The sequence below is a fragment of the Nicotiana tabacum genome, chromosome 6 (assembly GCF_000715075.1).
Source record: "Nicotiana tabacum cultivar K326 chromosome 6, ASM71507v2, whole genome shotgun sequence".
NCBI lineage: Eukaryota > Viridiplantae > Streptophyta > Magnoliopsida > Solanales > Solanaceae > Nicotiana > Nicotiana tabacum.
The window spans coordinates 183,465,806-183,536,900 of NC_134085.1; the positions used below are offsets into that span (position 1 = coordinate 183,465,806).

At 37.4% G+C, this 71,095-nt stretch overlaps 6 protein-coding genes, 2 long non-coding RNA genes and 1 pseudogene across 8 annotated transcripts; 4 read left to right on the plus strand and 5 right to left on the minus strand.

The window, feature by feature from the left end:
• The first annotated feature begins 6,232 nt into the window (after positions 1–6,232).
• Positions 6,233–7,000, plus strand: LOC107775093 (17.4 kDa class III heat shock protein-like; annotated as a pseudogene).
• A 563-nt stretch (positions 7,001–7,563) lies between these two features.
• LOC107775091 (uncharacterized) lies at positions 7,564–8,472 on the minus strand. The gene has a single exon (XM_016594772.1). It carries the CDS (start codon positions 8,470–8,472, stop codon positions 7,564–7,566), a length of 909 nt encoding a protein of 302 aa, XP_016450258.1.
• A 2,136-nt stretch (positions 8,473–10,608) lies between these two features.
• On the minus strand, positions 10,609–11,447 carry LOC107775094 (uncharacterized). Its single transcript, XM_075256305.1, has 4 exons — positions 11,152–11,447; positions 10,986–11,051; positions 10,755–10,908; positions 10,609–10,663 (listed from the first exon to the last, which is right to left on the minus strand). The coding sequence occupies exons 1-4, from the start codon at positions 11,444–11,446 to the stop codon at positions 10,609–10,611; spliced, it is 570 nt and encodes a 189-aa protein (XP_075112406.1). The 5' UTR covers position 11,447.
• A 1,711-nt stretch (positions 11,448–13,158) lies between these two features.
• Positions 13,159–24,970, minus strand: LOC107818043 (meiosis-specific protein ASY1-like). Its single transcript, XM_075256306.1, has 22 exons — positions 24,676–24,970; positions 24,510–24,566; positions 23,539–23,635; positions 23,385–23,453; positions 23,203–23,295; positions 22,859–22,982; positions 22,688–22,757; positions 22,540–22,581; positions 22,274–22,402; positions 22,089–22,199; positions 21,939–21,981; positions 21,797–21,838; positions 21,592–21,716; positions 21,394–21,505; positions 21,221–21,333; positions 21,010–21,117; positions 14,633–14,783; positions 14,462–14,538; positions 14,356–14,377; positions 14,082–14,248; positions 13,864–13,995; positions 13,159–13,781 (listed from the first exon to the last, which is right to left on the minus strand). The coding sequence occupies exons 1-22, from the start codon at positions 24,676–24,678 to the stop codon at positions 13,728–13,730; spliced, it is 1,941 nt and encodes a 646-aa protein (XP_075112407.1). The 5' UTR covers positions 24,679–24,970; the 3' UTR covers positions 13,159–13,727.
• A 1,663-nt stretch (positions 24,971–26,633) lies between these two features.
• On the minus strand, positions 26,634–27,296 carry LOC142182221 (uncharacterized). Its single transcript, XM_075256308.1, has one exon. The coding sequence runs from the start codon at positions 27,294–27,296 to the stop codon at positions 26,634–26,636; it is 663 nt and encodes a 220-aa protein (XP_075112409.1).
• A 1,327-nt stretch (positions 27,297–28,623) lies between these two features.
• LOC142182131 (uncharacterized) lies at positions 28,624–32,182 on the plus strand. Its single transcript, XR_012711041.1, has 2 exons — positions 28,624–29,542; positions 31,873–32,182. It is a non-coding gene; the product is annotated as an uncharacterized LOC142182131 (long non-coding RNA).
• A 10,831-nt stretch (positions 32,183–43,013) lies between these two features.
• Positions 43,014–44,047, minus strand: LOC107818024 (uncharacterized). Its single transcript, XM_016643935.1, has 2 exons — positions 43,372–44,047; positions 43,014–43,255 (listed from the first exon to the last, which is right to left on the minus strand). The coding sequence occupies exons 1-2, from the start codon at positions 44,045–44,047 to the stop codon at positions 43,014–43,016; spliced, it is 918 nt and encodes a 305-aa protein (XP_016499421.1).
• A 6,075-nt stretch (positions 44,048–50,122) lies between these two features.
• Positions 50,123–51,390, plus strand: LOC107818049 (uncharacterized). Its single transcript, XR_001655329.2, has 2 exons — positions 50,123–50,549; positions 51,015–51,390. It is a non-coding gene; the product is annotated as an uncharacterized LOC107818049 (long non-coding RNA).
• A 14,060-nt stretch (positions 51,391–65,450) lies between these two features.
• On the plus strand, positions 65,451–68,770 carry LOC107818053 (thioredoxin domain-containing protein 9 homolog). The gene is made up of 4 exons (XM_016643977.2): positions 65,451–65,612; positions 65,722–65,997; positions 68,112–68,270; positions 68,391–68,770. Exons 1-4 carry the CDS (start codon positions 65,589–65,591, stop codon positions 68,562–68,564), a joined length of 633 nt encoding a protein of 210 aa, XP_016499463.1. The 5' UTR covers positions 65,451–65,588; the 3' UTR covers positions 68,565–68,770.
• Positions 68,771–71,095: the final 2,325 nt, after the last annotated feature.

Consider the following 71,095-nt stretch of genomic DNA (forward strand, 5'->3'; position numbering starts at 1 on the left):
CAAGTCCTCGAGTGCAAAGTTGTGCTTCTCCTTATTTTCAAGAATGGACTCCAACATGAGCATCATCTTCTCATCTTGAGCATTTGAGAGCTCGTCTTGGTTTTGATCAAGTGCCAAGGAAGGATTTTCGGCTTCCACATCTAAGGAAAATTCTTGGCTATCATTAACTTCCGAGGATTTTTGGACCTCTAAAGCTTCAAGCATTTCCACCATTTGTGAGTGCAACCTTTCAAGTGCCAAGTCATTTTGGAGACTATTCTCCAAAAGCTCATCCAAGACACTTTGTTCTTTGTTTTCTCCTTCAAGTAGGCACTCCAACATGAGCTTTAACTCTCCATTTCGACCATGCTCAACTTCTTCCACTTCCATAGCCCTATAATTTTCATCACAAAAAGTAGAATCATCATAGCGGGGGCTTGGGGAAGGGAAGGACAAATAAGCACAATTATCCCAATGACCATTTTCAAAACCACACTTATCACAAATATTCCACTCATGGATTTTAGATTGTGCGCACAATCCACCCCCGGGAGAATTTAAATAATTTTTCCACGAGTGTGGTCCTCCACAATAAGGACAAGGGTCATCAAAGTATGAACAACTACCATCCGACCAATTATCATTAAATGATGCCATTTTTCAAAAATAAGAAAATAAACAAGAAAAATAGACCAAGGTAAGAAAAATTAATAACACATATATTCACAAGTTTGGACTAAAGCACTTACGCTTATTTCTCAAACAACCTAAACTACGCCAAATTGTTCCCCGGCAACGGTGCCAATTTTGATGACGTCCAAATCCACTACTAAAAAGTAAATGGACACGGTCGCATGCAATATAATTTACCTAACTATGAGTCGGGGTCGAATCCCACAAAGAAAAATATGTAGGTCATTAGGAATGTAAGAGAATTATCACTTATCGCGCAATGCCAAACACTAAGAATTTAGTTTTGAAAATTTTTATACCTAAATGCGGAAATGTAAACTATCTTAGAAAGCAAGTAAAATGATCAATGGCTACAACTTTGGATGCATCGGGAATTACACTCAAGTAACGATCCAATGTATTTCACTATTTTACAAATATGAGCGAGCCTATGTTAATTAGCCACAGATAATAATTCTTAATTAGCTTCTCCCGAAGACTAACAAGACTTCCTAATTGAATTATCCCTAAAACAATTAGGAGATTAAGCACACTCGGAATGGCGACAAGTAGTTCAATCCTATCCCTAGGTAGAATCTATAAAACGAGGGTTAAAACCTCAAGTTCTTGTTAATTAATCTTTTCCAACCCCAAATTATCTTTTCCAAAATTAATTCGGAGTTAATGGGCGAGTCCTAGGGTTAGCTAATCCCTTTGAAAACATTAAAGAACAAGAATAATTAAAGAAACAACAACTCACTTCATAAAAAGATAAAAATCATTCAATACATAAGCACAACAAGGTATTTAATCCATACTTTAAACATGAATATTTTCATAAACAAGATTCAAGTGTTGAATAAAATACTACACACTTATATATACAATACAAAGCAAGAAAATGAAGAAAAAACATAAATGGGTAAGAAAATCTGAACCAAAAGCTTCAAATCTTCAAGACCAAAGTGTGTGTGCAAAGCTCTAGCTTCCAAAACTTGTTCTCTCTAGCCCTAAGAACTGAAAATAAGCCAAAGATCTGCCAAAGATCTGCTTGGACGAGTATATAAATGGTTTGGGAATAAAAAAATGTAAAATGCCTAATTTGCCCAGGTCTGATACCTGTTGATCTCATCTGCGGATGAATTCTCGCTGATGCAGTTCTGCAGATGCCAATAACTTATCGCAGAAGCGGAATATTGAAATATGCTTGACACCGCATATGCGGACTCCAAAAGCATAGATGCGCTACCGCAGAAGCGAAAAATGACTCGCAGATGTGATTTTATCCAAGCTCAGACTCCACCGCAGAAGCGGGTCTTCTCACGCAAGAGCGGGGTCACTTTTGCGGCCATCCTTCCACAGATGCGGAATCACATGGGAGTTTTCGCATTATTTTCACCCTCTTTTGCTCAATTCCACTTCAATTCAATTCAAATCACTTCATAGCATCATTTACCTGAAAATCTAACAATACATACCATAAACGACCTCATAATATAGCTAAAGGACATAAAAGTTAAGGAAAAGAGACTAAATTGAGTGGTAAAATCACCATTCATCAGTATGTTCCCTGGTGAGTGATAAAAGTAGTCTTTTCTTGGTCTTCTTCTGCCATTAGAATTTGGTTGTAACCAGAATAGGCATCTAAGAAGCTTAATAATTTGTGCCCCGCCATTGCATCGATGAGCTGGTCGATGTGTGGTAACGGAAAGGAATCTTTTAGGCATGCTTTGTTTAGGTTGGTGAAGTCGCCACACATCCTCCACTTCCCGTTTTTATTTTTCACCATGACCATATTGGCGACCCACTGAGGATACTTTGATTCTCGAACGAAACTATTAGCGAGCAGCTTTTCGACTTCTTCACTTACTGCATCATTAATTGTGGCATTGAACTTTCTCCACATTTGCCGCATATACGGGTAAAGAGGGTCGACATTCAGCCTGTGTGTGGCGATGCCCTTTGGGATTCCCAGCATATCTGAATGGGAAAAGGCAAACAAATCGGCATTGTTAGTTAAGAACTCATGGAACTTACCTGGTTGTGAGAGGTTGTGCCCGATATAAGTTTTTTTTTGTGCTATCATTGTTGTCCAATTGAACGGGATCGAGGTCCTCTATGGTTGCCTTGCAGGCTTCTACAACGTCTGGGTCATTGATGGCCTTTTTTTGTATGTTGGGTTTGGCTCCCGATATGGCTGATTGCTATGCTTCCGCAGTTGCCCCTTTAGTTGTTGGGTATGTGTACAATCTTGGGCTATTTGGTAGCATTCATGGGCGGTGCGTTGCTCGCCCCGGATGCTGAATATTCCTCATGGGGTAGGAAATTTGATTACTTGATAGAAACTTGATGGGACGGCTCGCATGGCGTGTATCCAAGGATGCCCTATGATAGCGTTGTAGGTTGTTTCCTGGTTCATGACGTGAAATGTCGTTTCCAGAGTGACTCCTCCAGCCAGAACATGCAGCACTATCTCTCCAGAGGTTCGTTCTACTGCATTATTAAAATCTGTTAGTGTTATGCAGTGCGGTACTATTTTATCCTCGAGTCTCATCTATATGAGGACTCATGGGTGAATAATACACGCGTCGCTTCCATCATCCACCATTATTCTTTTTACATCGGTATCTGTGATATGTAAAGTTATAACCAAAGCATTATAGTGAGGGAAAGACAAACCATTGGTATATGACTTATCGAAGATGATACTATCTTTGAGGTCATCATACCGTTCATGAGCGACTGTCCGCTTGAGTTTGTGTGTAGTGGTGAATTTCACATGGTTGATTACCGTATCATTGCTGCCACCAATGATCATTTGTATGGTACGAGCGGGTGAAGGTGGTTTTGGGGGTCCTTGAGGTTGGTCGCGCCACGAGCGAAGTTAACCCGTCCTCGATCGCTCAGCAGTTCTTTCAGGTGTCCCTGATTTAGAATTCTTACTACTTCCTGTCGCAGACCTATGCAGTCTTCGGTCTTATGCCCCCTTTCCTGATAGAATTCGCATAGAACATTCGATCTCTGGGTGCTCGGATTGGACTTCATCTTTTGCGGCCACTACACCTTTGTGCCGAGCTTTTCTAGTGCATACACTATTTCTAAAGGAGAAACGCAAAAGTTATGAGCAGATAACATGGAGGCATACCTCTTTCATTTCGGTGTGGAGCAGTGTGTCGAGGAGTGGCATCTACATGTCGGGGAGGAGGTGGGACGGATGTCCGGATGTAGGGCTGATGCCTTTCTCGACCGAAATGGGGTAGTTGATCCCTTCGACCATTGTTGCGACAATCTCTCCTTGTTTCGGTTTGGACTGATGTTAGCCGGTGGATCGGACCATTTAGGTCGTCCTCATCTGCCATTACTTCGGCACAATAGGCATTATGGATTTCTTCCCATGTGGTGGGAGGGTATTTCATGAGCCTACTTAGTAGTTTTTTGGTTGCTTTCGACCCGTTTCTATTTAACCTATTTTGGAAGGCTGCTACCGTCATCTCCTCTGATACGTTCGGTAGGCTCATTCTTACCTTGTTGAATCGGGCTAGGAAGTCTCGGAGTCCTTCGCATGTCGTCTGCCTAACGGCGAAGATGTCATTTACCTTGGCTTCTGCCTTTTTCTCTCCCGCGTGAGCGGTGACGAACTTGTCTGCCATTTCTTCGAATGTTGATATTGACCGTGCCGGTATTTGGGAATACCATGTCAGCGCTCCCATGTCAGGGTTTCACCAAACATTTTCAGCAGCACCAATGACACCTGTTCTTTCGACAGATCGTTGCCTTTTACTGCCGTGATGTAGTAGATTATGTGATCTTCCGGGTCCGTGCTGCCATCATATATTTTCAAGTATGGTGGAATTTTGAAGGTTTTTGGGATAGAGTGTGGGGCTTCCCCTTCACTGTATGGTTGTTCGACGAATCAGGCAACGTTTCATTTTGGTAGCAACTTCGGAGCGCCCGGTATTTTATCGACCCCTTCTTGATGCTCCTTAATCTAATCACAGAGCGTTTTGTTCTCATTTTCCATTTCTTCCATTTTCTTTAAGATGGCTACAAGTGCATCGTTACCTGCATCAATGACAATATAAGTGTTACCTGTGCGTGGAGTTTTTGGCTCACCGGCGATAGTTGCGGTGTCTACATGTACTGTGCCTCTGATATCCCTTTGATCAGGTTTGTCGAGTATGTTGCTCAGGGTGCTTGTCAACCACTCTTCTAACAGCCTTTTCACAGCTGGTGGTGTTTCTCCTGCTGCGAATGTTGAGGTTCCCCTCTCGCGCAAGACAATCACGCTTTCATGTAGGGGGCATGATGTATCTTTCGTAGGTGTAGCACTTAGTGTTGCGTTTTCGTTGTCTTCCCCGCCGGCTTCGTTGATGGAATCCAAAAAGTTGTTCGTGATACTTACTATTACCTTTAATATTGCGTCCCCCTTTCCTGCCAGTTATTGAAACCTTTTTGGTTAAATTAATTAGAAAAGATGAAGAGGTAAATCTCAGCTAAGTATAATAAACTCTAGATTGAAGGATATAAGGAATGAATAGGATGAATAACGTTTTGCAATATCATGAAATCGAATGATTAAGCGTCAATATGGTAACTTTGGATGTAGGAAGATATTACAACGAATATTCTTAGTCAGGAGTCAAATGTCTCCGAAAAAAATCATCTTTCACAGAGACTTCTCCTTCTAGTTATATGGGACATTCCCTCTTGAACCCTAAAAGATACAACAAAAAAGAATATTCGAAAGTATATGCTGACAGCCTCAGTCTGCACCTACGTTATTGCCAATGTCTCCAGCCGCTGCCGGTCATCACCTCCCTCAATGACCAAAGGACGTTGTATCGTAAGGATCTCGTCCCTTGTCAGTGGCCGTGGTCATCCTCCAAATTTGGACCCATACAACAAGTGAAAATTAAAAATGTTATGGCCAAACATTGATTTCAAAAAAAAAGTAAAAAAGAATTTTATGGCCACACGGGCTCTAAGTCAACTTCACACAAACCAAAAATAAAAAATTGGTGAAATATTAAAAAGAAATAACAATAAAAGAGTCGAATGCAAAAATGGCAGCAACAACAAAATATCTAAGACAAACGAAAATTCCCAACGATTGGGAGGAACTATACGTGGACGACAAATAGAAGATCACGGCCATGCGCTAAACGTAAAAGGTGTCCTGTGTTCCAGCCTCTTCTAGATCCTTCGTGTCGAGAACCGAAAAACAAAGAACATATTAGAAGTTTCTGAGGCCCAGCATTCGCTTAATTTAAATTGAACTTGCCTAATATTTTCTCAGCTACTAGTCGGATAATTCTTCTTCTTCTAAAGGCAAAAACTCTGGTGCTTGTTTGAAGAGCTACAACAGTCTTAAAATTCACAGCGAATTGTGAGTCCTGGTAAGAATGCTCTCCAAAACTATGTAATTTTGGGGTTCCTCTTTTTGCGTTTCACATCATTAAATCATGATTAATCATATTTTCGAGTTATTATCATATGTTGTTTAAATTAAGTACCGACTGTTTTTTGTTTGTGTTTTTTCTATGATTAAATTAATGTGTATTGTAGAGATCTCTGTGTGAAAATGAGCGCAGTTGTGGATGCAGTGAACCAACTTCTCCACTTCCCAGAATCATTGAAAGGGTAGTGTTTTCGTCTCGCTCACATGAGACAAGTGAGAATAGGGGTTTGAGTAGCATACCAGTCGACATTCTCGATTCCCAAAAGGAGTACATTTTCTACATGGACGTTCCTGGGTTATCTAAGTCTAAAATTCAGGTTGGTATTACAGATTCAATCTTCAATTTTGATTTAAAGAGTATTTCTAGCTCCTAATTTCATAGGAGGTGTCAAATGGGCGGGTAGGGTTTAGGGTTTAGGTCAGAATCAGGCTCTGGTTAAACGGGTTAAAATCAATAAACGAGTTATGACTCAACTTGCTCGACCCTTTTTTGTTTACCTTTTAGAATAAAGTTGTGTAAGTTATTGTATTTCACTTAAATTATTAGTATAAGTTATTCTAAATGTGCATAATGTTTACTCTACAAAATTTGATTTTGTTAGTGAACCTTGTTACTGATTGAAAAGTTGGTAGGTGACGGTGGAAGATGAAAACATATTGGTGATACGAAGCAATGGGAAGAGGAAGCGTGAGGAGAGTGAGGAAGATGGGTGCAAGTATGTGAGGTTGGAGATGAGGCCACCTCAGAAATTGATGAGGAAGTTCAAGCTGCCTGAAAATTGCAATGTTTCAGCTATTACTGCTAAATGTGAGAATGGGGTGTTGGCTGTGGTAGTTGAGAAGTTTCCTCCACCACCTAAGCATAAGACTGTTAAAGTTGCAATTTCATGAATTTAAGTTAATCATCAATGTACATTTGCCAGAATTCAGCTTTGTCATGGAATGAAATGTATCTCTCTAGTATTTATGGAGACCTTTGTATTTTCCTTAACTATACTTTGGTATTTTGTTAAAATTTTGATTTGAAGTTGATTCTGAACTCTTTTGTCTGCTAAACAGAAATTGTAGAGTATTACCAACACATATTGTTTTGGTGAGTTTTATCTTCTACTTTTTTCGAATGTTCTGGTATTTGCACATTTAGGCTTTTGATTTATAGAGAGTATATATGAATCAACCACTCCTAATGGAAAGTTGGCATTATATCACCAAAGTTGATCAGACGTGTAACACTTCTAACACTTCTTGTCATGTAAAAGTGCTATTAGCTGACGAGTATATATATATATATATATATATATATATATATATATATATATATATATATATATATATATATATATATATATATATATATATATATATATATATATATATATATATATATATATATATATATATATATATATATATATATATATATCTTTCAGTAGTAAATCAAAAGCTTCTATCAATTATTTTTTGGCCATTGATACTTCATCCCACACAATTAGTTTGGCATCTCGTATCAATGATGCAAGGGAACTCTGCTTATTAATATTACAGAAGAATTGTTCATCAATATCAATAGGAAATTTAAAACGAGAGTGAGTAGTCCGTCCTCCGGGAAGAATTGAAGTTGCAACACCAGAGGTTGCTGTTGCTAAAGCTACAAATTCTTTTGATCGTACAGCAACCAATAATGCACGATACAAAAAAGTTTTGCCTGTTCCTCCGGGACCATCGATTAAAAAAGCTCCAGATTTATTCTTAAATATTCTATCAAGGATTACATCATATGCTTTTCGTTGTTCATTGTCCAATTTTGTTTCTAGTAATAAATCTTCTTCTCTAACAATTATATTTCTTTCAAAATGAGAATCTTGAGCCTTCTTAGCAGCAAATGAAGCTAAAATTCTTTCTGATACAAGTGCAAATTCATTTATGTCACGACCCAATGAATGCAAAATGTTGTTAATATGATCTAAAGCCATACGACAAATTTGTTTCTCGTTCAAATGTGGCAAAATCTTGAAGTCTTCAGACATAGAATCTTCAAATCGGTCCCAAAGTTCTTTTGGGTTAGTAGGATTACAATATACCAAAAGTGTAGCAAATAAACGTCTTAGACTATAAGGCATCTGATATCTTACAGCCTCGGACATACAGTCAACCAAGTTATTATCACATTGTAATAATCCTTGGTTTTCTGCGGTTTCTCTAAATGTACTACAACATATTCCATTTACAGTTAGCAAATGTTGGTATGATTTCGGTCCTCTAATATTCATTAATAATAATCTAAGATAATATCTTTCCCCCTCTGTTGGATGACATGTCACAATACGTCCAATAACAGTGCTCTGTTGTCGATGTATCCACATTTTATATTGTTTGGACCATACAAAATATTCTGGAAATTCTTTATAGAGTAAATTTAGTTTCTTGGCATCTTGATTTTCTCTGTTCATCAAAAAGAATTCCGTCAACATTGTACACCTAATCATGGGATTATTTATAATTGCATTTACGGTCTATGTTGTTTTAAAAGAGACAAATTGTTGTCCTTCAAGATGTAGCTGAAGATGATAAACGGATGGAGTCATTTCGCTAATGGGAAAACCAAATAAACGCCAAGTTGCCTCTGGTGGAGATACCCATCTAGCAGATTGATATTCTCTGATCTCATCTATTTCAATCTTTGGATCATCAGCATGTACGAAAAAGACAATTTTATCATTTCCCTTGCAGATATATTTATAAAGGTATTTGACAACTCTAATATCAGAAAAAACTTCAACATTAATATGACAGTTAAATTTGCTCAATAGATATGGATTGTAAGGAACTACCCACGAATTGTCAAGAAATTGTCCCCTAATATTTACACGTTTACCGTTATTTCGCCTTTTGTAAATTGGGTATCCATTTTTTCCCTTTGATGTATGATCAGCAAAATCTTTTGGATATTTGAACTTACAGTATTCTTGGTTCTTCATACAAGGACATTTAGGATTTAAACTACCACAAGGTCCGTGCATCATATATTTAGTAACAACTGAATACAAGTAATCATTCTTATCAGAATCGGGTATTTCAGCACAAACAACTCTATCATAAGCTTCCGGAGTTAACAATTTATATTCGTCTTTGAGTATGATAAGAAAATGAGCATGTGGAAGACCACGCTTTTGAAATTCAATAGTGTACATAAAAGCAACAACTTTTCCAAATATATTTCTCTTTAGAATATATGTTTTCATCTCCTTTACCTTTGCTCTAAACACACGACTAACTAAATCGGGCCTATTTTGTACCTCATCTGTTACCAATAAATGTTCTTCTATTCTGGCCAAGATGGATTACATGTCATTGTCAAAAATATATCAGGTTTCCCAAAATTTTGCACTAACGCAATAGCGTCCATATATCGTCGGTGCATATCCCTAGGACCTCCTATAAAACTTGCAGGAAGAAAACTTTGTCTACCAATGTTGCATGGCTCTCTCTCTCTTCGTGTCTTAGAACATCAAGAATCCCCGCTAACGCATCAATTCTAAATAAATCTTGATTAAATGAATAGAAATCTAACCTTTGAGTCTCAAGCTTGATGAATTCGTCAACTGAGTATTGTTGGAATACTCTTCCAGCATGTAAAACCCCATTTTCTTCACCGTCCCTCATTTGGAGCTTGTAACAATAATACTCACGACATGACACAGTATTTCTTTTTCGTTTCTTTTTTTCCAGAAGTTCTGCTTCCATGTCAAGTAGTATGTTGACTGAACACATATTTTCTACACTTGGTAGCTGTTCATTTTCACAATAAGTTCCATGGTTAATAGTATTATTCGTTCGAATAATTTTTTTAATACCACAATGCCATCCGTTTTGTCCATAAGAAAATAGTAATGGATACTGCAATGGATCATAACAATCATAGTAGTAATTTACCAATTGGCTTTTACTACTATGTGTATAAATTCGAATATGTGGTAGAGAAATACTGGAACTACTTTCATCTTCTATCCATATTGCTGCTACTTCAGATGATGTCGGTAAGTTATATGTTTTTTAATCTAAACCAGAGTCGAACTTAAGCGCAATGTAGAAGTTTAATAATTTTGGGATATTTGTTAAATATTTCAAAAAGATAGAGTATGGATTAACTTTTAATGCGTCCATCAAAGTTCTGATAACTGATTCGTTAAGCTTGTCAGAGAATGCCATCCGATTTGCTAGTTCATTATCAGTATCATAGAAATACAACTGTAGATTTTTTGCTAGTTGACTCGAAAGCACAAGGTCATTTATGAAATGATACATTTTCCCTTGAACTTTAAGCGAAGTATAAATACCACAATTTCTTCTTGCTAAATCTCTGTCATAATTCACTCCAAGAGAAGTAAATGCAAACATATTGTTATACAATCTAACATAAGTGCGAAAATGTTTGGGCTCCTCAGAGTTTCCTAAATAAAGATTTAGCAATTTAGCAGGTAGTCCATAGTGAATCAATTTCACTGATCCATTATCACAACAAAATCCCGGTGATTCATATTGAAATCTTTGGCTCTACAAAATTTGCAATTCGACACAGTTTTCAGTCTATAAGGGCTATTGGTCAAGTCATTGGTGTTCCAGAGACACATTTTTTTAGATGTACGACCTATATATTTTAGATTTACCATAATGAAAAAAGGTCAGTCCTGAAAAAGAAATGACTGAAATAACATTAAAGTTAGATGGAAACGAACCTTTGCTTGTAGCGTTATGCATGGTAATATTATATTGTTCACTACACGTTCCTGATGTAGACCCTAAGAGAAAACGAATTATCATATAATATGGGTCTTAAAAGATTGCACAACTTTGAACTCTATACTTTCGCACTTACCAACTTCAAAAACGGAAGAGCGATCATGTAGATCTTTCCCATTATCAGAAACAGTAGAATCATTAACTGTGAACACATTTACTAAAATATAAGAGCAAGTTATGAGCATACAAAATATGTGTATCACATAGTTTATTCAAGGGTAACAAAATCTTAGCGCACAAACCTGTTCTCAAGGTAGAAGATGAGGCTCCTGTCAGAGCAGCTCGCTGCCTCGCTAATTCTCTATTAAATTGGTAGCAAGCTGATACTTCAGTAGAATGACTGGCTGGATTCTGCATTCTAGAACGAACGTATGTCGTTCGGCGCTCCAGTAAATTTAGTTCTCTTTTATCAGCTGACCTCGCCCTATACATTTCGCGACGTCTTTGTTTAATTTGGATGCCTCTTTCTTCAGAGCATTGACGTTTCCCTTTTTGTTTCCAGCATGTTGAATCCACAGGTTTTTTAAAATTTGACATCTTTGGTCTGCATAAGTTTCACATATATCAAATCAAAACTTAGAAGTAAAATATATGCACTACAAACCAATGAATATCAAACTCGTTATGGTGGTATTAAACAAAACATACCAAAACAGATAAAAACTTTTTAGCAGGCATTAAAAGTTAAAACATAAATGTCTTAAATAGAAGCAGAGCTGAGCAAATTTATTTTTGCCTCATCCCTTTTTAAAATTTGACATCTTTGGTCTGCATAAGTTTCACATATATCAAATCAAAACTTAGAAGTAAAATATATGCACTACAAACCAATGAATATCAGCACTCATTATGGTGGTACTAAAAAAATATACCAAAACAGATAAAAACTTTGGATAAAACGTGGTAAAACAAAGTAATTTAGCAGGCATCAAAAGCTAAAACATGGATATCTTAAATAGAACCAGAGCTGAGCAAATTTATTTTTGCCTCATCGCTTGAACCCGGGACGTTTGACTAAGAGTGAAGAAACCATATTTACAGCTCGAACTCGTAATATTTAATTAAGACTTGAGAATAAAAATTCATAATCCTCCCATCACGATTCTCCATATTAATTAATTATAGTATCGTATAGCATAATTGGATAGCTCATCTCTATCCACTGGACCAAATGACTATAATTCAAATAAAATCCTGTAACTTACATATAACATATAACTCTTTTCAAATCTTTTTTCCAGTAATATAAACTATTTTTTTTTTCTTTTGTCTCCTTTAATCATCAAAGCCAAAACAATTTTTCATTACTGGAAAAAATCAAATCTTTAAAAAATGGGGTCATTGATGGACGAGAGTAAATGGAAAGGATAGGAGATGATCAAAGGAAGCAATTTTATGTGTTAATGGACGTCGCCGAGTTTTGCCTGATGGGTTAGCTTATTTGACTCTTCTTAAATATCTTTGCTAAATATTCTAATCTACATTTCTACACATCCTAATCGTGCTAGACAATTTACCTATTGTTGTATCTGTTCTATGTACAACTAAGTCAAGAGTATGGAGTTTATCAACTTCGTATTTTCTAGCACGTGGAATACAGATAACGTACATTGGCCTCTCAGTTGGAAAAAAATAGATATAAAGTGGATAAGTGCACCATTTTGTAACAAGTTATAAGGATTTTAGTTTAGATGCTTGTCAATCGATAGATCCTATCCCTGCTTCTGTTTGCATTACTACTAACCACTGTTGGGATCAGTATAACTTCTTGCTTTCTGTCAGAGCAACATATTTTATTTTTTGAGTACTACTGAAGGGTTAAATCACTTTTGGATTTACAATTATACTTCTGCGAAAATGAGGTAGCAAGCATATTTGCTAAGGAAATTGATACTTTAGCTCTAAACTGCCCCGTGCAACTTCTTTTGGATCTGTTGCTTCAAATAATCATAGAGGACGTACGAAAACTTCACGGTTATTGGGCCCGGGCACAGGCCGGGCTAATCCTCACTAGTATAAAGGAAAAGGAACAGAGGTATAACGGACTGGATTTGTATTCTAAGTGGAAAAAACGAAATCAACTAAATATCATGTAAATGGTGAGAAACTCATATTATTGACTTAGATATTCGGAGTCGCACAATACAGCTTCCATTCCCAACATCTGATTTTGTATCTCCAATCTTTCTCCTTTACTCTTTCTCAGAATTGTCTGCTATCGAATGGATGAAAGAGTGTTTGGCGAAATAGAAATACTTTTGATAGACGTGATAAATAACTATCATACAAAGAACTATCTGTTGGCCTCAGCAAATTAAACTCTGTGAGTGCTGCTACTGATCTCAAGTTGCTAATGAATAGAACTAAGTGAAAGATTTCGGAAGCGTCGAACAAAAAGAACTTGCAAACTGAATTCAAAAAGAAAAAACAGAAAGATACTAGAAGACTGGTCAATAGTGAAGATAGCCGTAGGCTGACAACTGATCTTCTTTAAATCTTTAGCAGATTAAAATAATCTACTTCAATTCCGCCCGTGTCTTGCACACATGAAATCAGGATGATTTCCACATTCTCATCCAAAACCAGCATAGACAGTCGGGAAGAACATCCGTGAACTTCAACTTTGGGGTTATATTTCAGTTTCCATAAGAGAAATATTAGTTTTTGTTGACTACAGTATCATGGTCACCGGTATATTTGCTAGTTAACAAACGAAAGTTCCAAGATTAAACCAACACATAGCTGCTCGGGTTAAGAGAAGACTACCACTAAAGAAACTACCAAGAAATGTCACTAATTGAGCATCCAGAGGTGAGCTTCACGCAATTTGAGATTTTTGGCGGCTCCCAAACTGAAGAATGGGCTCTTCCACCTGTAGACAACAAAAATGTGACCGGATTGATTTTCAGGATTGTGAAATATAACCAAGTTCCTCTGGAGAAGTTGATACATACCATGCTTGCTTTCCTTTTACGCTTACCCGATCTGCTACAGATAACTGTCTCGAACTCATTAAAATGGTTGGTGCTTCCATATGATTTTCCATTCTCTTTTCCAGGAACAAAACTCTCAGTAGAAGCTATGGGCTGCAAAATCTCATATGTTATTAGTTATTCCTGCATAATTTTCAGCAACCAACTTTTCAGACTAATGACAATTTCGAGTGAACAACCTCAGCTCGGCTTGATGGTGTATTTTCATGGTCCCTTCTCTTTGAGACAGTCTGATCACTCAAGGCAGAGCCATTCTGGTAGGCATCAGATTTGCCTCTTGTGCGTGTGAGATCTGATCCAATAGAGTGGAGAGCACCGCAAGTGGATAAATCTGTGGGATTGTTTTCTGCGAGTAACAAATCTGTCTTAGCTTTCATGATATTAATCTTGATGACAAGCATAAAGTAAATTGAGTAAGCACTATGGGAAGTTCTGAACAGTTGGAGTTATTACCCGATTTGTTCATGTCCACGTCCTGACCAATGAACACAGTTAAAAAGTGAATTAGAACTTTTGCAGTACATAATCTATTGAACCCATATAAACGCATGACTATTACCATGGCATCTTTCTCTAAGACCTTCTTAACCTCAACCAGCTTTTTCTCAGTCAAGTCAGAGTGGATCACACGCTTGCCTGCATAACAAAAGCAATCCAGCAAATGGTTGTAACTGCTATTTATATCTTTCTCCTCTGTGCAAAGCCAAAAATGCAGTTTGCCACTGAGTACCTAGCCTGCGTTTACTCTTAGCCTCAATAAAGCCATCTTCTGTCATTTTATCTATTAGCTTCTTCACAGTAGTTTGATTTGTCTCTCCTCCTAGTTTGCTTCGGAGATTGCTAATGGTTACATAGTTCATCGGAAGAGCATGATACAAAGCCTGAAACAAGACAGTGCCATTACAAGTTTTTCCAGGACTTATCTATATTCAACACAGCTCATAACAAAACTTTTCAATTAGTGAAACAGAAAACTGTTATATGCACTACTCATATAGCTTTGAGAACTTCTGTTAACTAAATAAGAATATTAAACCTTTCTCCTCATTCTATCGGATGTCATTCAGATATCTAATCTTTCCAAATCCTTCAGGCAAGATCTCAGATATCTCCTCTCTGCCTTTGCTCAAAGTTTTGTTTAAGATCCCAAACCTTATGACTTAGCATCCATTGACTTAAAAAACATGGATCCGCCTCTAACAGGACCATTACCTTCCCCTATCGTAAATCCTCTAGCACCCAGAACACAGAAACTAGATTAGCACCAGGATATTGATCCCAAGTGCTACAGACCTTTATTTTATTCAGTAATTATATTGCAGTTGATAAATGATCAGGTGAACCACCTGTTGAAGTTTGGCAAAATGCCAAAGTCCCACATTGGTTGGGAGTTAAGTTTGGGGGGGATTTTTCCCCTATAAAAGAAGGCCTAATGTTTAGGATTGAAACACACCTCTCATTTGCCTTCTCATCTGTTTAAGGCATTTGTATCTTCTCTTTTTAGTATTATTTCACTTGTATTTTTGGAGTGAAATAAAATATTGGTTGTGTCCGAGGAGTAGGCAAAATTAGCCGAACCTCGTAAATTCTGGTGTTCCCTTTATTGTTGTTTTATTGTCTTATTTATTATTTGGTGGCTGTCATAATTTTTGGTATAGTAGTTGTGACTTATTCACACTCTATACATTTGGCTTCCGCAACAATTGGTATCAGAGCCAAGGTACTGTCTAAGTATGCTCTGTGGTTGCAGCATAGTCTGATCTTCCACATCAGAAAAGATTTATCTTGGTAACTGAGTCAAGGTTCTGTCTGAGTATGCTCTGTGGTTGCAGCTTAGTCTGATCTTCCACACCAGAAAGGAAATAATCTTGATTTGTGTCGTCAGCTATTAAATAATATTTGTGTCAAAGATGGGAGACAATAAACAAGAAGAATCTACATCAAGTGTCAACAATACGTCATCATTGGCATCTTCGCTTATGACAAGAATTGTGTCAAATGCGAAATTTGCGGTCGAAATATTTGACGGGTCCGGACATTTTGGGATGTGGCAAGGCGAGGTTCTAGATGTCCTTTTTCAACAAGGGCTAGATCTGGCCATTGAAGAAAAGAAACCAGATGTTATTGGAGAAGAAGATTGGAGAATTATCAACCGTGTTACTTGCGGTACCATTCGATCCTACCTTGCTAGAGAGCAGAAATATCCATACACAAAGGAAACTTCTGCATGTAAATTATGGAAAGCACTGGAGGATAAATTTTTGAAGAAAAACAGTCAAAATAAATTGTACATGAAGAAGAGACTGTTTCACTTCACCTATGTTCCTGGTACCACGATGAATGAACATATCACCAGTTTCAATAAGTTGGTTACAGATTTGCAAAATATGGATACAACTTATGATGATGGTGACTTGGCCTTGATGTTGTTGGCGTCACTTCCTGATGAGTACGAGCACCTTGAAACTACTCTACTCCATGGAAATGACGAAGTTTCTCTCAGAGAAGTTTGTTCGGCTTTGTACAGCTATGAACAAAGAAAGCGAGAAAAACAGAAGGGCGGAGAAGGAGAAGCACTATTTGTGAGGGGTCGTCCTCAAAATCAAACGAGGACAAAGAAGGGAAGATCCAAGTCAAGATCCAGACCCAGCAAAGATGAATGTGCCTTTTGTCGAGAAAAAGGGCACCGGAAGAAAGACTGTCCGAAGTTGAAGAATAAGGCCAAACATAACAATGGAAAGGCCATTATGGATTCAAATGTAGCTGATTGTGATGATTCAGACTTCTCATTAGTTACAACAGAGTCATCAACATCATCAGACATATGGTTGATGGACTCGGCTTGTAGCTATCATATGTGTCCCAACAGGGACTGGTTCAGTGGAATTTCAAGAAGGAGAATATGGAGTCATCCACACAGCGGATAACAGCCCTCTTACCTCATATGGCATTGGTTCAATACGATTAAGGAACCATGATGGAATGATCAGAACATTGATAGATGTTCGATATGTACCGGATTTGAAGAAGAATCTCATCTCTGTGGGAGCCCTAGAATCAAAAGGGTTCAAAATCATTGCAGAAAATGGAGTGATGAGAGTATGCTCCGGTGCACTAGTGGTAATGAAGGCTAATCGGAAGAATAATAATATGTACCGCTATCGTGGCAGTACAGTTATTGGGACAGCGACAGTAACATCCAGTGACGACAAAGAGGCAGAAGCAACCAAGCTATGGCACATGCGCTTGGGACATGCTGGAGGAAAATCCTTGAAAACTCTATCAAATCAAGGATTGTTAAAAGGAGTAAAGGCTTGCAACTTGGAGTTTTGTGAGCATTGTGTCAAAGGGAAACAGACAAGGGTTAAATTTGGTACAGCGATCCATAATACTAAAGGCATTTTGGATTATGTACACTCTGATGTTTGGGGTCCTTCCAAAACACCTTCATTGGGTGGGAAGCACTATTTTGTAACCTTTGTTGATGATTTTTCCCGAAGAGTATGGGTGTATACAATGAAGAGCAAAGATGAAGTGTTGGGAATTTTTCTCAAATGGAAGACGATGGTGGAGAATCAAACAGGCAAGAGGATCAAGTGTATTCGCACAGACAATGGAGGTGAATACAAAAGTGATCATTTCAATAAGGTCTGTGAAAATGATGGCATCGTCCGACACTTCACTGTTAGACATACACCACAACAGAATGGAGTGGCAGAACGTATGAACCGGACCTTGCTGGAGAAGGTACGGTGTATGTTGTCCAATGCTGGCTTGGGCAAAGAATTTTGGGCTGAGGCAGTTACATATGCATGTCACCTCATTAATCGCTTACCATCTGCTGCTATTGATGGCAAGACACCATTTGAAAAATGGTATGGAAAACCTGCCATAGATTATAACTCTTTGCACGTGTTTGGCTCAACTGCATATTATCATGTGACGGAGTCAAAATTGGATCCAAGGGCAAAGAAGACTATTTTTATGGGAATTACTTCTGGAGTCAAAGGATATCGCTTATGGTGTCCTATGACAAAGAAAGTAATATTCAGCAGGGATGTTACCTTTGATGAATCTGCTATGGTAAATAAGGTAACAGAAGATACCAAACAAAATGAAGGTGCTTCTAAGCAGGTGGAGCTTGAGGGAAAATTTATTTTTCCTACACAAGAAGCAGAGGAGGAAACAAATGAAGATTACCCTCTGGAAGGAGAGCCAGTAGAGGAGATTCCAACTCAGGAACCTCAACAACAACTTGAATCAATAGCAACCAGCAGGCCAAAAAGAACAATAACGAAACCTGTTCGTCTCATAGAGACAGTTGCTTGTGCAACCTCAATTGTAGCTGATGATGTTCCTACCACTTATAAAGATGCTGTCCAAAGTTCAGAAGAAGATAAGTGGAGGATTGCCATGAATGATGAAATACAGTCCCTTCATCAGAATCATACATGGAGATTGGCCAATCTCCCGAAGGGAAAGAAAGCAATTGGGTGCAAATGGGTATTTGCAAAGAAAGAAGGATTTCCTAACCAAGTAGATGTTCGCTACAAAGCAAGATTGGTGGCCAAAGGATATGCTCAAAAGGAGGGAATTGATTACAATGAAGTGTTTTCTCCAGTTGTAAAACATTCCTCCATTAGAATTATGTTGGCTTTGGTAGCACAATTGGATTTGGAACTAGTTCAGATGGATGTAAAAACTGCGTTTTTACATGGAAACTTGGAGGAGGAAATCTACATGACTCAGCCAGAAGGATTCAAAGTTGCTGGAAAAGAAAATATGGTGTGCAAACTTGAAAAATCGTTGTACGGATTGAAACAATCTTCTAGACAATGGTACAAGCGATTTGACGAGTTTATGTTGCGGCAAGGGTACAAGAGAAGCAAATACAATCATTGTGTGTATTTGCACAAGCTTAAAGATGGTTCCTTTGTATATCTTCTCCTATATGTTGATGATATGTTGATAGCTTCCAAGAATTTGGAAGAAATTGATAAGTTGAAGATTCAACTGAAGAAGGAGTTCGAGATGAAGGATTTGGGTGAGGCAAAGAAAATTCTTGGCATGGAGATAATTAGAGATAGACGTTTAAAGAAACTCTGTTTATCTCAAAAGGAATATTTGAAGAGAGTACTTCAACGTTTTGGCATAGATGACAAGACTAAGCCAGTTAGTACTCCACTTGCTTCCCATTTTAAGCTAAGTACTACTATGTCGCCAATGGATGAAGCTGAACGAGAGTATATGTCAAAGGTACCATACGCAAATGTTGTTGGTAGCTTGATGTATGCAATGGTTTGCACAAGGCCTGACATTTCACAAGCTGTTGGAGTTATTAGCAGATATATGCACAATCCAGGAAGGAGCATTGGCAAGCTGTGAAGTGGATTCTACGGTATATTCATAATACTGTAGATGCTGGGTTAGTTTTTGAGCAGGAAGACAATCAGTTTGTAGTTGGATATTGTGACTCAGATTTTGCGGGTGATATGGACAAACGAAGATCAACTACTGGTTATGTGTTTACTTTTGCAAAGGCACCAGTTAGTTGGAAGTCTACTTTGCAGTCAACAGTTGCTTTGTCTACAACAGAGGCAGAGTACATGGCTATTACAGATGCTGTGAAAGAGGCAATTTGGCTTCAAGGATTGCTAAAGGAGCTTGGTGTTGAACAAAAAGGTATCACAATTTTTTGTGATAGTCAAAGTGCTATTCAATTAGCGAAGAACCAAGTTTATCATGCAAGGACGAAGCACATTGATGTTCGGTATCATTTCGTACGAGAAATCATAGAAGAAGGTGGAGTCACGGTGAAGAAAATTCATACTACAGAGAATCCTGCTGATATGCTGACAAAGGTGGTGACTGCGGTCAAGTTTCAACATTGTTTGGATTTGATCAACATTGTTGAACACTGAAGATTGAAGATGAAGACACAACCAAAATTTGTTATTGAGAGAGAATTGAAAATGTGGAATTTTGCCAAGGTGGAGATTTGTTGAAGTTTGGCAAAATGCCAAAGTCCCACATTGGTTGGGAGTTAAGTTTGGGGGGATTTTTCCCCTATAAAAGAAGGCCTAATGTTTAGGATTGAAACACACCTCTCATTTGCCTTCTCATCTGTTTAAGGCATTTGTATCTTCTCTTTTTAGTATTATTTCACTTGTATTTTTGGAGTGAAATAAAATATTGGTTGTGTCCGAGGAGTAGGCAAAATTAGCCGAACCTCGTAAATTCTGGTGTTCCCTTTATTGTTGTTTTATTGTCTTATTTATTATTTGGTGGCTGTCATAATTTTTGGTATAGTAGTTGTGACTTATTCACACTCTATACATTTGGCTTCCGCAACACCACCTTGAGCCCTTTGATCTCCATCAAATTGAAGTCCAAAGTACTTCTACTTTCTATATCAGGACTACCTTTCTGAACATGCAGTGTCTAAGAACATCAATAGCCTTCATTTCACATTTTATAACTACTTGAATCACTTATATTTTTTTCATTTGATGATAATATTGGGATGCGTCCATTTATAAAAGCAATAGAAACATTCATCGATTTGGGTTATGGTGGGGATGGCATGCATAGAGCAGCATTTAACTTGATAAGGTAGACGCACAACGTGTAGAAACGAAGAAAATGCAAACTCTATGACAGGACTCTGTACAAAAATGACTTTTGTACCCAGTGGCGGACTCAGGGTTTTATGCAAGCGGATTCAATCTTAGAAGTACATAACTTTAGTCGTAAAATAGTAGATGTCAAGTGGCTTCAAATAAAATATTTAAACAAAATTTACGCAGCTTTAATCGTAATTTATACATATACACAGTATAATTTTTTGATAAAGCGGGTTCAGTTGAACCCGCTTTGCCACCACGTGCATTTAATTCTATTTGAATGGGCCAGTTCCAGAAAGAAGAATGAAAAAGGGCAAAAAGTAGGTGAACAATTTCAAAATCCATGTGTCTATATATATAGATAAATACACAAAGCGAATAGATGAGAAAGTACTGATAAAAGCAGCTTCAAACACATTTGGAGAAGGATACAGCGCACACACTTAGATATCATCAGGGCAATGGCAAAAATGAAAAGTCTCACCTTCATGTACATGTAATCTTCATCCTTGCCATGCTGCAATTGGCTGCTTTTGGGGTATTGTTGGCCGTCAATTTCTTCTTTCACAATGTCGAACTCATAGTTGAATTTCTACAATTGAGAATTAGTTGAAATAATGGTATACCAGAAAGGATATATTAATGGAGGAAATACATATATGAAATATTAACTAGTAAAGGAAAAGTTAACAAACCTTTTGCTTGTTAATGATGTAACAGTCTGTGCCGACACTTGAAAGCATGCCTTCCTTAACAAGCTTTTCAACAATTTCTGAAATCAAAATGAAAAGAACAAGAAACAGTAGAACTACTTAAATTTGATAGAAAAAGATGCTTTATTCATCTTAGCTTTTTCTTTATGGGTTTTTTTGCTCCAAAACTTTAGGAACTGGACATATTATTTGATCAAGAGTCTCCTTTACAAAGCATCGGTTTAGCATGTCCTTATTAGAGGTCCTTCCATTACCTTCAACCAAGTCCTGCAACCAGAACAGAATATTAGGTAAACTGACCAATTATGGGAGAAACAGGCACTTTACATGACCACCAACACCCGAGTTTTTACCACTGAGATGTCTGGGAAATGAGAGAGAACATCAGTCACTTCAACTCTGTCAAGGTGGTATGAGTTGATCCAGTCCTTTAACCTATCAATTTGTTGTTCATCTTCTGCTGGATCCTGAGTATCATCTGAAAAATCAAATAGCAAATTAGAAGTACTTGGAACTATGTCCAGCAGGACTGCAGAAAGTTGGCAGCATTTACAGTACCTTCATCAGCCATATTACCATTATCCTGAGCATCTTGCTTCTCTGTGAAGACATCATTTCTTAGTTAAACTTAATGTGATTCAGAAATACTGAGGAAAGGAAATGTATACACAAATCCATCAAGTATAGACATATGTATTACCAATTGGCGCAACTATGTATTGGTCATCGTCAGAGTGACTGAACTGAAATATATCATCATTTCAAAGATTTTAGTCCCGCAAACAAATTTGAGAGGATTGTAAGTGCAGTCAAGCTTTACATACAATTGAGGAGAGAAATAATGTTCTACCTCACTATCAGATTCACTGTCATCTCCCGGAAATGAATCAGCTCCCAAGCTCACACTATTATCTTGATCATCGTCATTCTCATCCTCACAGGGATCAAGCACGCTCTTAACCTGTGCAAAAACTACGTAATCTGAATTGATTTAACATTAAATATATCCTTCTTCCTGCAATAACTGCCCCATACCTTCAGAGCTAATACAAAGTGCTTGCTGTTGACATCGCCAACCTCCATTTTTAAAGGACTTTTAGCCCATGGATTAACAGCCTCCTCTTCAGTGCAGCTTTTAAAGAAAGGAGGCTCATAATCAGCAGGCTGCACACAAGCAAATCTGTTACCAACCTTCATTTGACCAATAAATTAACAAGCCAAGTGACATTTGAGAGTAAAATGTTAAAATGGTAAGTGTAGAGGAAGTTAGGAAAGGACAAAAAGTTGATGTAAGGGCATACAGTAACATCGTCATAATAAAGGAGCTTCATCAGTATAGTTCGCTGAAAAAAAGGAAAATTTGAATTTAGAAACAAGATAAATTTTCAAAATAAATGAAACACGACTGATCAATGACTCATGTCTTTAAGGAATACCATAACTCTTTACCTCTTCTGGCATCTTATCCAAAGTTCTCATCAGCTGAATCAATGTACGGACCATTTTACAAGCAGAACTCCTGAAACAATGCTACTTCTTAACTCACTGGTTCTAGCTATCCAAAATCACTAGCATGAGGTGAAACAATACACAAGAATTTCATGATATCAATATAACTACCTCATCTGATTGGGTGTTATTTCAGTGGTTGAGTTACACTTGAATGTTCCTCCTTTCTTCGTTCCAATGCGATTGATATTCATTGACACTTCTTGGCTGTCAGAGTTTGAGTAACAGAAAGAAACTGCAAGTAGAGGACGAGAAGCATAAGTTATCTCAAGCTCCAAGATTATAGTTTCAGAAATGATATAAAATTAACATAGAACAGTTATGATTTAGCTTTTTCATTATTTCAAGCCATACTATTCTGACAAAATTACTTAGCCTGTGATATCATTAATCAGTTCAATAATATGACAATATAATTAAAGTCCAAACGCAACCATCTTATCTTGTTGTCATACATGCATATTCCTCGATCATTGGTCCATCTATTGTTTCGCACACGCAGAACAAGAGTGTTTTAAGATACTTCTTCTGCAATGCATCATAAACACCTACAAGCAACAAAGAAATGTAAAGAACCGAAAGGATAGAATATAAAATTTTGACACAAAGTATGGCAGACTAGCCAAAGACCACATGCCTTTTTCCATCCAATCAATCAGTCGACGTGATTCAGCATCCATGGGCATGAGCTTCTTAATTTTCATCTCTGTTTATGATAGAAGCATTCACTGAATTAGCTCAGAGAACTGAAAGAGACTGTTAACATCACAAGTTTAGCAGAAAAAGGTTACCTAAAGCTGGAACAGATTTATCACTAAAATAATTCTCAGGAAAAAGGCCTCTGACGTAGGTAATGTTGAATAAAGCAATGCGCAGCAGGTTCCTTGTCTGTTTTTTAAAACCAAGAAGGAATAGATGAGTACAATGACACCTGACAAAAGTCACAACTCAAAACCATGAAGGATCAGGAATGTCAAAAGTTCGATTAACTGACCAATAGATCAAGTGACAATTCAAACTGGCAAATTTACCAGAGAGACAAACACAATATAGATTATGACATTGTAACAGCTGATAAACTCATAAGTTAATTTCATGAGAACTTGTTAACTTTGAACTTACAGCCTAGACTTCTCTATGATTTTACCCAGACTAGTTCAGTAGTAAAAGGATCACAGCACTAAGTATATTGTTTGTGTGTTCGTAACCCTAAAATGTTAGTGTTGACTTTCACCGGAATATTTAAGCATAGAGAAGTTAGCAATGGATAACCATAATTTCGGGAAATGGTCAATATAGCATAAATAACATAGATTACGGCAGGTCGATACAATTTCAGAGTATAATTCAAAGTTTTGATACTAAATGAAGTTAACATCTCAAATCTCACAAGTTATTTAGATCAGGTTAAATGAACTTTAGCACCAGAAGTTCGCTAACAAAGATATCTAAAAACAATCTAAAATAACCAAAGCTGAAGATGTAGTCAACGCTCAAACTAACTATGATTCCGATCAGTTGCAATTGAATAGCTACACTAGACTTTATGCTTGCGTGTTCTACTGCTCTTGTAGCTAGTTACTGTTCATTAATACCTGTTTAAATATAATATAGCTCAAAGTAAATTTAAGTCACAGAGAACTGAGTTTCTTCCAAATGTTTTAGGAACAGATTCAAAATTCAAATATACAGTCGCACGACCATAGTTAATTAGCAGGTGAGAACAAAAACTTCAAAAGGACGAAGTTAAGAAGTAATTTACTAGGAGGAGTGAGTCCTGCTCCGTAATTTCTGATTCCTTCACTTTCTGAGCCACAACCTGTAAAATTTGATAGAAAATTAGAGTGACAGTGTAGAATTAGCAAATGAATCAAAGCATAGTTGAACTGAGAAAGCATTTTCCGAGATGATATCTCTTCTATGCTCACCATTGTTTGCCTGATTTCTGTAGAGAGAACTAAGAGTTGATGGAGAGATAGAGAGATTTGGAGAATTGAGCTGAAGTTTCTCGAAATGTTTTTGGAGAAATGAAGGAAATTGGCGGGTGTGCAGGGGACGTGAGTTTATAAAGGTTTGAAAGCTTGCGCAACGCGGACTGCGTGATATAGTGGCTTAAGGAGTAATTTCGGAAAAGGGCAGGGGTAATTGTTTAGCTTCTGCTCCTCCTTTTTTTCTTTAAAGAAGTTGGGGGTTCTTCGATCTAAAATTCAGGATAAAGGCTTCAAACTCAGTCGTTACTGTTTTTTTCTTTATCATAGTTTATTTGTGTGAAAGCAAATAAATTTATCAAAGTAACTTAGTTATTCAACATCCAGGAATACACTGATGGCTCGTGTTTGGATATTCTTGAATTTATTATTTTATAATCAGCAACAAAACAACCAAGAAGTGTATTGAAGCTTATAATGAAAATATGCGGATGAACATTTGAAGAAAACATATACTATTAGTTATGTATAAAAATATGTTAATTTAGAATCAAAATGCCTTCAATTTCGCAAAACTACTTAATTGGCTAAAACCCTAAACATTGATAAAATGGGTTATTAAAGTAAAATGAATTTATTTTGAGTTTGTAACTAGTATGGGCATCTAATCTAATTAATATTCATTTATCTCTATTAAAAAGTTTTTTCATATAGATACAAAATTAGGAATAAATGCCATGTTTTGAGTTACAGCCAATGGACCTAGCGGACCAAGTGCAAAAGAAAATATTAGGGCCAACCGTGGAAAGGTGTAGGAGATGGTGTTTTCTCATGGGATGATATGTTTTTATTGTAAAAAATGACACCAAGCAATCATTTTAGATCGCTGATATTTAGCAATTAGCTAGTGTATTTTGAATTTTAGTTTTTTAGTTTAATTTTTTGGGATAAAAGTGTACTGAATTGTCCTGAAGTTAAGATTTTTAGTTTAAAATTTCAGGACAAAATAAGTACTGCTAATCTCTAAATAGCAGTACTTTTTAGGGTTTTCGACCCGATGTTTGATATCTATATTAGGGTTCGATTAAATTCGAATTCACGTCAAGAAGTCCGCAAATTTTCATGTGGTGCCCAGTTTTGCACCATTGATTGAATATGTACCCATTTTTTTATAATAAAAAATAACTGATACCCAAGTTTTTTGTAACTCCAGATACATACATTTTTCTCTTCTTTTTCGATGTTGCTTTCTTCTTCTTTTTAGTTACAAAATGAGTTTGTTAAATTTATTATTGTTTTAACAAATTGATGATTGAGATTTGTTATTTATGATATTTGAAAGTGAATTTGAGCTTATCGGAATAGATTTAGGTGTTAGATTGTTGAAATTCGAATAGCAAGTTTATGTTTCAAAACTTCAGATTAAAAATCGGATTTTGAGATTATTACAGTTTCACATGCCACTCAAGATCGGCATCCTTAGTTATCTGAGGGTGCTCCATGATCTTTTGAAAAGAGAGCCTCTTTGAAGATTTCTTCACAAGAAGCTAAGAAGGGCAAAGGTAAACCATAAAAAACGAGTGCAACTATTATTACATGCCCATGTTTCTTCTCACATAACTAAAGCATAGACAAGTAATAATCAATTTACCTGGCTAAGGAAATTCTTAGCTTCAGAATACATATCAAGCGTTGAAGGGAAACTGAGATCTACCTTCATAATCCTATATTACTCTTTAGTACATCTTGATTTTCAAGTAACAATTACAGGATGAAGGAAGCCCAGTCGAGGGAAAGTAGAAGATCCTATAATGTCATTTTTTTTTTTGGTAATTATACATTTTATTTCATCAAAATTTCAGTTACAACCATCGCTAAAACTGGAAAGCAGCATTTTGGACATAAGTCCCAAACTTACTGCACAACTCTACACAATCACATCTACACAACTCTATTGCCTATGGATAAAAGTTCAAATCTTTCGTACATCTATCCAATCTTCTAACTCTACGAGTTCTAACATGAATTTCTCTTATCAGTTGCTTAATCACTTGATCTGCAGACCTTCGTTTAGCCTTGAAGATTCTTGCATTCCTTTCCTGCCATAAATGATAAACTCCACCAGCTAGTGTCATCCTATATATCTCCCGTTGAGCAGTCTTTTTAGTAGCATTTTCTATAGCCCATTGCACTTCATGCTTCCAGTTCCACGCTTCCCTTCTTATACTTTTCCAGGCTAGAAGCTTTGACCACACCTGTTTAGCATATACACACTCAAACAGTAGATGATCGATGTCTTCATTCTCCTGTTCACATAACACACATTCCATATCATCTAGATTAGCCCAGCATGCAATCCTCTCCTTAGTTTGTAGTCTTCTGTGAAGAGCCAAGAATAAAATGAAAGTCCATTTAGGTTGCCCAACATTGTTGCATACCAATCTTCTCCAAGGAACTTTCTGAAATTCCCTACGACATGCTCTATATATGTCCTTTATTGAGTACTTAAGCATAGCTGCTACATCTGTTTCATTGAAGCCTATCTGTTCAAACATGTTTTTTTGCTTTAATGATCTTCTGTACCATCCATGAAGCTTGAGTAGTTTTAGTATCCCATACATCCCTTGTCTTGGTATAGTAGGAGTGGATCCATTTTACCCACAAACAATCTTTCTTCCTGCATATGTTCCATAGCAGTTTGCCTATAGCAGCCTAGTTCCATACATAGATGTCTAATATATTTAGACCCCCAACAGTTTTAGGAAGACATAGTCTATCCGATGCAATCAGTGCTTTCTTGCTAAAATCGCTTCCTCCAGACCACAGAAAGCTTCTGCAGGTGGCTTCTACCATTTGAGCAACCTTTTTTGGAAGTACAAACACTTGTGACCAATAGACTTGAATAGAGTACAACACATATTTCACAAGCTGGATTCTTCCAGCATATGATAAGTATCAAGTGGTCCATGATTTGATTCTAGCCAGCATCTTATCTATTAGAGGATTGCATTGAATAATAGACAGCCTTTTTGTACTCAAGGGAATTCCTAAGTATCTAAAAGGCAATTCACCCCTACCAAATTGAATAGTCTGTAAAATCAATTGTTGTATATCCTGGTGGACACCACCAAAGTACACTGAACTTTTCTCAACATTGGCAATCAATCCAGACACCTGTGAGAATTTTTGGAAGCATTAGATCAGCATATTGACAGACTCCAATTCACCTTTGCAGAATAATAAGAGATCATCTACAAAACCAAGCTGTATAATCTGCAGCTTCTTACATCTTGGATGAAATTTGAACCTTTTGTCCTCATAGACACCCTTCAAACTTCTGCTGAAATATTCCATGACAAGCACAAATAAGAAGGGGGAGAGAGGATCTCCTTGCCTTAGTCCTTTCTTAGCTGGAAATGGTGGCAGTGGCTCTCCATTGAGAAGAATTGAATAGTATACAGTTGAAATGCAGCACATAATCCATCTAATAAACTTTGCTGGAAACTGGAGGCAGTGAAGGATTTGCTCAATATATGGTCATTCCACTGAATCATAAGTCTTCCTCATATCTATTTTTAACATACACTAGGATTGATGCCTTTCCTTCCATATCCCTTCACCAGTTTATAGACATGTGATTTTTTACCCTCCCCAAGATTTTTTATATTTTAACATGTAAATATTTAATTTAGGCCTAAATAGCTATTTCAGCTATTTTTAACTTCTTTACTTTATTTTCGTCATAAAAATAAAAAATTACGAAAAAATATATTTTTAGCTTACGTATCTTTCATAAATTTAAATAAAAATATACAAAAATAGTACTTATTTTTATCTTTATATAATTTTGAAAATAAAAAATATATAATAGTTTCATGTTAGGCTTTGGCATGGGGTAGTATTTTTGTCTTACTTTAAAATGAGTCAATTAAGGTGTTGGATCATAATTTTAAGAGTTTTAGAACCCAATTCTTGGCCCAATTCGGATTAGTCCATTAAGCCTAGGGACCCTTCTAGACTCTTCTTTGGAATAAAAAAATAAATAAATAAGACCCTAAAGACTTAACACAAAAGACCTAGGGACTAATGGGCAAAATACACAAAAATACACCTAAACCTAGACTCTACCTATAAATTAATGCTTAAAAAAGCAAAGAGAAACTGAAGGAGGGAAAGCTGAAAGCTGCGCATAACAGGACCCCTCCCCCCCCTCGGATCGTCTTCATCGCAGATCCCCCCCTTCACGATCTCATCTTCTTGTTCCCCCACCATCGACTCATTTGGATTCAGCACACCAACCATCGTGACCCTTCATTTTCGGCACCCTAGGAGACACGATCCTTATCCCATCTAAGAAACCCTTCTTCACCAGCAGCTAACACTCATACGGGGGTCGTCTTCCACCTAACTAGAACCCAAAAGAGAACTAGCAGCTCTGTATCCTCTTTTTCTGGACAAAACGCGGACATTCACAAAAAAACACACCTACAGGGAGACGAGAGGAACGAGGGAAAGCAGGGGTTGGGAAAACGGACAGCAACATAGATGAGAGACGAGGAACGAGAGCTAATCTCACCCATCGTCATCTTCTTCACATCACAGCACCAGAGTAAACAGAGTGAAGCTCAGTACCCTCGCTCCACTGCTCGAAACCTCCACCGAAACAATGTGAAATAGCCCGAAACAACTCCGAATCGCGAGTCACTGTTATGGAGACCGTCGACTTTGTCTTTCTGGTTTAGTTTGAGTTTTCTGGCGAGCTTCGAGTTCGTCGGAGGTCGTCATTCAAGGAGTCCGTTCCAGTCGTACGTCGAGGTACTGTCGTCGATTTTCGGTTCAAGTTCCGTCCGGGTTCTAGCGGTTTGAGGTCTATTTCTAAACCTTGTTACTGATTAATTTGTAGTGATTTGTCATCGTGTATTTTGATATAGAATGAATTTCTGCTCGATTTTAGTTTACACAATGGCGTGTGTGTGTTGCTTCCATTTTGTTTTGTTCTGTTACAATGTTTATGAATATATATTTGTTTTTTTGTGTGAAATTTGTGTGAACGAGATGGGTTTCTCGGAATGTTTGTTCTTATTCAATTATTGAGTTTCTTGGTTAGTTTGATTAGCAGATTTCATACCCATGTTGAATTCATTTGCTGAATTATATTTCAAATTGTTGTTGGTACACCTTGCGCTGGAAATCACATTTATGATTAACAAAGAAAGCAAGAATTCAAAATCATAACCATGTTATTGCATCTTGTCCATTTTGAAGGTTCATAAATTGCATGATTCAAGTGAAAACTAATTCATATATGTTACCAAAGTTTTGGGCAAAAAAAAAAAGCTTTAGCTGTGAAAAATAATTGTTCATTATGTTTAAGGATTCATGGTGTGCTTTCAACTGTTTCATCTAGTTTATTTCTAAAATTCAAGGGATAAGTGGGTACGGGAATATCGCTAATAAGTCATAAAACTAGCATACTTTTCATATTTAATACTCTATCGTAGCTTGCTTTAGGCACGCTATATTAATTTGTCATAGCTACGGGTACGGTTCCCGTGACGTGGTCATGACACCTAATTTCTGAACTCGGGTGTGTATTTATGTGACCCAAGTCAAAATCTTACAACGTTGGATAAAATATATCGGGGATCGCGGGTGCATTTATGTGACGTGGTTCAAGATGTGTTTTAGATGACGCTGAATCTTTCCTAAAAATAATTAAATAAAAGCAGTTACATAGGTTAAAATATACTATAGGTTAGAACATGTATTAAAAATCATATAATAGGCCAATTATAACAGTTGAGCGACCGTGCTAGAACCACGGAACTCGGGAATGCCTAACACCTTCTCCCGGGTTAACAGAATTCCTTACCCGGATTTCTGGTTCGTGGACTGTTAAACAGAGTCAAGCTTTTCCTCGATTCGGGATTCAACCGGTGACTTGGGATACCATAAATCTCCCAAGTGGCGACTCTGAATCTTTTTATAATAAATCTCGTTTCGATTTTCCTTTAATTGAAAAAACTCCCTTATACTCATACCCTCCCGGGGGTGAAGGTAAAAAGGAGGTGAGACAGCTTTGGCGACTCTACTGGGGATCGAACCCAGAATCTCTGGTTTAGGGTTCAGAATTCGAGCTTAGATGAATTGTTATATTTGGCTTTAGTTATTATCTGATTTTATTACATGTTTGGGCCTAATGTGCCAAATGTTGCTTTTATCGCTTTGATATTATCTGAACTATATATAAACTGCTATGAAACTCCTCTCTTCTCTCTTCCGAGGAGTGCACGCTGGTCGTGACTTCTTTCTGTTAGTGTCATATCCCAAATAGAACGAGGTTCGGACAAGTTGCAAAGCCGGATGATCTTTTGGTTACCGGTACGCAGCCTCCCCTCGGCTCGAGTTGTCCGCTCGGGTAAGCCAAGTCTAGAACAATAAACTCAGGTTTTAAACCTAGTATAACAAAGCCTCATGCAGGATCCCTAGTAGGAACGCTTGTTTTCATCATGTGCATTTTGACTTTGGGGACTCAACACAGGGGTTGGGTCCGTCTAGGACAGGTATACCCCAAAAAATAAAAGACCATCCTGATGCATCTTATGTGCTACATGTTGCATTTATTCAAGGGTAAAAGGGTTATTTGGCGGACCAATATTAGTTGAGGGCGAATGAAAAATTAAAGAAAAGAAGAAAAAAAAAGAAGAAAAAGAGAGGGTGAAGTGTGAAGATAAAGCGAGTTGGGCCCAATTATGTTGTTAAAAAAAGCTTGAAAATTCAAAAAACAAATTTGCACTTTTTCATCATTTGTCGAAAATCAGAAAATCAAAAAAAAAGGGAAAAAGAAAATCCAAAAAGATTTTGCATGTTTCGTCATTTTTCAAGAAAAAGCAAAAAAAATGTGATTTCTATAAATTAGTGGTTTTTTTTATTATTTTCGCCCGTATCCAATCTGCCCGAACTACGCATACCTGATTCTCATCTTTCGGGGCGTGATACGTAGGCAACCCACATAGGGTCCGGTCTTCCTAGTAAATCTTAGGTTCTTGGCTTTGCGAGGTCATAGCCAAATTTTGCACTTCTAGCCACCTTTTGGCCAAATAAGCCATTTTGCCAAAATAGCTTCAATCATGTCCTGCATGTGTCTTAGGAAATGTTATTGTCTCACATAGTGCTAGTTTAAGTTTTCTCATACAGGTGTGGATCTACTTACTGGAGTTTGAGCATGACAGATACCCCAAGATCACTGCATTCAGGAGCTGCTCGAGGAGCCATTTTATGTTTTGAGTCAATTGTTTTTGTTTTATTTTCTAGTCATGTATAGTAGTTTTTAGTCTTTTAGGTGATGTTAGAGTTTGTAATAGTTAGGTTAAGTTTGCTGAGTCTTTTGTTATTGTATTTCTTATTTTGTATGTGGAAATGTGTTACAAGTCGAAAATCCAGGAAAAAAAAAAGAGAAGAAGAAATTTTGCGTTTTTGTTATAAGAAATAAAAAAAAATTCTCCTTTGAGATTGTTTATCCCTTAGGCAACTAATATCTAGGACTTAAAATGAATCATTTTTATATTTCCTCTACTATATTAGGACCAAAATTCAAAAAAAAAAAAGAATTTTCTTTTAGTACTTCTTTAAAATCCTTCTTCAAGGTATTAATTCCAAAATCCAAAAAGATTTTCTTTTGAGGTGTTTCTTGGGGAAATTAGTGAAAAGTGAAAAAAAATTCTTTTTATTTTCATTAGAACTTTAGGATATTGTACATAGAAAAAAAAACATACTTTATCCTTTGTTTATCATTAGAAATTCTTCTTTAGGCAATCAAAATTGAAATCCAAAAATATTTTGTTTTATCTTTTTCATTGCTTGTTTCGGAACCTTGCATCAGAATATCAAATGAAAATTCTAAATATTTTTCTGTGGTTCACTCCTTAGATTTTCTTCCTAAAAAAAGGAATCAAAAAATATCTTTCTCTTCTAGAGTTTTTCCTTAATAGAGTATTTGTTTCAAAGAAAAGAAAAAAAATCTGTTAAGCTTGAGTTTAAGATAGGTTATAGGACATTAAGTTTAGAAAATTCAAAAAAAAGATTTGCTTCATTTATTTCTCTTTTCTCAGTAGAGTAGTTATTAAGGTAAAAAGAATAGAAAAAGAAAAAGAAACAGAGAACGTCAGTTTGTTTCCTTTATTCCTGGTCATCCAGAACTACGCAAAGATCTGATTTATGCGGGGTCATGATACTTAGGCAACCTACATAGGGTTCGATCAAATTATTTTTTTATTATTAAAAGGAAAAAAAAGAAAAAAAGAGAAAAAAAAGGAAAAAAGGGGGGTGAAGTCATGGGATGTGAGAAATGAGAAATAAGAAAAAGTGCGGTAATTAGAAAGAAAAAGGGGAAGGAAAAGGAGCGAGCTAAGAAGTGCTAGAAAAACAAAGAAAAGAGAGGTTGAAATGAACAAAATGGGATGATGCCAACTGACTTTTGTACCCTCGAAGTCATTTTAGAACCGATAACTGTGGCTAGGTGCATTGCACATAAAGTGAGATTATCTTATGTTAAATGTCCTAATGCTAACGTGATGGCTTCATTTTGTTATATTCATAGCAGAAGGGTGGTTGGTTTGTGATTTTTAAAGTGGTAACTCTTCGCTACAACACAAAGTCAAAAGGCAATGGCAGACAACAACAGAACTGAGTTGGTTGATACCGGGGCCCGAAAGTAGTTGGTTGAACAGGACAATGGGTTGGTTGAAGAGGTAAAGATGTTGAGACAACACATGGCGGACATGTATCAGGCCTGGATGACTGGGAAGGTACCACCCCCACCACCACCTAGCCTCCTAGATATCGTCCTTACCCAAGCTCCGAACACAATGCCAAATGATCCTCCATACTCTCCAGATCTACCCGCTTATCACAGCTTTCCCAACCGTCTTAGTAGCTCCATCACTCATCCTCCAATTACCTCTCCCCAAAATCGCCCTCCTGTCACATCCAATATCCCCGACAATGACTACTCATTCAAAGCTCATGATGCCCAATATTACCCTTCAGAGGTTGCCCACAAGGTTCCCAACCCATACAAGCAGGGTCCGCGGGATGGGCCTCATGTTGTAAATGAAGAGTTCACAGGAAGAAAAGGACGAGATGGGATACCTAGGAGGCTGAAAGGCATAGAAAAATCCTAAAATAACAAACAAGGAAGGGGGGACCAGGGTAGCATGGCTTACAAAGAATTGTCTGTGCCCCCTGACGTTCGCCTGCCGCGGGATTCAAAGTGCCAAGATTTAACTTGTATGATGGGTGTGGAGATCCGGTAGCCCATTTGAGGGATTGTTGCAGTGAAATGAGAAGTGTTGGAAAGAAAGATGATTTGTTGATGGCGTACTTCAGTGAGAGCCTGGCCGGAGCAACTTTGGAATGGCATAATCGTCAAGATGTTGGTAAGTGGCCTACATTGGGTGACATGGCTCAAGATTTTGTTCGATACTTTCAATACAGACCAGGTGTTACCCCGGACCACTCCTCCCTATCTAAAATGGAAAAGAAGCCGGAGGAAAGCTTTAGAGAGTTTGGGTTCAGATGGAGGGAGCAAGCTGCTTGAGTCAGTACTCTGATTGGTGAAGAAGAAATGGTTGAGCTTTTCCTACAAGCTCAGGGCCCCACCTACTTCAGTCATTTGATCCCGGCCCTGGGGAAACCTTTCAATGATGTGTTAAATATGGGGGAGCTAGTAGAAGAGGGAATCAAGTCAGGCAAAACCATGAGTTGTTCGAAAAACATTCAGAACATCCCAGTAAGCTTGGGTGGAAGAAAGAGTAATAGAAAAGATGATCCAATGGGCTTTCCCGATCAAGACTTCCAGCCTCGACATCGTCCCCATAGATATCCTTATGCACCAGATGATCCTCCCCAATGCCACTTCTCTCCATAGAACTCCCAAAGTCGTACATCACTCTCCTAGTACCTAGCTCCACAGAATGCCTATCTACCCCCACGAGCCTATCGAAAACCCCCTGGATCAGGTTTTCGGCCCAGTCAAGCCTTTAAGAACGAGAGGTTACAGAAGAAGAAAACATCCACTCCATTGGGAGTGTCATATGCCAGTCTGTTCCAAAGGCTAAGGAAATTGGACATATTGAAGCCGACCCAAATAAAAATGTCAGACCCTCTTCCAAAGAAGTTTGATTTTTTTCAAAGGTGCGCCTATTTCGTAGATTCCCCGGGGCATGACATAGAGAAGTGTTGGAATCTGAAGAATGCGATTCAGAAGCTTATTGATGTAGGCGACATTGTTGTGCAAAATCCAGAAGCAGCAGACACTAGCCAAAGTCCATCGCCTGTGCATAATGAGACGCATATGGTGGGTATGGTTTATTTGAAAAGGAATGTGAGAATTCTTCTGGGAGCCTCGGAGGTCCATGTGCTACTAAGCTTTCAGCGCTATCGGAGGTTGATCCTAAGAACGAGCAAGCAAAGGGAACCCAAAGGCAATCTGTTAAGAACAATGTGATGGAGACGTGTGAAGGTCCTAGTATTGTTAATGCAGAAGTCAGTGGCTAAGATGTTGAGTTTGATGATTGGAAAGACGCTCTTTTCTTGGTTAGCCAAGGAGGAGTTTTTGGTGGTTTATTTTGTTGTCATTTCTGCTGTCCGGTTTATTTCAGGGTTGTAATCCGAATATTGTCTTGTGACTCAAACCTTTCTATCCTTTTATTTTGCCTAGTTTGTTTAGTCATAGTAACTTGTTTAGCGTTGTCTAGGTTTGTTCTAGGTTCGTAACCCCAGTTTAGTTTGTTTGTTTTGTTGTCCAAACCCTTTCACCATCAGTCTAATGTAATTTTTCTATTTTCTGTGATTTCTAGTCATTTTCGTTTAGTTCTCTTTTCTTTTATAGTTCTTTTCCTGTTGACTCTAGTAACATGACATGCATGCGTAATTCTCAGCTTGGTCTTAAAATGTCAGTTTAATCACGAAGCAATGAAACAATGTTAAAGATGTAGGGACATTGGAGGAAAATAAGTGAAGGCATTTTGAGATCACTTCAAGCCCGAATCATGTGAAACTGGGGCAGATAGAACATAAAAATACACTATTGAAATGCATCATGCTACATCGGGTGAAGATAACGGCAAGTTTGCCCCAAATTTGTAGGGAGTCGTTCGTGGTAGTGAGAGTGAGAGTGTTGTCCAATGGTGCTTTGTATGTAACAGATGTAGAAGGCGAATGTGTGGATAGGTCATCAAGTTTGGCGTAATCAAAAGATGTTACGAATGTTTTCTGTGGTTTGTTTGATTGTGTTGTTTGTACTTGGCATGTTTTGAAGATTGGAATGACGAAGGCATTTTGTTCTGCTATCTAAACACCTTATCTTTCGTCACCCCTTTGAGCCTTGTTTATTTTCTTTCATACCCCTCTTTCGGAATCAGTAGCAAAGATCAGAAACACAAGCGTGAAAGATAAGTAAATGAAAAGGAGAAAAGAAAAGAACGAAAAGGGGAAAAAAATGAAAATCAAAAAAATGAAAAAAAAGAAGAAAAAAAACAACAAAAAGAGAAAAAGAAAGCAAAAAAAGAGAAAGAAAAGAAAGAGAGAAGAGAAAATCACAACAACAACGTAATTCCTATGTCATGAACTGCGTTCGACCTGATTCCTTTTAAGGATACGTAGGCAGCATCACGGTTCGGTCTCATCAAAATAAAAATCCAAAAGTCCCCAAGCAAGAAACTAGGGCAGAAGTTGTGGTTGTTGTAAGAAATCTGATTCTGAAAGTTGTAATTTTGAACCCATGTGAATTGTTTTGAGCCTTTGATATCCTTTCTTTTTAACCCTATCCAAAACCCACATTATGGTCCAAAGAAAGACCTTCCGATCAGTATTCGAGAGATGCCAAATCAAGCAAGGAGAGGTAATTCATATCAGGGGAAACACTCTGGTCCAAGCAGAAAAATAATGAAAATGAGAGAGTCTTATTGGTGAAAACCCTCACGGGCACCGTAGGGCGACGGGAGCTGGGAGAAATCCAAAAATGAGAGAGTCTTATTGGTGAAAACCCTCCCGAGCACCGTAAAGCGACGGTAAATTAAGAGAAAGAACAGAATGAGAGAGGCTTGATAATGAAAACCCCTCGGGCACTACATGTCGAATAAGGATTGTGAATCAGATTGGATAATCGGAGCATGGAAGCCCAGTTTCACGGTTTGGGGTATAATAAGAGTTGAACATCAGACTTGCTTGACAGAATAGGCCACAGGTGAATGTCACGGTCATTAGAGTTGGTGTCCACATTTGATAGGTTTCTACTTTGTAGTTTTCTTGTTAGGAATCATCTCTTTTCTTTGTCCTTTACTCGGTTCCTTTTGTCTTGTTTACTTCCTCTTCCTGAGTCTGTTTGGTCAAAATAAGTGAGAAATGACTTCAAAATTTGCCACCAGCTTTGCAATTGCACAAAACGGGATCTGGCCAGTACATCAAAGTGTCATAAGTCAGGAAAGAACAACAAGCGCACTGAGCTGGTAACAATCAACATGCTTTGGGACCCTTGTGAAATACAAAGGTTTGGTACACATCAATTCAGGAACAATGCAACAGATGGAGGGTTCTAGGTAAACGGATCAAAGGTATTTCTGGTGAAACACGAGGGTTTGGTGCATATCATTTCATGAACAATACAACAAGATGGAGGGGTTTAGTGAACGGATCAAAGGTATTTTCTGTGGTAAGATCGACAAAAGGTGTTTAATCAGTGACAAGCGAGGTCCTCCAAGCAGAAATCAAAGTTATCGTGGAAAGTGAAGGAGCAACAGACCTCAAGGCCAGGGCCAGTGGTTTAAGTCAAGAAAAAACAACATGCGCGATGAGTGAGTGGCAATTGTCGTGCTTTGAGATTCATGAGAAACACAAAAGGTTTAGTACATGCAAGAGCACAATGCAATAGATGAAGGGTATTGGGTTGGAACGGGTCAGAAGTATTTTCCGTGATAAGGGTGACAGAGAAAGTGGTTAATCAATAAACAAGCAAGGTCTTCGAGTGGAAATCAAAGTTATCATGGGAAGTAAAGGAGCAACCGTCCTCAAAGTCAAGGCCACAAACCAACCACCATATTTTTAAACTGACAAGATTTTTCATTGATTTGAAACAGGGGCAGAAAGTTTCGTTTGTTTCGGAGAAACCCTCCGTAAAGAAAGGCAGTCACCAAATAGGTTTGATTTTTGATTCTCAGGACCTTCCTGGAAAATAGGACCTAATTTAAAGTTCAGAAATAGCATAATCTAGCATAAATGTATCCCAAATGAATATAAGTTAGCTTAGAAGTTTGCATGTTCGAGATATAATTCAATTAGGAGTTTCCAGGACCCTCCTGAATAATGGGACTTAGCTTTAAGATTTCGATTAGATAACAACATTTAGCGTAGACTCTATTGTAGGGTAGTATAATTCAGCCATGAAAGTTGTCACCCTTAAGATAAAACTTGACCTTTGATTTTCAGGACCCTCCTGGATAATGGGGAGTAGTTCAAGACCTTCTTAGATAACAAGATGTAGCGGAAGTCATGCCTTTAAAAGATATAGCTTAAATTTAAAATTGTCGTTTAGTTAAGAGTTGTCAGGATCCCCCTGGATAATGGGACCTAGCTTTCAAATTCTTAGTAATATTTGGTAATATGATTCAGTTTAACACTCACATATGTGCCCAGCTACCAAACTGGGGTAGAAAGTTTTCTTTGTTTTGTCTATTTTGTTGAAATCAGGTACCCGCCTGGATAGCAGGGAATACATTTCGAGTTCAGCAGTCAGGAGCCCGCCTGGAGAGCAGGGAATACATTCCAAGTCAGCAGTCAGGAGCCCGCATGGAGAGCAGGGAATACATTTCAAGTCAGCAGTCAGGAGCCCATCTGAAGAGCAGGGAATGCATTTCAATTCAGCAATCAGGAGCCCACCTGGAGAACAAGGGAGTACAATTCAAGTTTTAGCTTTCAAGTTCTTATTTGGTAACATGATTTAGTTTTACACTTACATCTGTGCCCAACCTCCAAATTGGGGCAGAAAATTTTCTTTGTTTGTCTATTTCGTTGAAGTCATGAGCCCGCCTGGAGAGCAGGGAATACATTTCAAGTTCAGGAATCAGGAGCCTGCCTGGAGAGCAGGGAATACATTCAAATCAGCAGTCAGGAGCCCGCCTGGAGAGCAGGGAATACATTCAAGTTCAGCAGTCAGGAGCCCACCTGAAGAGTAGGGAATACATTTCAAGTCAGCAATCAGGAGCCCACCTGGAGAACAAGGGAGTATAACTCAAGTTTTAGCTTTCAAGTTCTTATTGATATTTGGTAATGTGGTTCGTTTTACACTTACATATGTGCCCAGATACCCAAACTGGGGCAGAATGTTTTTTTGTTTTGTCTATTCTGTTGAAGTCAGGAGCCCGCCTGGAGAGCAGGGAATACATTTCAAGTTCAGCAGTCAGGAGCCCGCCTGGAGAGCAGGGAATACATTTCTAGTTCAGCAATCAGGAGCACGCCTGGAGAGCAGGGAATACATTTCAAGTTCAGCAGTCAGGAGCCCGACTGGAAAGCAGGGAATACATTCCAAGTTCAACAATTAGGAGCCCGCCTGGAGAGCAGGGAATACATTCAAGTTCAGCAGTCAAGCGTCCGCTTGGAGGAAAGGAAAGCTTCTCAAAGTACAATTCGAGTTCAGCAATCAGGTATCCACCTGGAGAAAGGGAAAGCATCTCAAATTACAATTCAAGTCAGCAACAAAAGGAGCCCGCGGCAAAAATGCGAGTCAACAGTCCGAGGTGATCAATAGAAGTTAGTCACAATAAAGAAAAAAAGAGAGAAAGGCAAGAAGTGAATCCAAATGCAGAAGTGATGGAAGATGTGAACTGCTTAAGACACAGTGGAAGTCACAAGTACTACATGGCCGGTCTTGATCCAAAAAGCTGTAGAAGAACGAGCTAGCACCTGCAGCTAACAAGCGCCAAGGTTCAAATCTAAAGTTTGCATGAAGAACCATTCAAGACACAAGATCAAACTTTAGAAGACTTATAGATAGGAATCTTGTAACTCGTAGTTGACAGGTTTAGTTAGTCTTTTTCATTTGATTCTTTTGATGTAATAACAGGAACTGCGGACCGGAACCTCGGCGGAATGGCACCTCGACCGGATCTCCACCTCGACATACTCCGTCATCTCACTCATCTCTGAACTACACGTGGCCTGATTCCTTTATAGGCAAGGATATGTAGGCAGCTCAGATACCAGGGTTCGGTCACATTCCTCCTTTCTCTTAACTTTAGTCTCTCCCAAATAAGGGTCGGGTCAAAAACCTGTCTAGTCATTCTTTGTCTGAAAACACTTCGCTTTTCCAGTCAAAGAGGGGCAGCTGTAGACATATGATTTTTGACCCTCCCCAAGATTTTTTATATTTTAGCATGTAAATATTTAATTTAGGTCTAATATAGCTATTTCAGCTATTTTTAACTTCTTTACTTTATTTTCGTCATAAAAATGGAAAATTACGAAAAAATATATTTTTAGCTTATGTATCTTTCATAAATTTAAATAAAAATATACAAAAATGATACTTATTTTTATCTTTATATAATTTTGAAAATAAAAAATATATAATAGTTTCATGTTAGCCTTTGGCATGGGGTAATATTTTTGTCTTACATTAAAATGAGTCAATTAAGGTGTTGAATCATAATTTTAAGAGTTTTAGAACCCAATTCTTGGCCCAATTCGGATTAGTCCATTAAGTCTAGGGACCCTTCTAGACTTTTCTTTGGAATAAAAAAAACAAATAAAGAAGACCCTAAGAACTTAACACAAAAGACCTAGGTACTAATGGGCAAAATACACAAAAATACACCTAAACCTAGACTCTACCTATAAATTAATGCTTAAAAAAGCAAAGAGAACAGGGCTGAAGGAGGGAAAGCTGAAACCTGCGCATAACAAGACCCCTCCCCCCTCGGATCATCTTCATCGCAGACCCCCCCACTCACGATCTCATCTGCTTGTTCCCCCACCATCGACTCATTTGGCTTCAGCACACCAACCGCCGTGACCATTCATTTTCAGCACCCTAGGAGACACGATCCTTATCCCATCTAAGAAACCCTTCTTCACCAGCAGCTAACACTCATACGGGGGTCGTCTTCCACCTAACTAGAACCCAAAAGAGAACTAGCAGCTCTGTATCCTCTTCTGCTGGAAAAAATGCAGACATTCACAAAACAACACACCTACAGGGAGACGAGAGGAACGAGGGAAAGCAGGGGTTGGGAAAACGGACAGCAACAGAGACAAAAGACGAGGAACGAGAGCTAATCTCACCCGTCATCATCTTCTTCACATCACAGAAACAGAGTAAATAGAGTGAATCTCAGTACCCTCGCTCCACTGCTCGAAACCTCCACCGAAACAATGTGAAATAGCCCGAAACAGCTCCGAATCGCGAGTCACTGTTATGGAGACTGTCGACTTTGTCTTTTTGGTTTAGTTTGAGTTTTCTGGCGAGCTTCGAGTTCGCCGGAGGTTGTCGTTCAAGGAGTTTTTTCCAGTCGTACGTCGAGGTACTGTCGCCGGTTTCCGGTTCGAGTTTCGTCCGGGTTCTAGCGGTTTGAGGTCTATTTATAAAACTTGTTACTTATTAATTGGTAGTGATTTGTCATCGTGTATTTTGATATAGAATGAATTTCTGCTCGATTTTAGTTTACACAATGGCGTGTGTGTGCTGCTTCCATTTTGTTTTGTTCTGTTACAATGTTTATGAATATATATTTGTTTTTTGTGTGAAATCTGTGTGAACGACATGGGTTTCTCGGAATGTTTGTTCTTATTCAGTTATTGAGTTTCTTGGTTAGTTTGATTAGCAGATTTCATACCCATGTTGACTTCATTTGCTGAATTATATTTCAAATTGTTGTTGGTAACACCTTGCGCTGGAAATAAAATTTATAATTAACAAAGAAAGCAAGAATTCAAAATCATAACCATGTTATTGCATCTTGTCCATTATGAAGGTTCATAAATTGCATGATTCAATGAAAACTAATTCATATGTGTTACCAAAGTTTTGGGCAAAAAAAAATTGCTTTAGCTGTGAAAAATAACTGTTCATTATGTTTAAGGATTCATGGTGTGCTTTCAACTGTTTAATCTAGTTTATTTCTAAAATTCAAGGGATAAGTGGGTACGGGAATATCGCTAATAAGTCATAAAACTAGCATACTTTTTATATTTAATACTCTATAATAGTTTGCTTTAGGCATGCTATATTAATTTGTCATAGCTACGGGTATGGTTCCCGTGACGTGATCATGACACCTAATTTTCGAACTCGGGTGTGCATTTATGTGACCCAAGTCAAAATCTTACAACGTTGGGTAAAATGTGTCGGGGACCGTGGGTACATTTATGTGACGTGGTTCAAGATGTGTTTTAGATGACGTTGAATCTTTCCTAAAAATAATTAAATAAAAGCGGTTAAATAGGTTAAAATATACTATAGGTTAGAACATGTATTAAAAATCAGATAATAGGCCAATTATAATAGTTGAGCGACCGTGCTAGAACCACGGAACTCGGGAATGCCTAACACCTTCTCCCGAGTTAACAGAATGTCCTACCCGGATTTCTGGTTCGCGGACTGTTAAACAAAGTCAAGCTTTTCCTCGATTCGGAATTCAACCGGTGATTTAGGACACCATAAATCTCTCAAGTGGCGACTCTGAATCCTTTTATAATAAATCATGTTTCGATTGTCCTTTAATTGGAAAAACTCCCTTATACTCATACCCTCCCGGGGGTGAAGGTAAAAAGGAGGTGTGACACAGTTCATGACTCAAAAGGATATTGTCTCTGATTAATCTCCAAGAATAACTTTTATCCACAAGACTGTCCATCACCCCTTGCATCCTAGTGGTAAGGATTTTAGAGCTCAGCTTATATAGCATAGTGTAGCATGCTATTGGCCTGAATTCTGATATTCTTGTGGGGTTCTTAATCTTTAGGATTAATGTAATTGTTGTACAGTTTATTGCTTTGCATATATCTCCTTCCATGAAGAACTGAAGGACAGCTTGACTAACATTACTTCCAATCACACCCCAAGCTTTCTTGAAAAAAGAGTGCATTAAATCCATCACATCCGGGAGCTTTATGATCATCAATATCATAAGGGCTTGAAATACTTCATCTTGAGTTACCTGTGATACTAGCTGCATTTGTCCCTAGACTTCCACTTCAGAATACTTTCCTCCACTAGGCTCCATTTCTCTAGTTCAACCTTCACTTCTTTCTCTTCTTCAAACAGTAGATCTCTAGTTCCTAGACTTCTACTTCAGAATACTTTCCTCCACTAGGCTCCATTTCTCTAGTTTAACCTTCACTTCTTTCTCTTCTTCAAACAATAGATCTAGTTGAGTGTGATGGCCCCTTTTTGTTTGAATATCTTGCAAATTTTGTCTATAGAACTTAATCTTCTCCCCTACATTTCTGAATTCTATATGATTCAGTTGTTTCAACTCTTTCTTCATTGCTTTAAGCTTCCACCATATGTCATGCATGTTCTGCTTTTCTGTAGTTTTGCACCAAGTATTAGCCACCACTTTTAGGAAGTTTGTGTGATCTACAAGGCAGTTCAGGAATCTAAAAGGCTTTGGACTTCTATGCACATCATTTTTTAGTTGAAACTTAGCGGAGTATGGTCTAAAATCCCAGGGTTTAAGATCATTACTTCAGTAATAGCAACTGTCATCAACCATTCTGCATTCACAAGAGCTCTGTCTATCCTGCTCCAGATTTGTCCATTTGACCAAGTATATTTCCTTCCTATTGCTCGTAACTCTGTCATGCCACTAGCTTGTATAAAGTCAATAAAATCCCTTATTTCATTCTCCTGGACTGGGTTGCCAAACTGCCTATCCTCTATATCAGTTATAGCATTGAAATCCCCAAAGACTAACCATGGCATTTGGACTGACATACTCACCCCCTTCAACTCTTCCCATAACTCCTTCCTTGCCTCAATAGTATGCAAACCATAAACTGCTGTCAAGTGCAATTTTAGATGTAAATGAGGAATGCTAAGGATTCTGTGAATAGCCTGAGAACTCATATTAGTAGCTTCAAACTCCAGTCTGTTTGGGTCCCAAATAACCCATATTCTTCCTTTTGAGCTATGTACATAGTTTGCACACCATTTCCAGTTAGTTGCAATTTTTTGTGTTTCTCTGCTAGCATTATCTTCCTTTACTCTGTTTTCCAGTATAGCTATCAGTGCTACATCATTATTTACAATGAACTTATTTACTTCTTTTTGTTTATAAACTTTATTTACACCTCTCACATTCCAAGCTATAAGTCTCATTTGTTTGATTGTTTAGACTTAGGATCCCCAGTATCACCCTGGTAGCTACATTGCCTTTTCTCCATAATTATATCCCCTATCTCAAAGCTAAGTGAGCTAAATCCATTCACCACATTAATACCAGTATCATCTCTTATATTTGCCATCCCATTTTTAGTTGTATACTCCCTTTTAGCTAGTTCCCAGTCTGGTAGTTGATCAGCCTCAGCATCACCTATCTTGCTTGCATGTATTACATTATTAGTTGGAACACTTTCAGCCTTTCCAGTATTGTTAGTTGGAACACTTTCAGCCTTTTTAGTCTTGCCTGGTTCTGTTCTTTTTCTCCACTCCATCCTTAGTTTTTGTTGTTTTTGTTTCCCTTCTATAACTGTCTGGGCAGCCCTGCAGCTATGTCCCACCTAAAGGCAGGTGTGGCAATATTCAGGAACCCAATCATAGTCAATTGATTGTTCAAAAACTTTGCCCTTAGGATCCATAACTTTTAGAAAAGTAGGCATCTCATTTGTAATATCCATTTCAACCAAAAGCCTTGCATAAGAAATCCTCTCAATTTTTGAAGTACATTCATCAGTATATAGGGGAATTCCTAAGTCATTTCCTATCCTACTGAGTGAATCCATACTCCAACAGTTCAATGACAAGTTGGGTAGTTTTACCCAAATAGGAATAGCCTGTAAAACTTCCTTGCTGAAATCAAAGTTAGGCGACCAAGCTTTAACAATTATAGGCTTGTTTCTTATTGTATATGGTCCAGACATCCACACAACATCCCTATCCTCCACACTGTTGAGCTTAACCACATCATTATGGAAGTATATTTTTGGTTTGCTAACAAAATTCCACTGTGCAGCAATAAATCAATCAAAAACACCAATTAAGGGGGAGTCACCCACAACATACAGTACAATTACATGTTTCCATTTTAAAGTTTCTCGCTCAACCTCATCTATATCTACTTCAACTATTTTTTCACTATTTTTGATCATCGGAGCAATAAATTCGTTCATACCTCTAGACGCCAAATCGTTTCCAGCAAATAGGTTCACCCACTCCTTCTTATGTGCCTCATCTAGTTTTTTATGGATTTGGACTTCCTTCGCCATAGCTAGCTTCGGTGCTTCCGTCTGTTGGACCTCCTTCCTCTGTATCACCTTTTCAACCTCAATTTTCTCTGTAATTGGAACTTTTTCTAGTAGTTTCACAGTTTGGCTTTATTCACCTTTATCAATTGGAGTTGATCTAGCTGAATTCACTTCATGTAAAGGCGGTCATGTCTCATTAGAGCTCTACAACTATTCCATTCAGCTCGGCAGTTTCTGCATGTCTTCGATCTTCTTCGTTTGCTCAATTAATGGTTCCTTACTAGTAGTTATAGTCTATATCACTCTCTTAGGTATCCCCTACCCATGCAGGCAGAGGCACACGTTAGGTCACCGTCAATGCCGGACATGTATCAAGTTTGGATGACTAGGAAGGCACCACCACCACCTAGATGCTACCCTCACCCGAGTCCTGGTCATAGTGCCAGATGATCCACCATATTCTCCAGATTTTCCCGCTTATCATAGCTTTTATAACCTCCCTAGTAACTCTATTGTTTGTCCTCCAACTACATTTCCCAATAAATAGTCCTCCTGTCATATCCACTGTCCCCATTATCACAATTTCTCAACAACCTCTCCTTCACAGATCCAATAGTGAACACCAGTTCAAACCTCATGATGCCCAATACTACACCCAAGAGTTGGCCCAACAAGTCCCAGTAATTTTGATATGCAACTCACTGGCTAAAATGTAGAGCTTAGTAATTGGAAAGACACTCCTTACTTGGTTAGCCATGAAGGAGCCCTGGTAGTTTATTTTATCAATTCTATTGTCCGGGTTATTTCAGGGTTGTAATCTGGATGTTGTTTTGTGACTCAAACCCTTCTATCCTTCTATTTTTCCTAGTTCGTTTTGGCGTAGTAACTCGTCTAGTGTTATCTAAGATTGTTCTAGGGTTGTAACCCAAGTTTTGTTGTGCTTATTTCTCTGTTCAAACCCTTTCACCTTATATCTAATGCAGTCTCCTGTTTTCTGCTAGTTCTAGTCAGTTTTTGTTTAGGTCACTTTTCCTTTTATAGTTCTGACCTTAGTGACATGAAATACAGGCATAATTCTCAGCCTGGTCTTGAAAGTTAGTCTAATCATGAAGAAATAACACAGTTTTGAATATGATAAAAGGATGCATTTGAGGAAACAAGTAAAGATTCACGCATTTTGAGATAACCTGAAGCTTGAACTGAGTGAAACTGAGGTAGTTAGTCTGGGAAATCAAGAGGTTGATAAGAGCATACAACAAAGAAATGTCTCTCAAGTAGTTTGAGGTAGATCAGTCAGTGCTGAAATGCATTCTTCCACATAAAAATAAGGTTGAGTCAAGTCTGCTTCGAACTGGAAAGAGTCATTCATTGGGATAAAAGTATTGCCCATTGGCACTTTTTGTTTGTGTTGATGCCATCAATAGATACTATGTATGATTTCTTTGCTTATCTTCGATTGCATGTTTGTACTTGGCATTCTTAAAGTTTGGTATGACGAAGGCATTTTATTTTGCTACCCAAACACTTTTATTTTTTGCTACCTCTTTTGAGCCTTAATTTATTTTGTTTCATACGCCTCTTTTGGAATCAGAAGTAGAGGTAGAAACTAGAAAAGAAAAAGAGAAAAAAAAAAGAAAAAGAAAGGAAAAGAAAAACAGAGGAAAAAAAGGGGAAAAAAAGGAAAAGAAAAACAACAAAATAATTCAACTTTGTGTTTGAACTACGTTCGACCTGATTCCTTCTAAGGATACGTAGGTAGCTTTACTCTGAGGTTCGGTCCCATCAAAACAAAAATCAAAAAAATTCCCCAGACCCTAGGAAACTAGGGCAAAAGTTTTAATTTTGGCTAAAAGATCTTTTCCCAAAAGTTGTAATTTTGAACCCTTTCATCATAAATTGTTTTGAGCCTTCATGCCACCATTTCTTTCCAACCATGTCCAAAAGCCTACATTACGGTCTAACGAAAGACCTTCCAACCAATCTTTGAGGATATCAAATCAAGTGTGTGGTGAAAGCATGATCTTCCTGCATAATGGGTAATACCTTTGTTCTCAGCACAAAGAGAGAAAATGATAAAATGAGAAAGTCTTATCGGTGAAAACCCTTATGCGTACCCTAAGGCGACGGTACGTTGAGAAAAGAGCAAAATGAGAGAGGATTAATGGTGAAAACCCTTCAGGGCACTACAAGTCAACTGAGGATTGTGGATCAAATAGGACAATTGGAGCGTTGAAGCCCAGTTTCACAGCTTAGAGGCATAACAAGAGTTAAAGATTAGACTCGCTTAACAGATCAGGCCGCTTAGTCCAAAATACATGTCATGGTTAGTGAGATGGCCTTCAAATAATATTAGTTCCTACTTTATTCTTTTTTTGGGTAAAAGTTTTTTTTTCTTGTTAGATACCATTTCTTCTCGTTTTTCTACTTATTTTGTTCCTCTTGTTTTGTTTAAGTCACTTTTGAGCCTATTTTTGTCGAAACAAGTGAGAAATGACTTCAAAATCTGCTACCGGCTTTTTAATCACATGAAGCCGATGTCTGGAAAGCACATCAAATTGGCATAAGGTGCATGAGAATAGTGGGTGAACTGAGTTGGTGATAATAGATGTTCTTTGGGATATAGGTAAAATACAAAGATTTGGTGAATGTTAGAATACGAGTGCAATGTATCAGGCATAAGGTATTGGATTTGAACGAATCAGGAATATTTCTTGTGATAAGGGCGGTCTGGAAAAGCGGTCGGCTGATAGCAAGCACTATCTTCCAAGTTGAAATCCAAGTTGATCGTGACAAGTGCACACTTCCTAAATTGAGATTTTACCCCTAGGAGACGCACTTCCTAATCAAAGTCTTTCAAGTTATACTTTTAGGAGACACACTTCCTAAATTGAGGTTTATCCCTAGGAGACTCACTTCCTAGTTTGGGTCATTTAAGTTCATTACTATGAGACACACTTCCTAGTTTGATTCATTGAAGTTTCGCCCCTAGGAGACGCACTTCCTAGTTTGGGTTTTTCAGGATATACTTTTAGGAGACGCACTTCCTAAATTGGGATTTCACCCCTAGGAGACACACTTCCTAGTTTTGAGTCATTTAAGTTCATTCCTAGGAGACACACTTCCTAGTTTGAGTCATTAAAGTTCGCCCCTAGCAGACACACTTCCTAATCTGGGTCTTTCAAGTTATATTTTGTTTTAGGAGACGCACTTCCTAAATTGAGATTCCACCCCTAAGAGACGCACTTCCTAGTTTTTGGTCATTTAAATTCATCCCAATGAGACGCACGTCCTAGTTGGAGTCATTGAAGTTTTACCCGTTAGGAGATGCACTTCCTAGTAGGGATCTTTCATATTATACTTTTTAGGAGACACACTTCCTAGTTTTGGTCATTTAAATTCATTCCTAGGAGACGCACTTCCTAGTTTGCGTCATTGAAGTTTTGCCCCTAGGAGATGCACTTCCTAGTCTGGGTCTTTCAAGTTATATTTTGTTTTAGGAGACGCACTTCCTAAATTGAAATTCCACCCCTAAGAGACACACTTCCTAGTTTATTTGGTCATTTAAATTCATCCCTAGAAGACGCACATCCTAGTTGAAGTCATTGAATTTTTACCCGTTAGGAGACGCACTTCCTAGTAGGGATCTTTCAGATTATACTTTTTAGGAGACGCACTTCCTAGCTTTGGTCATTTGAATTCATTCCTAGGAGACGCACTTCCTAATTTGAGTCATTGAAGTTTCACCCCTAGGAGATGCATTTCCTAGTCTGGGTCTTTCAAGTTATATTTTGTTTTAGGAGACGCACTTCCTAAATTGAGATTCCACCTTTAGGAGACGCACTTCCTAGTTTTTGGTCATTTAAATTTATCCCTAGGAGATGCACGTCCTAGTTGGAGTCATTGAAGTTAGACGCACTTCTTAGTAGGGATCTTTCAGATTATACTTTTTAGGAGACGCACTTCCTAGCTTTGGTCATTTAAATTCATTCCTAGGAGACGCACTTCCTAGTTTGAATCATTGAAGTTTCGCCCCTAAGAGACACACTTCTTAGTCTGGGTCTTTCAAGTTATATTTTGCTTCAGGAGATGCACTTTCTAGTTTGGGTCATATAAGTTTGAGTCACTGAGGTTTTACCCGTAGGAGACGCACTTCCAAGTCTGGGTCTTTCAAGTTATATTTTGTTTTTGGAGACGCATTTCCTAAATTGAAATTTTACCCCTAGGAGATGCACTTCCTAGTTTGAGTCATTTAAGTTCATTCCTAGGAGACGTGTGAGCACATGATTTTTTTCCTATATGAATTACTCCCATAAGCTCTAAGAAAATAATTTTCTTCCCCATTATTTGCATTTTTTGTAGATTTTTCGTAGGATTTTTGTTAATTATTTTTGTCTGTGCATGTTTATTTTATTTAAATCATGAAAAATACAAAAAATATCCTGCATTGTATTTGGGATTTATTTTTACATTTTTAGGTTAATTAGTAAATTAGTTGTTTTATAAAAAATGAAAATCACAAAAATGGCTCACTTTTGCATTTTTAGCCTTTTAATGTTAAATTAGCAATTTCCTCTCTCAATTTAGGAGTAATTAATTTTGTAAATATTATAGCAGATACTTAGCTTAATTTTACAACCTAGTTTAATTTAAGAGTCTAATTTAGGTTTTAATTAATTAAAAAGGAAAAGAAAATAATTTTTTTTTAAAAAAAGAAGAAACAAAGAAATGGAAAATTGAGAGTTTGATTTAAAGTCTCGGAATTAGGCCAGTTCATTGAAAACCCAAAGCAATTTCGCCCAGGCCCAATCCATACCTGGTCCAAATCCTTCAGGCATTGAGACAGTTAAAACGACGTAGTATCAAGTCAATACTATGTCGTTTTAAGCTCAAGTGTTTAAAAAAGATCTTGGCCCTTCATCTTATTTTATCCAACGGCTGTGATGTTTTTCCTTTTTTGTTTAAAATTGTCTGAATATAATCAAATTAACCTAGGGCCCTGTTTAGCTTCTTTTTCATCTCATCTCTTACCACCGTCCGCTACCCACCGGATTTCGCCATTGGCGGCGGTAGAGCTCCAAACTCCACCAAAAATCGACCATACACTCCCCATACTCCTCCAAACACTGGGCCGGTGTTGATTTCCCCAAAATCTTCACCCATTTACCCCAATTTCAAATCTAAAATAGAAAAAACCTAGTTCATCTCCCTTTCATAATTTGAAACGGTTTTAGGGTTCGATTTGAGTTGGAATTTATGCCAATCAACTGTTCTCAATGAGAACAATTGATTAGTATCAATTTTAGCTCATTTCAAGGCCCGTCGTATTTTGACTGATTCATCGGACTCCGGACAAACCTCGAATCCCTTCACTGTTTATCGAGTTGTTTCAATTTGTCAAGTCACTCCGGCATAAATTGGTACCCTTCCCCTCTTTTCTCTCTTGATTCTATGTCTTACATCAATTTCTGTTTTTCTTCTTATACATATTACTGCTTTCATTTGTTTCGTTATTTCGGTTAGTTGGATTAGGCTTAGCTTGTCTTTATCTTCAATTAGTCAATAACATAAATCAAGGGTTAATTGTAAAGAAAAAAAAATCATTTAGTTCTGGAATATTTTCTTTTCTTGTTAATCACTGAACCTATTAGTGCTAGTCTGAAAAATATTAGTGCTAGTCTTCAACTTTTTCACTCTTTTCTCTTCAAAAAAAAAAGTTAAAAGGAAACTCCCTATTCGATTTCTAGTGATTTGGCATGAAGGAAATTATTTAATTTGAAGCTAACATTGATTATTATTGCTGATCTTTGCTGCTGGTTTTGCTGCTTCTCTTATTCTTTGTCGAGCTCAAGGTTTATTCCTTTGTTTGGTTTATCTGTGTCCAGGTATGTAGGCTGAACATCTTTGGCTATCGGTTGTGCATGTGAAGCTGTGGACTGTCTGCCTCTTACTTCTAAAATGGCATAATGAACACGTGGAGTGATTGATATTAGCTGATTTGGTTCTTGTTGTTTTACTCTATTGCCCATGTTCCATTTAACTAATTAGAATTCAGTTGTGAATGTATACAGTAATGTGGCCTAGTAGGATCGAAATGTTGTAGGAAATTGTTCTGTTTAAAAGCTTGGTTGGATTATAGGATGTTGAAGGATTTGTACTGCATGTTATAAGGCTTATACTGTATGCTGATGTTCTGGTGAGTTACATTGTATGTATGAGTTTCATCTTCTCAAGGATTCAATGCAAAGTTGATGTTTAGGTTAATGCGTATCATGTACTGTTTGTCTTGATTTAGCCATGATAGCTTATATGGTTGTAGAAAAAATATTTAAATAGAAATCCATCAGTTGTGAATTGGTTCAAATAAGAGTTCAAAGGGTTTATGTAATAGTTCATGCCTTTTTTCTCTTTTCACTATGTGGTTCATGCATGAGTACTGCCATAGGAAGGGAAAATGATATAAAGTTGGTCAAATAATCCATTTGTAATAATGCCATGATCCCATCTGAGTGAAATTCTTATTTGATGCGTTCACCTCTTTGGTATGCTGCTGAAAATCAGTTATACGTTTGTGAGATAGTTGAAATTGGGCATTCATTGCCATTGGGACTAAAGAATGGGGCAAGGCCATAAAGAGGCATGGGAATGACTTTTCCGCTTGCGCTCGATTTTCCACAATCTGCCATTAACCTTGAATTTATTTTAATAATTATGAAGTTCGTAATGTGCTTTAAGTGCAATTTTTTCTTAAAATAAAATAACAACTCGAGGTGTGCCATATCAAACAAGACCCATAATTTATGGCCCTAGTAAGACTATAAATCACTAGAGAAAATAGATTTGAGGTGTGCCATAAGCAAATTAAATCATCTACGGCCCTTACAAATGTTAATTTAGATATTAAAAATGAACTTCGTAGTTTGTTTTAGGCGCATTAACTATATAGTTATCACAGTTATTAAAATCTGAGGGTACATTTCATGTGGCCCGGTTCTAATTTCCAACAAGGTTAAATAGGACGTGTCGTGAACCACGGTGCATTTCATGTAGCATGGCTTGCGATGTATTTTAAATAACTTTGAAATAATTCCTTAAATAAATAAAGGCGTTTTTTTTAAAGTTAAAATGCGCATAGGTTTAAAAGTGTTTTAAAAATCAGATAATTAGGCTAATAATAACAGTTGAGCGACCGTGTTAAAACTACGGTACCCGGAAATGCCTAACACCTTCTCCTGGGTTAACAGAATTCCTTACCCGGATTTCTGTGTTCGCGGACAATAAAACAGAGTCAATCTTTCCTCGATTCGGGATTTAAAATCGGTGGCTTTGGACACCATAAATTATCCCAAGTGGCGACTCTGAAAAATAAATAAATAATCCCATTTCGAATAATATCACTTTAATTGGAAAAACTCCCATATACTTCCCTCTCGGGTGGTAAAAAGGAGGTGTGACAAGACGCACTTCCTAGTTTGAGTCACTGAAGTTCACCCCTAGGAGACGCACTTCCTAGTCGGGTCTTTCAAGTTATATTTTTATTTTAGGAGACGCACTTCCTAAATTGAGATTTCATCCCTAGGAGACGCACTTCCTAGTTTGGGTCATTCATGTTTTATTTTAGCAGACGTATTTGCTAGTCAAAGTTTCTTGGTTTTACTCACCGGAGACACACATCCTAGTCGAATCTTTAGTTTACTCTCATTATTGCATCAATAGCATAAGTGGGTTACAGTTTTGCTAATAACTCACAAATCTTCCGAGTGCAAACAGGGGCAGAAAATTTTCTTTGTTTTGTTGTTTCGATTGCAGGCACCCACCTGGAGAACGAGGGAATTCGTTTTGGAATTATTACAAGTTTCAAGTCAGTAGCAGGCGCCCACCTGGAGAAGGAGGGAAGTCATTTCAGAATTCAATTCAAGTTAGAAGTAGCAGAAGCTCGCAGCAAGAATGCGAGTCGACAGTCCGAGATGACCAACAGAAGTAGTCTCAATCCAGAATAAAAAAAGTGAATCCAAAATGCAGAAGCAAATAAAGATGTGAACTGCTCAAGACGTGGCTGAGGTCACGAGCACTGCATGTCCGATCTTGATCCGAAGAAGTCATGGAAGAGTGAATCAACACCTGCAACTAGCAAGCATCAAGGTTCAAATCAAAGTCTGCATGAAGAACCATTCAAGACTCAAGATCAAGCTTAAGAAGATTTATAGAAAGGAATCTTGTAACTCATATATAGCTGACAGGCTTAGTTAGTCTTTTTCATTTTTGATTTTGTTGTAAACGGGACCGTGGACCGGAATATCGATGGAACGGTACCTCACTCGACTCTCTCGTCCTCTCCACACACTCCATCACTTCATTCATTTCTGAACTACACGTGACCTGATTCCTTTATAGTCAAGGATATGTAGGCAGCTTAGATACCAGAGCTCGGTCACAATCTTTTACCCATCTTTCTTTTCTTTTGAATAAGCGTCGAGTCATAAATCAATTGCATTGCTTATTATTCTTTGCTCCGAAAACTCTTCATGTTTCCAAGCAAAAAGGGGCAGCTGTAAGCACGTAATTTTTGACCCGCGTATTTTTTTAAGTATTCTTATTATTTTTACGCATTTATTTGAGTTAATTTTAATTTTCTAGAATTTAAGTCCATTTTATATTAATTAAGACTTTTGAAAAAAAATATAAAAAATAAATAATTAAAAGCACAAAAATAGTTTTACTTTGTCTTATTTTATATTTAAGTTGAGGTTATTAATTTTTAGAACAAGTAGAGTTTTGGGCTAGGATTTTCAGATTTATCAAAAACCCAAGCATATTTAGCCCAATTTTGAGCTACTTAAGCCCAATCTTTCCAAACCCATGACCCATCAGTTTGACCTACAACCCTATCTATTGACCTGTCTCATTTTTATTTTTCAATCTCAGCCATAAAATCCTTTAGATCCAAGGGCCATAATTACTCCCCACACTCATATATAAGCCATATTATAACTAAAATCCTAACCCTATCTCTCACACACAAGAGCTGCCCACCGTAAGAAGTTAAGAGTCGCAGTAGACCCCTGAGCCACACACCCATCGTCTCTTCGTTTGGACAAAAACAGAGAGAGCAGCAGCCATTTCCCTTCTAAAAATCTGATGGGCAAGGACTATTTTCCAAAATCAATAGAAAGAGAGACAATAGCGGCACCCTAAGAGCTCTTATTAGCCGTTGCCTTCTTCCAAACGACCCCATTTACTTTCCTTCATTCCCTTTAAGAAAGGACCCCTTTCCTCTCAAAACCTTGAACCATAAAAACTACCCCATTTTCTTAATTAGGAAGAGCCATAACAAACAAAGAACAGAGGGGAAACGTGAATGGGAATAAGGGAGGAACAAATTTGGACAAAAACGAAAAGGGATTAGGGGAACGAAAATAGATCTGGGCGAAACTAGAAAGAAAAGAAAAATAGAGCTTCATCTTCTACTTCTTAAAAGTCATTTTTACCCGTTTTCTATGTTGGCTAAAAACTCAGCAACTCTTGCCCTTTCCATGGTTGCCGTTGCCGGAGGCGACGACCATGACTGAAGCTGTTGTTGCCCTTCTCCTCTTCTCCTTCACCTTCTATCTCTTTTGAAAATACGGCAACCCTCCATTGAACTAGCGAAACATAGCTCAAACCCAGCAGTAAACCCAGCTCCAAAATGCCCTGAAACTATCCCAAATCAGTGTGAAAATCAGCCCGAAATCGTCGTCCAACTCATTCGATTTGAATTGTTCGAGGTTCCATTACTGGTTTGAGGCTCAGGTTGTTAGCTCATTTTGGTTTGCTGCATCAGAGACTTCCTTTCACTGTATACGTAGCAAATTCAGCAATAAAGGTCCATCTTTACTTTCGATATTTATTTCGTCCATGGCTTGAAGCTTAACGTTGTTGAGCTTACATTATTTGTGCATTTTTATGTGTTTATGGAGATGATTAATGATGATAGTCTATAATTGTGTATTTTAGTCGCTTATTACACTCTAATTTACTGCACTTTAATTGAGTTTGAGCTTTAATCGCTAGTGTTTTGCACTAAATATGTGTTTTATGCCTTGTAGGAGTAATTCTGAGCTATGTAGGTATTATGGAATGAATTCAAGTGATTTGGAGCTTTGAAGTTTGAGTGAAAGCCCAAGGAATCAAGCCGGAATTGTGTTCGGGGATCAATGGATGATAGTTAAGAACGAAATAGAGAATCGAGCGGGCATACAACGCATTGTCTAGTAAAATACAATAACTTTTCATTCAGAACTCCGTTTGGGCTCTACAGTATATCGACCAAGTATAATTGCGTGTGCGTTTGGGAGCAATAAGTTTTTGGTGCCATTGTCGGGGGCTTAGAAATTAACTAGTCTACTAGATTAGATTTTTACTCTTTGTCTATTCAAATCTTTAAGTTTTTATTTTAGTTTAATATTTATTATCTTTGTTGATATGGCATCTTGGAATGATAATTGGTCGAATATTGGTTATTCTTATTATGGTGATTCTTGTCCATATTGTGGAGGACCACACTTGTGGCAAAGTTGTGAATCTTAATCTTATGGGTGGAATATTTGTAATATGTGTGGTGGTAAAGGTGGAGATTGGTATGGTTGTCCTAATTCTTATTATCCTTCTCAGAGTTCTTATTATAATGTTTCTAATAATGTTTATGAGTTTGATAGGAGCAAGGAAGTGTAGGATATGGAAAGCACGGCTCATATTATGGACATGATGAGGCAAGTAGCCGAGCAACATGACATGATGATGAGGCAAGTAGCCGAGCAACAAGATGAAAATCGAAAGGCTATACAAAGAATTAGTACAGTAATCATGAGAATGAAGGTCGAGGCGGATGAAGTGGCTGAAGAGAGCGAATTCCCACCAGAAGATAATTTAGAAGAAGCAGATATAGTAAGCCAATCTTGGCTAGAGGAATAAGCTCAACTGATAAAATCTCATGAGTTTCTCTGTGATGGTCTTTCAAATATGACAGAACAACTGATAAAAGGAAGAACTGAGCTCAGGCAAGAGATAGATCAATTTGGCTCAGATATCCATGACCTGCAAGCTCAACTGAATAAAAAGGTTGAGACGTCTGATGCCATACAACTAATTGTTATGGATACTGGTCAACTATGGAGAAAAAAGAGGAATCCCAACTATTCGATCAAATTATTAATGATACCAAGGTTGACGAAGAGTGCAAAATTGAGAATGTCAAAAATAATGATATTTTGGAGTTGGAGCATATTGGACCTCATTCTAAACACTTTTCAACATTGTGTTTGGTTGGTGACATGAGAATTGATCCAGTCGAGCATATGGAGGAGTCAATGGATGAGGAACAAAGTGTTTATATTCTGAAATTTGCCACACCAAGGAGACAAAACGACATTCCTCACTTAAAGGCCAAGAAGTACAAGATGTGATACCTATTACTTGGTTCCTTTATTTTTACACCACCGCCTCGTGAACGTGACAGAAAAATTGATGCCAAATTGGGGGCGCAATTCATATCTTCAAAGTGGAAGCAAAAGTGGTGAAAGTGATGGCGTTGTGCCGCGATGTTAAATCAAGCGCTTGTTGGGAGGCAACCCAATTTTCTTTTTTCTTTTTCACTTTTGCTTTTTTTTTTTGTGTTATTTCTTTTGTAGTGTTGTTTTTGTATTTTGTAGGAGTACGAACATGGAGTTAAAGCCAATAGGTGAGTGCAAAAGCAAGCATGTGTTTGAAACTGAGTGTGAGGTACCCGCACAAAGAATCATACCTGGGAGAAGTCTGAGTATCCCGTGAGGTGCTAATACTTCGGCTATTAGCCTACCAGGGAGTCTCTTTCACCCTCGTATTATTTTCAGTGTGCATTGAGGACATTGCACAATTTTAAGTGTGGGGTGAAGAGATTGTCTGTGTGATTTTCTGTGCTATTTTAGCTTAGTTGTAGTACTCGTTCTTAGTGTAGATTTTTTTTAAAAAAATAAAAAATAAATAGAAAATTGGAATTTTCCCGACGATGGATCTCCTAGACAGTTTTCTTGAGGGATTTAAGTCTAAAGAAAAAGGATAAAAAGATTTTCTTGGTAGGTAGTGTAGTAATTCCCCCTTAGTTTTTCTTTGTGCCACGTTTCTTTTCCAATGGTTTTGTTTGAACCAGGTATAGTTAGTTTTTATTTTTTAGAACTAGGAAAACTTGTGCTGAGAATTGAATTGAAGCAATATCTTTTAACTTTGTTATGTCTTGAGAATAGTGAGTACTTTGGTTGTGACGATTAGGCTCAACTTTTGACTATTGTATAAGTACCTTAAATCGTATGATCTTAAGTTTGTTTAACTTCTTTGACTAGAGTGTCTTATTGAGTCCAATCCTGAGTGAGTTATGTGCCATGTGTGTGTAAGGTTTTGTGTTATTCTGTGCATTGCATTTGATGTCTATAACATGCCCCGTCTGTTTGAAATGCGAAATAGTAGTTTTGTTCAGTCTTGGAAGTGATATATGTGTTTCTTTGTTGAGCCATATATATATATATATATATATATATATATATATATATATATATATATATATATATATATATATATATATATATATATATATATATATTACCTGCCTAATTGTTATGAATTATAGTTAACCCCTTTGAGCCTGTAATCCTGTTTCTTTGGCAATTACATTACAAGCCTTACCCATTTGTTTGAATTAACCATCTATTTGAACCTTTTCACCTCTCATGAGCACTTGAATTGTTATAAACTTTGTAAAAGTTAAAGTGTGGGGTAGTTGGGTTGGTTTTTGAGTGGAACTAATGAAATAAGGAGAAAGGTGCATTGTTTTAAAAAAGTAAGAGCCACATGAATTGAAAAGAAAAAAAATTAATTGTATTGTTGTGAAAAATAATTCTAGATGGTGGTGGCTAGTGATATACTTGTGCTTAAAGAAGTGAAGAGTTAATATATATATTGATGTGAGGGTAGAGTTATGGTTTGACATAAGTATGGGGTTTTAAATGTTAAAGTGTATGTATTAAAGTGCTTAGGGAGGTGTAGTCACTCTTATATCTAAATGTATCCTACCCGTCCCGTAGCCTACATTACAACCAAATAAAGTACTACTTGATCCTAGACCGAATGAGCTCGATTAGTAGAGTAATACACTACGGGCAAGCCTATGGTGCATCTCTTATGACATATGAATGTTATTTCTGAGAGTGAGTGAATTCTTTCTATCTTGAGTTCCTAAGTGTTCTTAAATTTTATTGTGTGAAACTACTCTCTTTTGTTGTATGAGGGCACTTGATTCATGAAGGAAAGGTAATTTCTATGTCCTCTATGTTAGAGTAAGTGGGTGAGTTAATGCGTGATACTTGTGAGTCAAATATTGAGGTGAAGATGTTACACTCTTGTGCTTAGTCTATTTTAAATATTCTTGGTGTGATGAGTTACGAGAATTGTTTAAAAAGGTCGTGTCTATATAAAGTGTAGTTTGATTGCTCGAGGACGAGCAATGGTTTAAGTGTGGGGTGTTGATGATCGACTATAATTGTGTATTTTAGTCGCTTATTACACTCTAATTTACTGCACTTTAATTGAGTTTGAGCTTTAATCACTAGTATTTTGCACTAGATATGTATTTTATGCTTTGTAGGAGTGATTCCGAGCTATGTAGGTATTATGGAATGAATTCAAGTGATTTGGACCTTTGAAGTCTGAGTAAAAGCCCAAGAAATCAAGCCGGGATTGTGTTCGGGGATCAATGGATGATAGTTAAGAACAAAACGGAGAATCGAGCGATCATACGGTGCATTGTCTAGTAAAATACATATAACTTTTCGCTCAGAATTTTGTTTGGGCTCTACAATATATCGTTGGAAAGCTATTCGAAAGGGCTACAATATCATGTTTTGCATTTTTGCGAATTCCCACTACCGCGTCGCACACTGTGCCGCAGCATGCGCCGTAGTAGTGCAATTTCACGGCAGGCATCAGAAACAAGCCCTCTGAAGCTTCCCACTACGTGCCGCACAGTGCAACGCAACGTGCTGGGGGCCTGCACAAATTTTACAGAGCCAAAGTCCTATTTTGCGCAGGAAAGGGTGTTTCGTCTAGGCCCGACCCTACTTGGTATAAATACATGTAAAAACACTATTTTGAGGACTTGTAACACATCTTAGACCTAGGGAGACTATTTTGGAGAGAATTGACGTAGAGGAACACACACCACACTTTGGAGGAGGCTTTTAACTAGTTTTTCTTCTCTTCTCTTCCTTTAATTTCTTAGTTTATTAGTTCTAGAGTTTTGGGTGCTACATGAACGTTGTAATTTGAAGCTTGAATTGTTCTTATTATTTTATCATATTGGTTTATTTATTCAATCTTGCGCTTAATTATTTGATTGCTTGATCACCAATTGAATACTATCTACGAATCTAGGATTGAACTCGGGAGAGGGAATTCTAGATTGCATTTAAGATTGAGTAGAGCAAGATCTTAACTCTAGGGGGGGGGGGATTTGCGGTTAGGATAGGAATATACCTAATCGCCTTGCTTGGTTACTATACAAGAATTATTAATGTGTTCTTGTTAATTCTAATTCCATATGAATATAGATGTTAGGTTAGCTTGAATATGCGAGTTGTACTTCGGGAGAAGGGTACAAGCAATATTAACCCTGTCAACCAATAAACCAGATAAATTAATTAGACGATTTAAGTGAAAAACTCAACAGGATTGTTAGCTATCCCATAGCTCTAGAATATTCACTCACATTGAATTCGTTGTTAAGCTTGTCATTGTTTTCTTTAATCTCCTTATTTGCTACTCTAGATTAATTTTAGTTAAATCTTCATACGTTAGGATTCACTTGAATAGAATAATTGTTTGGTTTAATTTAGTTGATAGTTAATCACAAGTCCTTGTGGATACGATATCTGGACTTACAATCCTATATTACTTATCGACCACGTATACTTGCGTGTGCATTTGGGAGCAACAATTAACACATAAACACATAAGATTGATTTGCCCTAAAATGAAAAGTTTCTAATAATGTGTTTATGTTAATGTTTATGTGTTTACGGAGAAAGATTAATGTGCATTGTTTATGTGTTGTATAGTCTTAATAAATGAAAAAGTTTGCCATGTGGATTAATTTGAGGTTAAGTCATTTGGGTTATTGGACATAAGATAAAAATCTGATTTTGCTTTTAAGGATATTTGCTTGGTTTTGATAGTATATGAGCTAAGAGTTGGTTCGGTTTGCTAAATTCTAGCAGAACGTTAATAATTCGTTAAGTTACCTGTAGGGTGAATATGACTGTATTTGCTGGAAATTCATGAAAGCTGAAGCTCGCACCGTTATCTCAATTAATTTACTAATGTTAATGACTATAAAACTTATTGGAACATTCAAACATTTTAAGTGTAGACATGTAATTTTTGACCCGCCACGTCTTCAAGCTATATTAGCAGTTTCGTGTATTTTATAATCTTGAAAAATATTAAAAAATAGTTTCACAATATAATATTATTTATTTTAATTAATTAGAGTTAATTATGTATTTTATAGTATAGATTTTACATCATTTGTAGGAAAAGAATTAAGATTTTTGGGTTGGAAAAATCCAATTTCGGATAGCCCAAAGTATTTAACCCATAACCCCTTTTAACCCCACCCTTTAAAAAAAGAAGAAGAGATCATCAATACAGACTCCAAGACCTAATTTCCTAAAAGGCGAAATGCATGAACGACCCCTTTAAGTTGTCTCCAACGATCAGACGACCATCTTAACTGAGCTCATTTTCGGTTAGACACTTTAAGAGGCTATAAAATGTATCTAATAAATACCGACCTAGTCAACCCACCTCGCGTGTGATCTACTTGCTCTTGACATGTCAAATGAGCCAATCAATTAATGACACATGTAATTTGAAACAAAAAATTATCACATATAATTTAAAAATCAGGAAAAACTAAAAATGAATTTCCCTTTTTTTACAAAATGTTCACTGTCTTTCATGGAAAAGAACAGTTCATCCTCTTCCCCACCCCTATTTTATTTTTTGATTTTTCTCCATTTCTTCTCTCAATATTTTTCTTCTACATGTTTCCAACAAGAGCTATGCTTTATCTTTAACATAGAGCCTAGAAATTTCCAGTAGGCTTCTCTCATAATTCTTACATGTTTTTCTCCAACAAGTAAAATAAATTTTTGACACTGAACATTTAAGAATTAAGATGTTAAAGATATGTTAGGCAGTGAACATTTACATGTTTCCAGGGTGCAAATCACTTACAGGTGGCGGCGGTAAAAATTGTTGAGACGACGGCAACGGCTGGAGGACTGACTGGACGGAAATAATAGAAAACAAAAATAGAAACCCAATATATCTTCAATTTCTATTTTGTTTCTTTTGAACCCGCCTCATCTGGGTTCTTCACCAATTAAGCAATATACTCTCCAATTTCAGTACAATTTGGAGCTTTAACAAATGGGCAGCATGATGAACTCGGACAAAATCACTTATTTTTTCACTGATTATTGCTAGTCAACCTTGGACTTTGCTGAGGAAGGTTTGTTTGTTGTATTGAAATTTTTGGGGGAGGTGGAAACAATTTCGAAGAAAAAAGGCTGGGCCGGCAAAAGAGACGGTGAGTTCGGCGTCTGCTTTAGAAAAGAGAGTGACAGAGTGAGGGTGAAGAAAAATTAAATGTGGTGCAGGCCCCACTTAAAAATAATTTAAACTGATAATTAAAAACAAAATTGTAACAGAAATCCTCACGAGCTCGATTTTAATTGAGACACAACTGAATTGCCCTGTCAGGGCGAGATGTTTACAAGATACAACTGAATTGCCGTTTATATATTTCACCTTCCTAAAAGCTGGAGAAGCAACCGAACACACCCCTGAAAACGGCCGCTAGGGACCTTCTTCTCGATAAAAAATTCAACAGCGACAGAACCCTAGAGACGTAAGGACCCCCCAGCCGTCACTCCCCTATCTCCCAAACCCTCTGTCGCCCTCAACACCACCATAACTCCACCCTAATCAATTTTGGTACTCAATTTTGTTTTACAACTTGTTTGGATGGTTGTTACCCATTGTATCGTATCATATTGTTACTTTAAATACAATGTTTGTTTTGATTGTTACTCAACTTTTATTGTATCTTATTGTTAAATCCATTGTTACATAACGACGAAATGTGCCACTTTACGTAACGACCGATTTGGTGTGGTCGCGTCGTTACCTTGTCTTTTTCTCTCAATCTCACCCTTTATTATTATTAAATTATTTTATTTATCATTTACCCTACTTTTTTATATAGTAATTTTACCTTACATCATAATTTTTCTTTATAATATTGCAAGTTTATTGCTGGTGCGTGATATGATGAAACGATGGCAAACAACATATCCAAACATTATATTTATGAAACAATACAATACAACATACAATACAGTACCATACCATACATTATTGTATAACAACCGTCCAAACAAGCTGTTACATTCTAGAAAAGAAACATAAAGAAGAGGTTTATGTATTTGTGTGTGTTAGGGATTGATTTTCAAAAAAAGAAGGACAAAATATTCCTGCTTCCTCTATCAAATTTTGGTTTCAAATGGAATTCGATCCAGCTTGAGGATGTTTGGAGTTTATTTTCCTGATCGAGTCGCCGATTGAGGTCCGTCCGTGGCTGCTTGTTCATGTTGCATTGTGGCTTCCGTCTACTTCAGATTTCGCGGCCGGATTCATTTGTATTTGATTCCAAACGAAATTAATCAAAGCTTTGCATAATCAGGTCCAATCTCCTTCTCTTTTCTTATATCTGTTTGGGTGTCGATTGAAAATACGATAAGAGCCGCAGTAGTCGGGTTGGGATTTATTAGCATCTCTAATAGGGAACGAATCTGTAGGTTCTTGACAGATAGTTTGAAAGGGATTGTGTTTGAATGCTGCCTCAAAGTTTGTTTTACACTCGACCAAGCTTTCGCGTTTTGTTCCCGTTGTTTTCACTTTTTTAAGTAGGAAATTCGACATTTATATCATAGCTGCCTCTGTTTAACTTGCTGAAATTCAGATTCAGGCATCTACTTTGGTTCTGTTTGCTTTAAGCTTTTGTGGGGATCGACGCACGTTCGTTGTCTTGAGTAAGCGTATGATATCTATGTTAGAATGCTAAATGGTTGTTATGTTGACATTTTCTTAAGCATTCTGCCTCCACTTTGTTGTACCTGTTGGAGTTTGAGCTATTGTCTTTGGTCAGTATGTTATCGCCAAGTGATAATTCAAGTATATGAAGTTTGAAGTTGTTGGTTCACTCTGCCAGTTCTGTTTGAAAACACACAACATCTTGTGCTTTGTTTCGTCTACTGATTAAAAGATCAACCATGGCTAAGGTTTAAAACAACTGATTTCTTGCTTTCGATTTTTTAAGCTCGTCTTGCTGGCATAATTGAACCTGAACATGAGTAGTTGATAAAATTGGAATGTCTACGGTTGTGGCTTAATGTCGGGTTGAATTGCATTCGGGTGGCTAGTATTTAGATCCATTTGTCTCTATCGATTTGTTTTGGACTTTTGACTTGATATGCATTTAGTTTGAGTGCAGTTATTGTTCATGTTTACAAAGATCATGTTTCAAAATTGAAGAATTGAAAGTTCTGTTGGACTACTCTAGTAGCTGAATCACATTCTCATGTTCTGTTGTTGAGTTCATACCATGTGAGGGTGTTGAAAGTTTTTTTTGTTTTTGAAAAAGGATTTTTTCATTTAAAGAGTGGTAGGACTTTGGCTTTGGGAGATGCCGTGAATGATACAGATTGGGCTAGTAATAGGAGGCTCTTATCTTATTTTGAATCCACCCTTTTTCTTTATTTGATTTCTTTATTGTCCTTTTATTTCTTGTATGTTTGATTTACTTGTTCGGATGTTTGCTCATTTGGAATATTACGCCGATGGTATCTCAAATGCTTGTTGGGTCATGGGAGTGGGGAACGACCAAAGACCATTAGCAATTAATCGTTCTCATGTTTTTAGGAATTGGGCTAGGTCGAATGCATGAAATGAAAAGTTAAAAGGATATGAGCATGAAATCTCTTTTAGCGAAAGTGCTCCATAATCACAGGCCTTTCACGCATAATCTCAAAGTAGTTTAGTAAAATAATTCATAAACCTCGTAGCTTGCTTTAGGCGCGATTAATAAATAAATCCTCGTGACTATGAGTACGGTTCCCGTGGCATAGTTACGATACATAAATCCAAATTCGGGCGTGCATTTCATGTGACCTGACCACAACTTGAAGTAATAAATAAAATAAACATGTTGTAGATCGTGGGTATGGTTCCCGTGACGCGATTCGCAATGTGTACAAAAACAAACGAGTGCGCGACACCGCGACTTGTTCAAACAAATTCCATAAATGTTAAAAACGGTTAAAAGGAATAAAATGCACGTAGGGTTTCAAATACGTAATAAATTAGATAATTAGGCCAATTATTAATAGTTGAGCGACCGTGCTAAAACCACGAAACTCGGGAATGCTAACACCTTCTCACGGGTTAACAGAATTTCTTACCCGGATTTCTGTGTTCGCAGAACATAAATAAGAGTCATTTTCCTCGATTTGGGATTTTAAAATAAACCGGTGACTTGGGACACCATAAGTTATTTCAAGTGGCGGCTCTGAATTAATAAAATAATCTCATTTCGATTATTGTCACTTTAATTGGAAAAACTCGCTATCCTTCCGGGAAAAAGGAGGTATGACAGTCCAACCTTGAAATAATATCTTAAAAGATAAAATTATGAAAATTTTTAAGAAATATTTATAAATTACATCACAATAAGTATATTTATATATTGAATATATCTAAAATTTCTATATATGTAATGTCGGGCTTGTTTGTTTTCGGTTTGACTTTCTTTAGTTAAAACCAAACCAAACCAATTATGGTCGGGTTTTTTTTCCAACACCAAACCATAGTCGGGTTTTTTTTTTCTCGATTTGACTCGGATTATCGGGTTGGTGCGATTTGTCGGTTTCCTTTGTACACCCCTAAGTTAAACCCATTGGTTATCCATTTTCTAAATGGATAATATGATTCTTATTCATATTTGAGTTGTTTTTAAAAAGTTCATTATATAACTTATTTTTTAGTAGACAATATGGGTGGTTAAGTGTTTGTTTTAACCATTTTGCCACTATTATTTAGGACAAACTAAATTATCTATAAAAAATAAAGTATATGGTCAAACTTTAACCCTCTAGCTAAAGTATATAAAAAGTGGTCTCAAGAAAGGCTATTTATGCAAATTGAGCTCTGAAATCGGGTTCTTTTCTGATCTGTGCCCAGAGTTGGACAAAAATCTTTCTCCCTCTCACAAAGGTGAACAAACAATTCAAATCGAAATTCGACAGAAATTTCGATCCATTTCCAATCTTCAAGCGATGGATAGATCCATGGTGCAAGAGGTATGTAAATATCACATGTATTTTCTATTCCAGAGATCTTGTTACGGTTTTATGGGTTCGTCGTTTTTTTCCTGGCATAATTAATATTGATTTATTTGTTTATTTATAGATAGTGGAGAAGCAAGTGCTGACGGTAGCAAAAGCGGTAGAGGAGAAGCTGGACGAGGAATTACATGCTCTAGAGCGGCTAGATCTTGATGATTTGGAGGTATTGAGAGAACAGAGGTTGAAGCAGATGAAGAAAATGGCGGAGAAACGGAGCCGTTGGATTTCTCTCGGACACGGTGAATACTCTGAGATCCCTACTGAGAAGGAATTTTTCTCTGTTGTTAAGGCTAGTGACCGCGTTGTCTGCCATTTCTACCGTGACAATTGGCCTTGCAAGGTATACGAGTTTAATTCTACTTGCATCAGCATACATTTTCAGCTTTCACATATATATTACCTCTTTATTGTTGAGACAACTCAATAAATAAATAAAATCGTGTTTGAACTTCAACCTGGTACCAGAGGAGACAGAGGTGTTGGGTTCAAATCTCACCATCACACATTAATTAAAAAAAAAACAAAAAAAGAACTTCCCGTGCTTGGCCCATTAACCGAAAAAAAGAAAAGAATCAGGCCCCTGCGTAAGGGGCGTGGTGACAGATAATTAACAAATAAAAGCATGTTTTCTCTTAAAAGCTTAAGCTTCACATGCTTCAAGACTTATAAATTTCTCTTAGACATAGTTATGCAATTTAACTCTTTGCTGTTCGTAGATAACATCTCATGTAACATATGGCGTTGCAGCTCTCATTATCTTTGGGGAGTTAATGTGGATGCTTCTCTAGTTGCTGCTTCATTGGAGATTAGCCTTAATGGAGTTTTGTTGTCTTAAAAATCTCATCCAATTGTTCTTATTTAACTCCTTATAATTGCATTGTAATTGTTTCTTTGACTGTGATGTTTATTTTGTTGTTGCCTGGTAGAACTTATTTGCGCTGATGGATGATAATTGTTAGGTTCAAGTGGTCCACTTAAAAGTTAGGACTCTTTCTTGATCTGCAAACCAACAAGCATAATGTCACTAATAATAGTTGCTTCTAACCACTGAAGCCAATTGTATCAAAAATCTTTTAGAAGTTCTTGTGAACATATATTACTCCCTCTGTTCCAGTTTATGTGAACCTATTTCCTTTTTGGTCTGTTCCAAAAAGAATGAACCCTTTCTAAATTTGGTAACAATGTAGCTTAAAGTTACAACTCTACCCTTAATAAGAAGCGTTTATAACCATACAAATACCCTGGGCCCCATTTGGACTTGTTTAGGACCACAAATTCCAAAAGTCTTCATTTTTTTCTTAAACTCCGTGCCCAGTCAAACAGATTCACATAAATTGGAACGGAGGAAGTAATAATTATACAACCAGAAATCCCGAGTAGGGTTGAGGAGAGGGTCATTGAAGAGAGGGAGAGAGAGGGACATAATAGGAGACGGAGGGAGAGGAAAGGAGAGTGTGGTGGGAAGTGGAATGAATTTTCAAGAGGAGCGTGGAAAAGGAGTAGGAGGTAGTGGATGTAGGAGAGAGAAGAGAAGTGAAGCCATTCAAGCTTAACACTGAAGTGTAAAATTAGAGTTAGTTCTGACGCCAATTTTTGAAGTATAAGGACTAAAAATATTTGGAGGGCTAATACAGACTTGGTTTGTCTTTTTGTACCCTCTTTGGGTAAGTGCGAAGACTGAGTTAGTTGCAAAGTGAAGGGTGTTAGATGCCATTCCCTCAAATGGTGGTATACCGTTTCTGAAGATCCTTCTCCTTATCTTTATTTATGTGGGATGAAAATGATCCCATTTTCAAGGCAAGATTATCATAGTTCTAATCCCATCTTACGATTTATCAACATAACCTACGTGTATATTCATTGTTTGAATCTAGCATAAAGCGAAGCTGGCCTATCTCTGAATATATGTCTCGCCTTATTGGGAAATCCTTATCCGAGAGTTTAAGTTCAGTTACTTTGGTGGCTAAGTTAGCTGAAATCACTAGTTACTTGTGGTTAATGAATGTGCTATTTCCTTCATAATTAATCATCTAAGCATCGCAGGCATCTGACATGTTGGTCCACTACTGAAGTCTTCTGTTTGTTTTGGTGTTTTCTACCTCCTTTGTTATGTCTTGTTTGTTGACATTTTGCGTTTAAACTAGTCCAGATGTATTCCTTTGTTGGAGTTCACTGCATGTGCATGATTTGCTTTCCTCCTTGAGCTCTATCTAGGTCTATAATATGAATCAAGCCTTAATCACTTGAAGTTACTTTTTGGCTTCTCTGTCCTCTCTCCTCCTTAGGTTGATCAGTACTTTCTGAAAGGAATTCTAATTTTGCATATAAAGTGAGATGTTTTATATTGGGCTCTTATTTTAGGAACATAGAAAAGAAGAAGCTCAGCTAAGTTTATGTTTTTGTCACCCTGAGAATTAGGTTTAGGTAACAATAATCCATGCAGCTTCATTGCAGGTGATGGACAAGCATTTGAGCATACTGGCAAAGCAGCATATAGAGACACGTTTTGTGAAAATCCATGCTGAGAAAAGTCCATACTTAGCGGAGAAGCTCAGAGTTGTTGTTCTTCCCACCCTTGCCCTCGTGAAGAATGCTAAAGTGGAGGATTACGTGGTATGTTTAGGTTCAGATAACATGAGCTACTCGTGATCTATTAGTTATTTTTGTCAGCCGTCATTTTGCTAACATCCTTTAATGAAAATGTGCCATGATTTTACTCCATTGGCACTATAGGTTGGATTCGACGAGCTTGGTCACACCGATGAATTTAGCACAGAGGAATTGGAAGAGAGGTTAGCTAAAGCTGAAGTTATCATTTTTGAGGGTGAATCATCTAAACTTAAATCCAAAGCTCCATCTAAGAGTGTCAGGCAGAGTGCAAATCTCGACTCGTCTGATTCAGAGTAAACTTAGACTGGAGACTTATCTGTCCATTGTACTACTACCATATAGTCAGTTTTGAAGACTTATGTATTGAGGAAGTGGGAATGCATATGTTTTGCGTCTCCTGAAGTATCCTTCAGCAAATTAGACGAAAAATTAACTTTGAGAGTTCCTGTAAATGTAAAACCTTTGGTTTCATCTTGGTGGAATGGAGATTACAATTCAGATAATGAACAAGTGCAGTAACTTATCACCGTAACAAAGAGTTTTGCGCATTTGGTTTATTTCTAACTTATAAAAAAAGTGTTTGTTGCTCTTTTTGATAGTTTGAACTTGTATATTAGCTAATAATCAAACATTGCTCTCGGCAAACTAGATACTTGGACTAAAAATCAATCAAGGATTTCACATATCACACAAACCTGGAGCTTGGCTTCTGCTTTCGGTGTAGAGTAAGATGTAGGCATTGCCTACTAGAGTGTTTTTAAATGTAATAGAGTTGATAATTTAATCTAACCCATAGCTAGTTCATTCAATTAGATATCAGGGTGTTATAGAAGGAAATGTCAATGAAAATTAACATGAAATGGCAAAAAGAAGACAAAAGGCAAAAGCATTGTACAAAGGACATAGAAAGTGAAGGATTGAATGCAAGCTCGTGGTTACACATTGCTTGGCTCAATAGTCATTAACATTCAAATTCGAAAGACATAGTAAAGCTATCACCGTACCCTTATGATGACGGCCTTAACCAAAGTGAAATTTTTGATGGGGAGTTTTACTGGGTGAAATTCAAAAATAGTTAGATTTACATGTGGTAATTGAAAAATAGTCACAATTTCAAAAGCAATTGAAATTAGCCACTTTTCATGTAAAGATAAATTTGAACGAAAACATTGTTCAAAATCCGAAAATATTCAAGCATAATATACTTGAGTTCGAATTTTTTATGTGTATGCTGGAGTTCCAGCATAATATATTGATCCAGCATAATATGCTGAAAGTTCATATACAGTTGCTCCAATCTCCAGTATATTATGCTGGAACTTTGATAATAGGTGAATTTAACTATAATTACGCCCAAATAACCACTTTCTTGTATAGTTTGGATGATAAAAGTGATAACAAAATGCTCTTATTAGTGTTTTTCATGCTTTGCAGGTTATATATGACCAGAGAAGGCCATGGAGTACTTTTGAGATCAAATATGGAGAAAAAGAGACCGATCTTAAAATTCCGTCAAGTAAACCACGCGAAACAACTCAAGTCAGAACCGAAAGAGGACTACCGCGGTTCCACCGCGACCGCGGCAGAACCACGGTAGAAGAGGGCTGCAGACAAAGTGAGAATCAGAGAGCATGTTTGGCCGCGGTTTGACCGCGACCGCGGCAGAACCGCGGCGGAGGCGGAGAACTTCAGGGACTAAAGTGCAAAATACGTGATTTTTAGCCCAAAACCCTATTTTAAACACTAGACTTCGCCCAAGAGAGGCATGTATTGATTTGGAGAGTATTTTGGCAAGGAAAAACAATTGTGAGAGATCACCCAAAACATCTTTCTTCTTTTCTTTGATTTTTCTTGCAAGTTTTATGATGAATATTGTTTTAGTTTGTTTACCCATAGTTATGAGTAGCTAAATCCTTTGTCTAAGGTTTTGATGGAACCTATTGGGGGATGAACTTCTTGTTTATGTGAATACAAATTGCTAGTCTCAATCTTTATTTGTTCAACTTTGTGTATATTGTAGTTAATTGACAGGATCCTCAATTAGTTGTGCCTATTTAGTGTGCATAACTCGGGAGAGATTGCATATTTAGGTTATTGTTGAACAACACCACTCCCAAAGTATAAGAGAGATCTATAACTGCGGGTTTAAAGGCGGGATTAGAGATAACGAAGCCTTGAGTGCAATCTAAAGTGAACCGTGTTAATTAGAGCTAGCTAGTGTATCTCGGGAGAGTGCACTGAGTATATTACTGTGATTACTCGGGAGAGATTTACGGTAAGATGAGCGTTCATGATTGATAGAGAGGTGTTGGTCAATTGGTATGAAGCATAAACAGAAGGGATTCCATCAATAGGGGAAATCATTACCTTTACGTTTTCTCATTATTGTTTACAACCTTAGCATCCTTAGTTTACAGCTGTTTATTTACTTGCAATTTTAGTTATCGAAGACACCATCAACTGTGATTCAAACGTTTGGGGAAATTGGTTCTCAAGAGTTTAGTGGGTCTAAAGATAGTGATTGATAGGTTAACTCTCTGTGGATTCGACTCTGGGCAGAATACTCAGGTTATATTTGCAACGTCCGCATAGTCCTTTTTATAAGGCATAGTTGGGCGTGATCAAATTTTGGCGTCGTTGCCGGGGAGTTAACGGAATTATCAATTACCATTGATAGAAATACAAAAATTCTTAGTGTAGTCAGTTTTCTCTACACCAAATTTTTGATTGAAAATTTTGAAGGTTGTTGACGTGGTTGCACAGGTGTATGCCTAGAAACTCTACGAGGACTGGAATACTACTTGAAGGACTCTCAGACCCCGAGAAAA

Coding starts and splice junctions, on each gene's coding strand:
- LOC107818053 (XM_016643977.2), top strand. CDS start 65,589: ATGGATAGATCCATGGTGCAAGAG. Junction 65,613..65,721: donor ATAGATCCATGGTGCAAGAG/GTATGTAAATAT, acceptor GTTTATTTATAG/ATAGTGGAGAAGCAAGTGCT. Junction 68,271..68,390: donor CTAAAGTGGAGGATTACGTG/GTATGTTTAGGT, acceptor TTGGCACTATAG/GTTGGATTCGACGAGCTTGG.
- LOC107818043 (XM_075256306.1), bottom strand. Junction 22,200..22,273: donor ACTTTGTATTAGCTCTGAAG/GTATGGGGCAGT, acceptor GTTTTTGCACAG/GTTAAGAGCGTGCTTGATCC. Junction 13,782..13,863: donor GTAAAAGGAAAGCAAGCATG/GTATGTATCAAC, acceptor TGTTGTCTACAG/GTGGAAGAGCCCATTCTTCA.
- LOC142182221 (XM_075256308.1), bottom strand. CDS start 27,296: ATGTATGGGATACTAAAACTACTCAAGCTTCATGGATGGTACAGAAGA.
- LOC107775091 (XM_016594772.1), bottom strand. CDS start 8,472: ATGTGGATACATCGACAACAGAGCACTGTTATTGGACGTATTGTGACA.
- LOC107818024 (XM_016643935.1), bottom strand. CDS start 44,047: ATGAGACTTATAGCTTGGAATGTGAGAGGTGTAAATAAAGTTTATAAA. Junction 43,256..43,371: donor TTTAGACCATACTCCGCTAA/GTTTCAACTAAA, acceptor GCAAAACTACAG/AAAAGCAGAACATGCATGAC.
- LOC107775094 (XM_075256305.1), bottom strand. CDS start 11,446: ATGTCAAATTTTAAAAAACCTGTGGATTCAACATGCTGGAAACAAAAA. Junction 11,052..11,151: donor ATCTTCTACCTTGAGAACAG/GTTTGTGCGCTA, acceptor ATGTGTTCACAG/TTAATGATTCTACTGTTTCT. Junction 10,664..10,754: donor AAATCTAAAATATATAGGTC/GTACATCTAAAA, acceptor CAAATTTTGTAG/AGCCAAAGATTTCAATATGA.